The sequence below is a fragment of the Triticum urartu genome, chromosome 2, assembly GCF_003073215.2.
Source record: "Triticum urartu cultivar G1812 chromosome 2, Tu2.1, whole genome shotgun sequence".
NCBI lineage: Eukaryota > Viridiplantae > Streptophyta > Magnoliopsida > Poales > Poaceae > Triticum > Triticum urartu.
The window spans coordinates 498,594,369-498,666,457 of NC_053023.1; the positions used below are offsets into that span (position 1 = coordinate 498,594,369).

The following is a 72,089-nucleotide window of genomic DNA, read 5'->3' on the forward strand; positions in this document are numbered from 1 at the left end:
CAATACTCCACAAAGCTCCATTGTAGCAACGACGATGTTCCGACGGCCCGACGATGCTCATCGTAGCATCGCTGATGCTCTGACAACCCGGTGATGCTCCATAACATCACCAGTGATGCTCCGCAAAGCTTCATTGCAGCAACGGCGATGTTTCGACGTCCCTGATGATGCTCCATCGCAACATCGGTGATGCCCCGACGGCCGACGATGCTCCATAGCAGTATGGGTGATGCTCCACAAAGCTCCATTGCAACATGGACAATGTTTTCGACGGTCCGACAATGCTCCATCGTAGCACGGATGATGCTCCGGCGGTCCGACGATGCTCCATCATAGCAACTGCAACGTGGGACATGTTGTGACGGCCGGAACATCGGTGATACTGCGACCGCAACATGGGTAATATTGTGCGGCGACAGCTGTATCTTGAGAGAGGTTGTGGTTGCAACATGGAACATGTTGCGATGGCCGCAACATTGGCGATGTTGTGTGGCGATGGCTGCAACTTGGGAAAGATTGCGATTGCAACGTAGGATGTGTTGCGATGGCCGCAATATTGCGATGTTGTGTGGCGATGAGTGTTTGCAATGCCAGCCTAGTTTCAGAACCTCCCGAGCGCAACATAGGTCTTGTTGCAAATGGCGAGTGCAACATGAGTCATGATGCAAATGGTGGCCGCAGCTAAATGGCTAACGCGTCCACATAGAGGATTGTCGCGTGCGGCTTCCAATAGTTCTGGAGGCATCCGCGTGCCATCTGGACAACGAAATAGCACGCGCCAGAAAAGCTAGTGGCGAGCCGACTTGTAGCATTGTGTGTCCAATTTGCAGCAGCACCGACCAACCACCCAGCGCCACACGTCTGTTTCTACAACCGGTTAGTCTTTTAGAGTCGAGTGTATGCAGTAGCGTCACGCATCCTTCTAGCGTCTGTGTTACCGACTTTCTTATGTAGCAAATATCTATTTTGATTGTTGGAAAATATCAATTAAAAAATACTCCCTCCGTCCCAAAATATAAGAACGTTTCTAACACTAGCATAGTGTCAAAAACGTTCTTATATTCTGAGACAGATGAAGTATATTACATTATTGTAAGCTTTTTCACACACACACAAAAAACACGGCGAGCCAAACACTTACATCACACGAAAAAACACTTTGCGGCACGGACTATTGCATCAGACACTATGTTGGCCTTGATTGCATTGTAAACTTTTCTTTTGCAGGAAAATTGTTGTTACTAATGGACAATGGTCAGTGCTAATCTATGTAGAGCTAGCTTGTTCAGAATGGTTAATGCATGCAGCATGTAGAGCCATGCGGTCAACTCAGTAAAGGAAAAAGGCTGACGCCCATGACAGTGAAATGCAGATGAGAGAGAGTAGCTGCAGTAGCGGTGTAGGCGCATGGGAGCTAACATAGCGCATGCGGGTGCGTGAGTTAAACAGTAGCAGCAGATTCCCTCAAAAGAAAAGAAAAACAGTAGCAGCAGCGGTCGTGGGACACAATGAACGAGTGTGGAATCAGCCGGGATCACAGACACGTGGCGGCTTGCGGAGGCGGCTTACGCCTGGCTGAAATCAGCCAGATGATTAGAAACATTTTCCTTAAAACAAACCACATTGAGAAAAAAGGAGCGGGCAGAGGGGGACACCCAGAATTCAAAGTTGCATCTCCTCGATGATAAGGGCATGTATAATAGTGTTATCTTATGAGTGACACATAGGATAAATGATGAGGTGGAGAAGAGAGAACTCATAAGATGATCTTTTAGAACAATATGTCTCACCATGTTTTTAGAAATATTTAGTTATTGAAGATAAGGCTAAGAAATAACTCATTATAGACATTTTTTGTCATCTCTAAGGCCATGTTCGGCAAATCGCCATGAAGCGGAGCCTGTGGGGCGCCCTTCCAGCCACTCCACAAATTAGAACTAGATCTTGCTCCGCTCCGGTGTGGAGTTGGAGAGTGGAGAGAGTCCAAACAGCCCCTAAATTACATATAAGAATATCTTATCAACCATTGTACATGCCCTATGTAGCACATTCAGCCACTAGGCTATCACCACGTTGTGTTGACTAGTAGGGCGCACCATAATTATAGAAAAGAAGAGCCAGGTTTTCTCCTTTGTTGATTTTTTTGTTTTCTTTTTTTCTTCTCCGGATTTTTTAATTTGTGTCTTTAGTTTTTTCCTTTTTCTTTGGTTTTTTTTTTTCCTTTGGTTTCTTGTCTCTTCCCTGGCAAAGCTATGAGATTTTGCCTCGCAACTTTCCTCTGCTACGCCTTCGTTCTTCTTTTTTTAATCACCATGGCATATCCTATGTCAAATCCATCTATTTTCTGGTTGAATTTGCTTGAGATCGGAAGGAATCAAGGGAGGGGTTGTTGTTCATTTTGTACCTGAATTTTGGTGGTGCGGCGGTGGATTCACAAGAGGAGGGCGAGCGGCGACAGACTTGAGGCAATATGATGGAGCAGAGGAGGAGAAGAACAACAAGATAGAGGGAGAACAAAAAGAGAGTTTTTTTGCTTGGGAAAGAAGAAGACGGGCAAGGAAGAGGGTGTTGCTTGATAGTGAGGTTGAGGCAGCAAGATGGACCCATCATGCTTGCTCTCATCGTAAAAGCATTTATTTTTCTCACAATTATCTGGCCACACACCTTCACGCACAAATAGACTTCCGGTGCATGAGTTTTTTGCTCATTTTTGTTAGGGTACCAGATCGATCTATTATACTCTCAACAATTCAACTCAGTTCATACATCGATGATGTTCTTGTGGTGGAAGGAAAGGAAGGGAAGTAGGTGAGGAAGAGAGAGCCGCCGCCCTTTTGCCTGATCCTCCTGGATGTCGATCCAATCGGTGCTTACAGATTAAGTAGCTGGTGGCGACGCGTCAGCGGGTCCAGTTGGGCCCGAAGAATCTTCTGTTGGGCTGGACTATCCTCTTGGGCCTGCTGGATATCCTTCTCGCCACGTAGCCGTCTTGGGCCGGGTTCGCTGCCATGGTGGTACTCTTTTCTCCAGTCGTCATGGCAGCGGGTCCCTTGCTCTGCTTGCTCGTCACGGCGCTGACATCCCCCCTTCTTGAGTTGTGGCTTGTCTCCAAGCCAGCAGTGCAGGGTAGCATTCGCGCGTGGCCTTGGCGTGGGTGAAGCACCTGAGGTAAATTTCCAAGCACTGGTTAACACACTCCGTTTGACCGTCAGTTTGTGGATGGTACGGCGTGCTCATGTTCAGTTCGGTGCCAATTGTCTTGAACAGCTCGCGCCAGAAATTGCTGGTGAATACTGGATCTCTGTCTGATACGATAGCTTCAGGCAGTCCATGCAGTTTGTACATGTTCTCCAGGTAAGAGTGGGCAACTTTTGCACCGTGAACGGGTGACTGAGGGGCAAGAAGTGCGCGTAGCGCGTGAATTTATCCACTACAACAAGGATGCAGTTGAACTTGCCTGATGATGGCAGTCCGTCGATGAAATCCATGGTCACCACCTTCCATGCGCCGTCTGGAATTGGGAGTGGTTCTAGCAAGCCAGGGTAGCGCACACGCTCTGGTTTGGCCTGCTGACAGATTGAACAGGACTGCACATACTGTCTGGTGTGCTCTTTCATCTTGGGCCAGGCGAAGAGGTGGCGGAGACGGCGGTAGGTAACAGGCACGCCGGAATGGCCACCCACAGTACTGTCATGGAAGGCCTGGAGCATGCGTTGCTGGAGTGCGGGGGAGCCACCCAACCAGAGCCTGTCTCTGAAATACAGCAGGCCATCGCGCATGGAGAAGCGTTGTTTGGGGTCCGGTCGTCGCGTGAGATCGCTGATGATCTTCTGAACTTGTGGGTTGTTCTCATAGCTTGCTGCGATATCGTCTAGCCATACAGGTTTGCAGACTGAAATTGTTGTCGCTGTTTCGTCAGGAGCTCGTCGCGACAGTGCATCAGCGGCTGAGTTCGTTGCGCCTGGACGATAGCAAATTTTGTAGCGCAGACCAAGAAGCTTAGTAAATGCCTTCTGCTGCCATGGTGTAGAGAGATGTTGGTCGTCGAGGTGGACTAGGCTTCGCTGATCTGTCCGGATGATAAACTCTTCATTCTGCAGGTAGGGACGCCATTGCTCGATAGCCATGAGAATCGCCATGCATTCCTTCTCGTAAGTGGATAGCCCTCTGTTTCTGGGACCGAGAGGTTTGCTCATATATGCTATGGGGTGACCCTCTTGTTGAAGAACTGCACCCACTCCGTAGGCGCAAGCATCTGTATCGACGGTGAAAGTTTTCTTAAAATCTGGCAGCTGCAGTACAGGTGTTGTGATCAATTTCTGCTTCAGAACATCGAATGCTTGCTGTGTATTGTTGGTCCACACAAACTGATGATTTTTCTTGAGCAGATTGAAGAGCGGCCGTGCTACGATCCCAAAGTGCTGGACGAATTTCCTGTAGTACCCTGCCAGTCCTAGGAACCCGCGCACCTCCTTGGCGCAAGTGGGCGTTGGCCATTTCTCAATTGTCTGAATTTTGCTGGGGTCAGTGGAAACGCCCCGCTCGTTGATGACGTGTCCAAGGTAAGATATCTGTTGCTGTGCAAACGAACACTTGGATTGCTTCACTTGACAATGATCTGCCCGAAGCAATTGCAACACTTGCTTGATGTGCTGAATGTGCTCTTTCAGTGTCTTGCTGAAGATGAGAATGTCATCGAAGAACGAGATCGCACAGACACGGTTTACACGGCGGAGAGTGGTGGTAATGGCGCTGTTGAATGTAGCCGGTCCTCCGGTGACCCCGAATGGCATAACGCGGTACTCCCAATGACCGGAATGGGTCTGGAATGCTGTTTTGTACTCTTCACCTTCCGCCATTCTGATTTGATGGAATCCTACGCGCAGATCTAATTTGGAGAACCACTTGGCGCCCGCAAGCTCGTCCAGCAGCTCATCGATGAGGGGAATTGGGTACTTGCTGGCCACCGTCATGGAATTGAGTCGTCGATAATCAACACAGAGACGCCACGTTCCTTCCTTCTTTTTGACAAGCAGTGCTGGCGAAGAGAATGGACTGGAGCTTTTTTGAATAATGCCGGCATCGAGTAGCTCTTGCACCTGCCGCTCAATTTCTGTCTTGAGTTCCGGCTTATATCTGTACGACCGCAGGTTAACTGGTTGTGCTCCTGCCATCAATGGAATTCTATGGTCACAGTCGCGTCTCGGAGGCAGGCATCGTGGATCTTCAAACACATCAGTGAACTGTTCCAGTAAGCGTAGAACTTCAGTTGGTATTGGGGTGTCAGGTTTGCTGCTTCCATCAAGTGAATTCGGTTGCACGACATGAGCGACTGAGCCTTGTTTACATGCTTTGAGCAGTTCTGGAGCTGATATGACAGAGCATTGTGTTTGATCCGAAGAAACTGCCGACAGTTTCAGTTGGCCTTCAGGTGTAGTGACTGTCAGGTACTGCTCAATCCAGTCAATGTTCATAGGGCTGTGCTTGCGGAGCCAATCCATACCAAGTATAGCGTCGTATGATCCCAGCTTGAGGATTTTGAAATCCGTTTGAAACTGGTGACCTTGTGTGACCCATTGACATGCAGGAATGTAACGAGTGCAAGGAATGGTAGCTCCATCTGCAACTCGCACACGGCACGGTCTCGGCAAAGCAGTTGCTCCAGCAAGCTTGGTCACCAGGGTGCTGTCAACGAAAGATGTTAAACTGCCGGAGTCCACTAGCAGTAGTATTTTTTGCCCTTGTACCCATGCTTGCAGTTGTAGGACCCCAGTGTCTGATGATCCGTCTTCAGCCTGACGCGAGAGAGTGCACATGTTTTCTTCTTCAGAAACGGGCGAATCGGGTGGTGAGTCACCAGTTGGATCATCCAGGCTGAACGTGGCAAGCAGTTCGTCGACGATGTGCATTTGTACTGTTGGTGGGCACACATGGTCTTTGCCCCAGCGTTCTCCGCATTTGAAACAAAGCCCTTTGGCTCGTCTAAATTGACGCAGTGTTGCGATCTTGCTTGTTTCAGACGAGGCCCGAGCTGCATCGGTCCCACGTCTGTCTTTAGAACTGGCCGCAGGTGTCAGTGGTCGACTAAAGAAAGAGGGTGGAGTCGATCTGACCGCGTGGCTTGGCCCTTGGTTGGTGTTGGAGAAGCGCCTGTAGGGCAAGTCGCCGTCGGCCACTTCCTCCTGAAGTAGGGCCAGCGAACAAGCCGTGTCCAGGTCCGGTGGGCGCTGTACGAGCACCACCACGCGGATGTCCGGTCGCAATCCCTCGACAAAGCGCGTCAGGAAAAAATATGGGTGAGTATTTTTGGAGTAATAAATGAGGTGATTCATCAGTGATTCAAATCACTCGATGAAATCTGCGACAGTAGTATGCTGCTTAATAGCGTAAAACTGGCGGATGAGCATCTGGTGTTTGTCGCGCCCGAATCGGGTGCAGAGTAATGATGTGAACAATTCCCAGTCGAGCCCAATCAGTTTCTTCTGAACTGACTGGAGCCAGATGCCCGCAGGGCCTGAGAAGTTCAAAATCTCCATAGGAACATGGTATGCATCATGAACGGCGAACATCTGGAAATATTGCTCACGGAGCGTTTTCCAGAGCTGTGGGTTTTCGCCGGTGAACAGGGGAAAATTCATGGGAGGTGGATTTTGCCCCAAATTGGCGAGGAACGATGGAGTTATGGGATCTGGAGGGGAAAGTGCCAGGTGCTGAGACATACCCGTGACCGGGAGTGCCGTCGGTGACTCGATGGTCACCGACGGGAGCCCCCCGGTGAGATCGACGTCGCTGTGGCCACTGGGCCCGTGGAGTATTCCTCGCGCTTGAAACAGCGGTGGCGGAGGAACTTGGGGCGTCGTTCCACTCGACGAAGGCGGTGCGGCTGGTTGGGGAGGGGTCGCTTGCATCATGGCAACTGTGTTCTCCAGCTTGGTGAAGCGGGCTTCTAGATCGGGTTTCCACCGAAGAAGATCCTCGATCTGCGATGTCTGCGCTTGCAGCTGCTTGAGGACGCTTGCGGAATCGCTCTTCGCGTCCTGATGGAGCTTGTAGAGGTACTCCTTGAGCGCCGGATCCATGGCGGCGAGGACTTGCCGGGCGTGGACGCGTTGTCGAGTTTCCAGGATGTCGCGGCGGAGATCGATGGTGGTGGTGGTCTCTGATACCAGGATGTTAGGGTACCAGATCGATCTATTATACTCTCAACAATTCAACTCAGTTCATACATCGATGATGTTCTTGTAGTGGAAGGAAAGGAAGGGAAGTAGGTGAGGAAGAGAGAGCCGCCGTCCTTTTGCCTGATCCTCCTGGATGCCGATCCAATCGGTGCTTCTAGATTAAGTAGCTGGTGCCGATGCGTCAGCGGGTCCAGTTGGGCCCGACAAATCTTCTGTTGGGCTGGACTATCCTCTTGGGCCTGCTGGATATCCTTCTCGCCACGTAGCCGTCTTGGGCCGGGTTCGCTGCCATGGTGGTACTCTGTTCTCCAGTCGTCATGGCAGCGGGTCCCTTGCTCTGCTTGCTCGTCACGGCGCTGACAATTTTGTTGAGCCTCCCAGGGCCGTATGATCATTCCCGTCTGGGACCTTGGAGCAAACATTTCTTCATCTCACCCTAAAGCAAAACGTTAGTGTTTTTTCCGCATCCTTTCACTAAGTAGATAATGCCCAGCTAGTTGCTACAGAGCCTTGCTAAAAAATTATAAAGGTTGCTACAAAACTATGTGTAAAACTAATGGGAAACACATGTATGCTTTAAAATAAAAATAAAATACAAAGGGTATAAGAAGAAGAAGAAATTGATTGCAACTAAAAGAATATAGTTTATGAGAAAACTGTGAAATTTAACTACATACGTATCAACTCCAAAACGTACTGTCAATATAAAATTCAATACAAAAAATAACTTATGACTAACATGCATGAATTGATGACGTAGTGCGTTGCATGCACATAAAGTAATGCAAAAACAATGCAATTTATGACTTGCATGCATGACTTTCTTATATACTTCCTCCGTCACAGTTTAGAAGGCACAGTTAAATTTGCATGCGTTTTCACAATAGACAAAATTTAGGGCGTATTGCATTTATTTCTAGTAGCTAATTAGTACTCCGATATACTATTTCTATATGCATGCGCAGTGTGAATGCTATTTTTTAGTCCATCCCACAACCAATAGATAACCACCTAGGCCCCAGAGAATTTCCAAGCACGCCTTCTAAACCGTGACGGAGGGAGTAGCATGGTTGCAAATCTAGGAAAATAGTGAGTTGTAGCTATTTAGGAATAGAAGATCTTTGTGATGTGTCTTTTTTTTCTGCACCGCTGTTTTTATATGTTTTTCTTTTGAGAAAATTTTATATGTTTTTTTAGCAAAACATGCTTTACTTTATGGACTGTGATATTTGGTACACGTGTGCCATATAAGCAAAACTGCCACACCTCTATTTCTTTCATTTTAAAGTACCATATGATCTCTCGTCCTTTGACCTCGCCTCCTCCCAAATGACCCCGCAGGCTCGCCCGAGAAACCTGCTTCTCCCGCACATTTCGGGCGCTCACCCTCGAGAAAACGACCACTTCTTCACGTCTACCACATGATTTTTCCTCAGGACAAAGTTACCATGATATTCATATGCAAGTTATCAGGCCTGTGTTGCATAACTTACCATGCTATTTACATAGAACGTATCTGTAACACCCCGGATGTAACTTTCCCTATTTGTACTCCAACTCTTGCCATTTCCGGCGTTAAGTTATATTTATTTCCTCGGGTTCGGGTTTTTGTCTCCGTGTGTTGTTGTCGTTGTCATGCATCTCATATCATGTCATCATGTGCATTGCATTTGCATACGTGTTCATCTCATGCATTCGAGCATTTTCCCCGTTGTCCATTTTGCATTCCGGCGCTTCGTTCTCCTCCGGTGGTCATTTCTAGTTTTCTTTCGTGTGTGGGGATTAAAAATTTCCGGATTGGACCGAGACTTGCCAAGCGGCCTTGGTTTACTACGGGTAGACCGCCTGTCAAGTTTCGTATCATTTGGACTTCGTTTGATACTCCAACGGTTAACCGAGGGACCGAAAAGGCCTCGTGTGTGTTGCAGCCCAACACCCCTCCAATTTGGCCCAAAACCCACCAAACTCTGCTCCATCATCTAGATAGTTCGATCACGATCGCGTGGCCGAAAACCGCACCTCATTTGGACTCTCCTAGCTCCCTCTATGCCTATAAATAGACCCCTCTCGAAAAATCCCGGATCCCCTCCTCCTCAAACCCTAAAACCCACCTTGCGCCGCGCCGGACGTGTCCGTTCCGGCCGGACACGCCGCCGCTGCCGCCCGCAGCCAGTGGCAGCGCGGCACGTGGCCTCCAACCCGCCGCCGCCGCTCCGGCCCAGGAGGCCCAAGGAGGGCCCCCGCGGCCCAGTCACCGCGCCCCACCGCCCAGCCTTCGTCCGCCGCCGCCCGACGGCTTCCCCGACCCCGGCCGCCGCCTCCTTCTCCTACCTCTCCGCCTCCACCGCCCACCCGGACGCCGACGAGCTCCACCGCGGCTCGCCCCTCGCCCGTGCGCCGCCCGAGCCGGCCTCCTCGTCCACGAGCGCCGCGCCGCTCCGCCGCCTCCTCGTCGCCGGCGAGCGCCCCGGCCACGGCCTCCCTCCGGCGGGCGCCCTTCTTACTCCGGCCACCAAGGCGCCATTTCCGGCGAGGAGCTACAGTGCAGATCCGGCCGTCCTCGTAATCCGTGCAAACCCTAGATCTCGGAGTGATATTTTTGTCTAAGTCCTGAAATTCTCAGTCCATGTGCCCTTCTTCTCGGCTCCGTAACTTTGCATCCATAGCTCCGATTCATGCATATAGCACATCAAAATGTTCATCTCAGAGAGTGCATCATTTCATTCCATTGCATCATTTTCATTTGAGCTCATCTTGATGCCCGAAATACTGTTAGAAGAGGGCTACTTGAGTTAATTGTCAGATCTGTTACCCCGTTTAGCACTTTTGTCATTTTTGCCATGATTAATGTGTGCATGCTATGACCTGATGCTCTACATGTGTTTTGTTAAGGGTTTTGTCATCTTTCCAGAGGTGCAACCCATGTATTTTTAGGATGTGTGTGGTGACTTGTGCAAGCTTACAAAGTGGTGCACTTGCTAATTCTGTTTTCAGGGACTTAGTGATTTCACTAAGTCCTGGAGCTGTTCATCTCATGATGCCATATGTTCTTGTTGTTTCCTAGTGATCCGTGCCTCTTTTGAGGATGATCAGTAAGGGAGTTTTGTTAATATTGTAGTGCTCTATCCATCCATGTCTTTATTTGCAATTATGGAGCACCCTAGCTTGAGTCAATCGAGCTCTACTTTTGCTACTTTGTGAATCTGGGTAGATTGTCAACTTGTTTGCAATTTTTCCGGTGATGTTGTAGTTGATCCGTGCATGCTATGCTATTGTTCTTGCCATGTCTAGCTTGAATTTTGTGCCTTCTTGATGGATGTATGCTTGTCTTGCCATGACTTGCACCATAGTGAGTGCATCGAGCTCGTAAACATGCCTACTTGAGTTATATTTCAGCATGTGTCAGTTTTCACTAAGTCTGAAAACTGATTATGTTTTTGCTATGTTCACATGCTTGCAATTGTATTTTCTGATCCCTTTTGGCTCAAGGTCACTAAGGGACTTTTGTTAAGCTCTTTGAGTAGCTCCATGCCATGCTCTACTTTGCCATGTTCAGGTCCTGTAGCATGTAGTTTTGTTGCTCCGAAGAGGGCTACCTGATCTGAAATTCCAGACAAGTGTTAATTTCAATAATCCTGAGATCTGTTTGCCATTTGCATTTTTGCCATGTTTGTTTGAACCTGTTAATGGATGAATTGGCCATAGCTCAGTGCTAGACTTTTGTTAAGCATCTTGTGAGCATCCCTTCCATGTATTTTTTTGTCATGTTTGGGTGCTGTAGCATATTCATCTCATTGCATTTAGATGCCTACTTGCTGTAAATCGCAGACCGGTGTCCTTTTTGAATCGCTTGCCATTTCCAAACCGTAACTCCGATTCCGGCGTTCTTTATATCGTTTTCAAGCGATTTCATCTCATCTTTCCAGTTGCACACTTGGTTTTCCAAGTTGAGGCCAGGTTCATGCATTTCCTGTCATATCTTGCATTTTGCATCCCGCATCGCATCCCGCATAGCATATCATCCTTGCACCGTGTTGTTTGAGTTTGCACGTGGTTGATTGTATCCTTGTTGCTTGTTTGTCTTGTTTGGGTAGAGCCGGGAGACGAGTTCGCTAACGAGGAGCCCGTTGAGTTTGCTTTTGAGGATCCAGTCAACTCTGACAACTGTGCAGGCAAGATGATCATACCCTCGAAATCACTACTATCTTTGCTATACTAGTTTGCTCGCTCTTTTGCTATGCCATTGCTACGATGCCTACCACTTGCTTGCAAGCCTCCCAAATTGCCATGTCAAACCTCTAACCCATCATGTCCTAGCAAACCGTTGATTGGCTATGTTACCGCTTTGCTCAGCCCCTCTTATAGCGTTGCTAGTTGCAGGTGAAGATTGGAGGCCGTTCCTTGTTGGAACATTTATTTGCTTGTTGGGATATCATTATATTACTTTGTTATCTTAATGCATCTATATACTTGGTAAAGGGTGGAAGGCTCGGCCTCTCGTCTAGTGTTTTGTTCCACTCTTGCCGCCCTAGTTTCCGTCATATCGGTGTTATGTTCCCGGATTTTGCGTTCCTTACGCGGTTGGGTTATAATGGGAACCCCTTGATAGTCCGCCTTGAATAAAACTTCTCCAGTAATGCCCAACCTTGGTTTTACCATTTGCCACCTAGCCTTTTCCCTTGGGTTTCGCGGACTCAAGGGTCATCTTATTTTAACCCCCCCCACCCCCCAGGCCAGTGCTCCTCTGAGTGTTGGTCCAACCTAGAGCACCGTGCGGGGCCGTCCCTTGGCAACTTGGGTTACGTTGGCTCCCGTACGCTTAGCTTATCCGGTGTGCCCTGAGAACGAGATATGTGCAGCTCCTATCGGGATTTGTCGGCACAGCGGGCGGTGTTGCTGGACTTGTTTTACCATTGTTGGAGTTGTCTTGAATTACCGAGATACCGAGTCTGATCGGAGCGTCTTGGGAGGAGGTATATTCCTTCGTTGACCGTGAGAGCTTGTCATGGGCTAAGTTGGGACTCCCCTGCAGGGATTGAACTTTCGAAAGCCGTGCCCACGGTTATGGGCAGATGGGAATTTGTTAATGTCCGGTTGTAGATAATTTGAACCTTAATTAATTAAAATGAATCAACTGAGTGTGTTACCGTGATGGCCTCTTCTCGGCGGAGTCCGGGAAGTGGACACGGTGTTGGAGTAATGTTTGCGCAGGTTGTTCTCTAGTTTCTCGCTCGTGCTTTGCCTCCTCTTCTCGCTCTCTTTTGCGAATAAGTTAGCCACCATATTTGCTAGTCGCTTGCTGCAGCTCCACCTATATTTGCCTTGCCTTACCTACAAGCTTAAATAGTCTTGATCGCGAGGGTGCGAGATTGCTGAGTCCCTGTGGCTCACAGATTACTATTACACCAGATGCAGGGCCTGATGATTCCGCTCCAGGAGACGCGTATGAGCTCAAGTGGGAGTTCGACGAGGACTCTCAACGTTACTATGTTTCCTTTCCCGATGATCAGTAGTGGTGCCCAGTTGGGGGTGAACGGGACCGTTGTCGCATGTTGGGTTCTCTTTTATTTTGGCGCCGTAGTCGGGCCATGAGTGTTTGGATGATGTAATGTTATTTGTGTACTTGATTGACGTGGCGAGTGTAAGCCAACTATGTTATCTCCCCTTTATTATTATCACATTACATGGGATGTTGTGAAGATTGCCTAACTTGCGACATATGCCTTCAATGCGATTATGCCTCTAAGTCGTGCCTCGACACGTGGGAGCTATAGTCGCATCGAGGGTGTTACAGTATCAGGTACTATGCTTCAACAACTACACCCCTTCAAAGTTACCACTGTGTTTTGTACACAAGTTATAAGGTCTTCGATGTGTAAAATACCGTGGTACTTACACATAAGTTATCAGGGTATATGTACATCAACCTCCCCACAGTCAAAGTTACCATGGGAGATTGTACATGAGTTACCGGGTCTACGGTTCGTATATTATCATGGTACTTGCACCTAAAAACCTGGGTGTGTTTCAATAGCTTTTTCTATAGGTCAAAAATTACCATTATGTTTTTGCGTAACTTATCACGCCTATAGCATGTGTGCCCCTCATGACACTAAACATTATGTGACTTTTCCGTGGCACGCCATGTGTTGTGTTCATCCAAGAGGCCCACGCGCAAGGCGAGTGTATGTTTTTAACAACTTATTTTCCTTTGGTAAAAAAGTTACCATCATGTTTATATTGCAAGTTATCGGTTATGTGGTGCTTATATTATCATGTTATTTACACAAAAATTATTGGGGATGTTTTGAACAACTTTTTCCCGGGGCAAAAAGTTATCATGGTGATTCTAGGTAACCTATCAACCCCGTAGTGCTTAAAATATCATGTTATTTACACAAAAATTATCAGGGATATGTTTCAGCAACAAATTCCTCCCCCCTCCCCCCCACGGGTCAAAAACTTATCATGGTGTTTAGTTATCGTAGTGCATATATTTTCATACTATTTACACATAAAAATGCCAGGGGAGGGAGGTATACTACCGTGCTATTTACACATAAGATACCGGAGTATATTTTTTAAAAACAATATTCCCTACGGTCAAAATTACCATGGTGCTTCTACCTCAGTTATCAGATGTGCGCTGTGTATATTACCATCTATTTACACATAAATTATCGGGTATCTTTTCACATTTGTCTTCCCCAATGGTTAAAGTTACCACGATGTTTGTATCTAAATTATCAAGTCTATGGCGTGAATGTTATCGTGCTATTTACAGAAATTACCGGGGAGGGGGGGGGGGAGGGGGGGTCAACAAATTTATTCCCAATGATCAAAGTTACCACGATGCTTGAAACAAAAAGTTTTCCAGTGCTAACATATTAAAGGCAAAAACATGTCAAAAACAGTATTTCCCTTACAATGTTCAACAATGAGTGTCATAGTTGAGCTGGTTAGCTCCCTTTGTTAATTACTTGCAGACCAGAAATCAAATCCTAGTCCAAGCATTTTTTTTGCTGAAAATCGAGAAGGCATATGGGGCCATAAATGACGATTATGGAAATTAGGAAGGTACGAGCGGGTGTGCCCGATAAAATCGGGAAGGACGTGCGGGAAAGGAAAGAAATCGGGGATGGACGCGGGAAAGGAAGGAAATCGGGAGAGAATTGATGACGTTGGATGCGTGTGGCAGTTTCGCAATCTGCCACACGATTGCCATATACATATTTCGTTACTTTACTAATCAAAAGTTAAAAAAAGGTAAAACAACCGGATCAGGGGGCTGATCGAACCACACATGTCTCCCCTGATCTAAGGAAAGTGCATACCTAGCTAGTACATGAGGTTCATAGTTTGACGTCCTCGACTCATTAATAAAAACACACGAAAAAAATGTACTGCACCATGATTTTATATCCCTTATCACGCCACCATAGACACCACCTGATGATTCATGTATGTGTTTAATAACATTCTTGCAATCCGATGCAATATGAAGCTGCTGTAGTCCAAGATCTTCTGCCCGCGAAAGAGCTTCTCAACTTTTTTTTATATGTTTTGTTCTGCACCTTCCTGCAAAGGTTCTACACGGGCCATGTGCTATATGGCCAGCCCAATTCAGTCCAGTTAATCAAGATTCATTGTCTCAAAAAAAAGTTAATCAAGATTCTTCTTAAGGCCCACAAAAGAAAATGGCACTACGACGGGCTTAACAATCCCCCTCAAAAAACAAAAACAAAAACAATTGTTCACGATCGTCCCCATCTTGCTGCAATCTCCACCGAGTACAGACACCGGCGATGGCGGCCGCCCTCCGCTCCTCTTCCGCTGCCGCCGTGCACCGCTTCCTCCGCATCTCGCCGTCCACCTTGTCAACGCTCCCGTACGCCTCACGTCCTGCTGCGGTGCCGCCTTTCTCTCCCTCGATCGCCGCCATCTCAGGTCGTCCTCGCATCGCATCTTGTTGGTTGCTACTCGAAAGTATCATATGCTTGTGTCCGGTTTTGCGCCAGTCTCTACTTATGATCCCGTCCGGTTCGCTCGCTTGTTTAGGCTGTTTGTAGATTTGTAACTGCGAAAGTATTTAATTGGTAAGGATTTTATTTTGAACCTTATTGCTACAAATATTTCAATTTTGATACGCTAGTACTCTGGTGTGGGAAGGCGAAGCTATTGTGAAGTGAGAAAATGTGTTACAAAGGTAATTGAAGAAATAGAAGATTAAGGATATCCATGATATCATGGTAAGGTTATAGTATCACTAGAGAATGTTAGTTGTCCGTATATACAGATGTTTATGGTTCTACGGTAGACAGTGTTTACAGTTTGCAGCAGGTATGACATGCCAGATGACAGCTCATACGTGTTGTCCTGAAGTGTTTTTCCTGCTACTGTTGCGTCAAATGTTGAATTTAGCACTTAATTGTACAATACCTATGCGTGGTTCTGAATTCTGATGTTGCTTCAAGCAAGAATGACTCTGTTTTTTGGCTTGCGAGATTTTACTTTGGTTGTAAAGCAACAAGATGAAAAACAAAATCATAGCCTTATTCTGTAAATTTTAAAGTGTCAATGATGCTTATCCTTATCGGTCTTCATATCTCTGCAATGCTAATATTGTACTTTAGTCAAACTTATACTTGTGCTCATTTAGGAGCCTCCAACTTAAAAAATATCCGTAACACTGGTATAAATTGCAAGGTGTGAATAATGCGTATCCTTATCAGTCTTCATATCTCTGCAATGCTAGTATTGTACCGTCCTTAGTCAAACTTATACTTGTGCTCATATAGGTGCTCCACTTAAAAACTATCCGTAATGCTGGTATAAATTGTAAGGCATCAATAATGCTTTTCCTTATCAGCCTTAGTCAAACTTATACTTGTGCTCGTGTATTACCCCCTGTGCTCATTGTTGATTAAATTTTGCATGCTGTAAAGGTGGCAACAATGCTTTCTCATGGAACTTCAGGCGCTTGCTCAGTTCAAATGAAAAACATATGTCTGCAATGTCTGACCCACAAATTGAATCTGCTGTTAAGGATTTGATGGCTGCGAGCTGGAGTGAACTTCCACATTCTCTTGTAGAGGAAGCAAAGAAAGCAGTATCCAAATCCACTGATGATGCGGCGGGTCAAGAGGCTTTGAAAAATGTATTTCGTGCAGCTGAGGCATGTGAAGAATTTGGTGGAGTTTTAGTTACCCTAAGAATGGCTCTTGATGATCTTTGTGGTCTAACAGGCGAGGTTGGTACTTAATTGTCTCTATTCCCTCGTTCATGTACAGCTGAGTTTGAACTCTTACCAAGCCTAACTCTTGCAGAACGTGGGCCCTTTGCCTGGTTATGTTGAAGATGCTGTTAAGTCCACATTTAATAGGTACATGACATATCTAGAATCCTTTGGGCCTGACGAACATTTTCTACGAAAGAAGGTGGAAAATGAGTTGGGTACCAAAATGATTCACCTTAAAATGAGATGCAGTGGCATAGGATCCGAGTGGGGAAAGGTAAGTCCATTTTGAATGTTACTTTCCCCACCAGTATGGTTAATTCAATACCAGCTTCTGCTCTAGAACTTTATTTTTGAGACAGACATACATGTCTTTCTCGGTCAAACAGTCTTGTATGTGCTATGATGGGGCATTTTTTTAGTTCCGTTTAGGATATGTTCTTCTGTTGCCTTTTACTGTTGGCGTGTATATAGTATTATCATACTCCTAAAGATTTTTTAGCTGAGGTAGTTTTCGCCATTTCTTCTATTTTTGTCAGAAAAAAGAGAGCACATTAAACAGTGTATTGGAGTTGGCTCTGTTTTTTCTTTATTTTGGTGAACCAAATGAGTCGTATAAATGGAGAATGTATTGTTAAGTTTTTGTAGAAAGAAAGACATGGAACAGATTAATGACAAAACACTTGAACTTTGTCTACCAAACTCGTATCCTAACTATGACCATCACCCATTTCATTTGATTTTTAATGCATGCTGAAAAATTCCAGTACACATGTAAGTTCTTTTGCTAAGTTTGGTACGTACGAGTTATGCTTTGGTTCGGGCTAATTTGTAGTCGATTTCAAGTTTGTAACTTCTAACATGTCTCCCTTCCCAAAGTTTTAGCACAAGATAAATGAAAGACAGCCATTTTTTGGCTGATTCCAGCCAGACGTTATCTTATCCTCTACATTTTTTCCCAATATATATCCTACAACCACTACAAACTGGCCATTACATGCCTGCCAAATCTTGCTAAACCAGCCTGCACAACTGATTCTGTAGATATTGCCCGTAGTTGTAGCATCTCTCTTCCTGAATTTTACTTGTTGAATATACTTTTATTCAGTACTCCTTACTCCTGATGTGATTATTTTACTTGCAGATCACCCTGATAGGCACCTCAGGGATCTCTGGGTCCTATGTTGAGCTAAGGGCGTGAGGGAAGTCCCCAAATTAGAGCTGTGCAGAACATGGATGGATTGAAGCAAAGCTGCTTCATCAGAATGAGGTGTTGCATATCGTTTTCATTTCCTTTGTAGCTAGCATGCCAATAACGCTGAAATCTTGGCGCCCCAAGCTGCTGTAATAATAGCAAGTCCCTGGTTCATGTTAATTTTGTTTCACTCCTGGATAGGAAAGGTGATTTTTGTTTTATGTATTGAATTTGTTAAAAGGTACTCCATCCATCCCATAATGTAAGACCATTTTGCAAGCTATGGGACGGAGGGAGTAGTAGAAAATATATAGTCAAGAAAGAAGATCTTGATTCGTGTGTCTATTTATATAACCTCTATGATTATAGATAAATAGCATGAGTTGGGCTGAAGATATTCACATGCTGCTGGAGACCATTGTGTATATAAAGATGTAGACAAGGAGTTAGGGCATTTCTAACCGATCCACTAAAAATAGTGGAGTAAACCCTTAGTAGAGTACATTTACCCCACTAAGGATGAAGAGGGGTGATCGCCCCCCCCCCCCCCCCTGCATCGCCTAGCTCTGGCGACTCGGGGGCAAAAATGTAGCGCCGACACCACCCCTTCCCCTCGCCCCTTCCCTTCTCGCAGCCGCCAGAGGCTTCCGTCGGCAAAGCGCGCCGGCAAAGCTCACGCTGGACCCAGGGACGGCGGCGGCAGGGCGTCTCTCTCAATCCGGGTAGCAGGGCACGGCGATGCGAGGCCGTTTGCTGGCGGCACATCTGGTCGCGGTCGGCGGCGGTCTCAACCGGCATGGACTGCCTCAGGGTGGTGGATGCGAGGTGATGGTGGACGACTGACCTGGTGACCTGGATCTTGATCCAGCGAGTCGGTCAGGCGTGACGCCGGACTGCAGGTGGCGAAAGGCAGAGGTGTTGGCCGGTGCGGTGTGCGCGCACGGGCCGCGTGGTCGTGCGGGGGTGCAGTCTAGCCGGTCTGGGGTGCTCCTTGGCGCCCAGATCTGCTTTTCCTAAGGCTCACCCGGCCAACCGGCGGTTACGTGGCCACGACCAGGGGGTCGACAGTGGATGCCGTCGACAGAGATTGACTACGGCGGTGGTGGGGTGTGGTTGGCGGCAAGGGCTTGGATGCGGGTGGCAGCCGACAACGACCTGACTCCGGCTGTGCAGGTGCTCGAGATGAGCTTCTGTGTCAACGGAGCCTCATGCTAGTCCTAGTGGGGATGCTCGCTGCGGACTGGTAGGAGGGCGGGGAGGTCTCGGGCTGATGGGATGCTTCAGGCGAAAGCCTTGTGTCGATCTTGTCGGCAACGATGACGGCGACGCCTTCGGGCGTCGTTTCCCTTCTTGAAGGTGTCATCGGGAAGCTAATGTTACCCTCTTAATCGTGTGCCTCGGGCAAAAGCCTCAGATCCATCTCTGGATCAGACGACGACGACGCCTCGATGTTGTCCCCCCCCCCTTGGGGGCGTTGTTTTGGGGGGCCACGGATCTGCGGTTGGCAGCTTGATGTCTGGATTGGAGTGGTTGTTGGGTTGTTGGTGTGCAGGGTGGTGGCGGTGGAAGTGATCTGTGGCGATGACCAATCCCTTGGTCACCTCGGTGCTGATGGTTGACCTATCACTTGGGGGCTCGTGGCGACGATGAGGTCTCGGTGTTCGGTGCCCTTCGACGACGTCTGAGGCTTTGTTGTCTGGCATAGTGCTTTGGTTCTCTCTATTTTTGATGGTGGCCGTGGTGTGGCCTAGAGGAGGTGCAGGGTCTGTCTTGGTGGAACATTGCCCTTCGGCACGGTCTGTGGCTCTCTTTGCCGCGACGTGGCTAGGCAGTGGGATGCCCTTCGACGGTGGTTGCGACTTCCTAGCTCTTCAAGGTGCAGAGTGATCCCAGGGCAGCCGGCAACTTCTCCTCTACGTCTTCTTGGTGACGGATCTCCTTTCGATTGATTCAACAAAGCTTGCTTCCGCTTTTCTCGGTCCAACTAGTGGTGTTGGGTGCTAACTTCTTGGTGTTGGCTGCTTGTCGTAGCTTTTTTCTGGTTCATCTTCTATTCTTTCGTGTGCCTTCTTCTGTGTGTTGGTTGCTATGTGTTGTACCTGATGTCTTGTATCTTACTTTTATATATAATGAAAATGGTTTAGGCCGACGTAAACCTGCCGTAGCACCGTCAAAAAAATATTTACTTCACTAAGTTTTGGCCGGACCTAGTCAATCTCCTAAATACAACGGAGTAAAACTTACTTTTGGTTGATGCATTTTGTCGAACACTTGTCATGCACATATGCACATAGAGTGAGTGATTGACTAGCCATCGATGATTTGGTACTTAGCACCTGGACTGAACAATCCTCGGAGAGCATGATCATAAGCACAACCCCTAGTGATGCCGTCCATGTACGCGCAGATGGTGAGTGCGGCCAACGTGAGCTACGAGTTGTCCCGCTACGGACCGGTGGTCGTGCACCTGGTCGTTTGCGCGTTTGTGCGCCGCGTGTTCCATGCTGTCAGCAAGGACCACTGCCCCGGGTTACGGAGGTACATCGAGCGGCTGTACCGGGGCCTCCTGGCAATCCCCCGCTCCCACTATGGAGGTACATCGAGCAGGGACGGTAGGTCGGTGGCGTGCAAGAGGTCGTAGCATCGGGAGGGCGAGCATCGGCGTGGAGGAGAGCTCGAGCACCAACGCATGCATGTCCGGTGTTGGGAAGGAGCTCGTCGGGTCGGGGTGGGGTGATGCTGCTGCTGTGTCTGCCGTCCCTGCTGCTTGTGTGGACGGGACCACATGTTCCACTTCCACCACGGCAATCTCAGCCTCCCTCAACGCTCCCGATCTGGACGGCTCTTGTGGCGGCACACCGGCGGGGAAGACTGCTGGGAGGCCATTTGGCAGGACGTAGAGACTGAGGTAGAGTGGGACAGAGCAGCGGAGATGAGGGGAGACGACCAACCGTGGTTCAGGGGGTGGCACGGTTGGTCGCGAGCGCTGGCGGTAGTGGACGGTGGCAGGCGAGGGGTTCGGGAAGGGGGCCGGCGGCAGGCGGGGGGGGGGGGAGGACGAGGGGCAAAGGCGGGCATGGGCGATGGAGCATCAGAAATTTTACTGCAACCCCTTTCCATGGAGTATATTTAGGAAAATATGAGGCACCGGAGTATAATTTTTACTTCCTTACGGTGGATTAGGGATCGACGTTGGGGAAGTAAAACTATTCTTTTACTCCTCTAACGCTGGATATCGGATCGGTTAGAAATGCCCTTAGAGCATCTCCAGCCGTTGAGCCCCCAGGAGGCATTTTTTTTGGCCACTTGGGGGGCTGCTGGCGGAAATTTTGGCCTGGGGGTGAAAAAGTTTCCAACCATGTACACCCCCAAGCCGTGCCCAGGCCGCGCCCGCCCCAGGCCATGGCCGGCCCGGACTCGTCGTCGAGCTCGAGCAGAGCAGCATGAGCCCCGAGCTCCACCGGCGCCGTCCTCGACCGGGGCTTCCGCCGCCTGCTGGTGCAGCGCACCACTGCCACCTCCGGCTACGACCCGTCCCTGCTCTGCGGTGTATTCTACAAGGTCGAGGACAGGGGCGCCGACCGCCCCGCACGCGTCGTCCAGCCCGTGCCCCCCAACGGGCCCTCCGTGCTTCGCTTCAACGAGAGCCTCGCCTAGTGACAAGCATTAAGTATAGCAAAGTCATAGCAACATCAATCTCAGAACATAGTGGATGCTAGGGATCAAACCCTAACAAAACTAAGTCGATTACATGATAGATCCCATCCAACCCATCACCGTCCAGCAAGCCTACGATGGAATTACTCACGCACGGCGGTGAGCATCATGAAATTGGTGATGAAGGATGGTTGATGATGACAATGGTGACGGATTCCCCTCTCCGAAGCCCCGAACGGACTCCAGATCAACCCCCCCGAGAGGTTTTAGGGCTTGGCGGCGGCTCCGTATCATAAAACGCGATGATTTCTTCTCTCTGATTTTTCTCTCTCCAAAACCAAATATATAGAGTTGGAGTTGAGGTTAGAGGAGCTCCAGGGGGCCCACGAGGTACGGGGGGCGCGCCCCCACCCTCGTGGACAGGTGGTGGACCCCCTGGCCTTCATCTTTTGCAAGGATTTTTTATATTTTCCGAAAAGATATTCCGTGAAGTTTCAGGTCATTCCGAGAACTTTTGTTTCTACACATAAATAACACCATGGTAATTCTGCTGAAAACAGCGTCAGTCCAGGTTAGTTCCATTCAAATCATGCAAGTTAGAGTCGGGCAAAAGTGTTTGGAAAAGTATATACGTCGGAGACGTATCACCGACCGCCCCGCACGCGTCATCCAACCCGTGCCCCCGGACGGGCCCTCCGTGCTTTGCTTCAACGAGAGCCTCGCCTTCGAGTCCGTCGCCTCCCGCGACGGCCTCGTCGTGCTCCGCCGGCGCCCCCGCCCGCTCTTTGGGCAGTCCATCAAGGAGGGGCGAGTCCAGGGTAGCCGGTCTTCAACGTGCCGGGGGGATGCAGGGCGTGGCGGAGCAAGGTGGTGGTGGCGACGCAGCAGTAGAACGAGGCAGGAGGGGAGCGCCAGTGGTAGCGGGCGGAGGGGCGGCTCAGTCAGAGGGCGCGAGGAGCGGCGGGGTGGGGCTGACGCGCGACAGGCGGGCCGATCGGCAGTGGCGTGAGGCGCGGGCGGCAGATGGGCGCGGGGTTCGGGGAGGGGGCCGGCGGCGGGCGAGGGTGGGGGAGGACGAGGGGCAGAGGCGGGCGTGGGCGATGGAGCATCAGAAATTTTACTGGAGCCCTTTTCATGAAGTATATTTAGGAAAATATGAGGCGCCGGAGTATATTTTTTACTCCCTTACGGCGGATTAGGGATCAGCATTGGAGAAGTAAAACTATTTTTTTACTCCTCTAACGCTGGATATCGGATTGGTTAGAAATGCCCTTAGAGCATCTCCAGCCGTTGAGCCCCCCAGGAGGCATTTTTTCGCCGCTTGGGGGGCTGCCGGCGGAAATTTTGGCCTGGTGGTGGAAAAGTTTCCAGCCGTGTCCACCCCCAAGCCGTGCCCAGGCCACGACCAGCCCGGCCTCGCCGTCGAGCTCGAGCAGAGCAGCATGAGCCCCGAGCTCCACCAACGCTGTCCTCGACCGGGGCTTCCGCCGCCTGCTGGTGCAGCGCACCACTGCCACCTCCAGCTACGGCCCGTCCCTACTCCGCAGCATCTCCTACAAGGTCGAGGACAGCGACGCCGACCGCCCCGCACGCGTCGTTCAGCCCGTGCCCCCCTCCCGACGGGCCCTCTGTGCTTCGCTTCAACGAGAGCCTCGCCTTCGAGCTCGTCGCCTCCCGCGACAACCTCGTCGTGCTCCGCTGGCGCCCCCGCCCGCTCTTCGGGTAGTCCATCAAGGAGGGGCAAGTCCAGGGTAGCCGGTCTTCAGCGTGCCAGGAGGAAGGGATGCATGGTGTGGCGGAGCAAGGTGGCGGTGGCGGCGCAACAGCAGAACGAGACAGGAGGGGAGCGCTAGTGGTAGCGGGCGGAGGGGTGGCTCAGTCAGAGGGCACGAGGAGCGGCATTGTGGGGCTCACGCGCAGTAGGCGGGCCGAGTGGCAGTGGCGCGCGGGGTTCGGGCATGCTCAGGTCGCGGACGGGGCGTAGCGAGCGACGGCGGGGCGGGGCGGCGAGCTCGGTGGGTCGGGGCGGAGGAGGCGGGGCTGGGCGAGCTCGGCCAGAGACGAGGAGCAGGAGATGCGGGGAGGGAAAGATTCGAGAGACTAACTGGTGGGATTTTGCCATGCAAAAATTAACGCCGGTGATCTCAAGTGCTCCCCGATGGGCTGGGTTTCGCCTGAGGTCGCCGGGGCTATTTTTTTCCAAATCCAGTGTAAAACAACATCTTGAGGGTGTGGCTGGAGTTTTTTTTTTTTTTTTTGCGTCGATGCTAAAAAAGGTGCTTAGGAGACGTTTTGGGGGGCTTAGTGGAAATGCTCTTATACACTTGCTGCTGGAGTTGTTCTTACAAAGAAAACCCTGAGGTTGTGCCCTCAGCTGGTGTCCATAGACGTGAACCATGTGTAGGCTGTTCCCGTTTTGTCGCATTGCCGGGTGATGGTGAAAGAAAACTATTGGAATGCTAATGAAGATTGCAAATACATTCAGGAATTCAGCCATGATAGAAACGAGTCCAACAATGTGAAACATGCTATCATACTGATCTGGCAATTTCAAAAAAAAAATTCAAAAAAAAAATCATACTGATCTGGCGTGGAAACCGGTGTTTTTTCTTCATCCACATGATACATTTGCGGCGTCACGTCAAGCTTGCCAAGCACGGCCCTTTTCCTTGAAAAAAAAAACAAGCCTGGTGCATGCCACCGATAATGGCACCGCTGCCACGTACGTGTGTGAAAATCACCTCCGAAACTAACAAACCCTCCACATTTCCAACTAGACGGCCGCGCGCACGCGCATGCGGCGTCTCTCGCTCACTCATCACGTAGCATAGTCAACAACGAGCGACGTCGGCCAATGGATGGGATCTGTTTCGTCAAGGCGGGCCACATGGTGGTGGTGGGCGAGAATTCCGTGCCACCGCCCCGGCCGCCCGGCGCTCGCGCCCTGTCCGCGCGGCGCCACGCTGGAAATCAGCGAACCGCCGGCCGTGCGCGCGGGACGCCTCGGACGGTTGCGTGCGGCCAGCGACGATGGCCCCGTACGCGCGGCCGGCCACTGTTGGCGTTTCCTTCCTTCAATTTACTAGTCTCCCGCCCGGGCCCGGCTGTTGGGCGCACGATGCATTGAAGCTGCTGCTGCGCACGATGCATTGAAGCTTCACTGCCGTCCGTCGTGTGGCAGTGAAGCTGCTGCCGTCGTGCTGCGCTGCACGCGCACTCTGCGATTGTGGTCGAGCGTTCTTGCCTTGCAACAGCGCTTTGTCGCCCGGTCTTCGATGGAAAGGAGGACCAGATCAATAATCAACGTTGCTGTTCTCCTACAGGCGCCGTTGCTTTCTGTATCCGGACGGTAAGGTTCCGAATCCGAAGGATGCTGCCACTACAATTTCTCCGCAGGCTGCAGCTGCCACCTGTAGGAGATCTTTTATAGGATTTGAATGTGGCAGTCGGTTGCCTTTTAGCTGCATGCATCTGTAGACGTCGCCCGGATCGTCTTGGTCCAAATGACATCTACAAGACCGACGGAGGTAAAACCGAGACAACTAAAACAGGGAACCGATGCTTTTTGGTTGACCGACTCTCTCCTGAGAGCAATCCAAGCAGTAAAATCCAATGGCCATTTGCACTGCACGACCGACATGCATGTCCGTGCCCGCGTGTAGTGTACCAACCAACCAAAGCAGTACCATTGCATGAAGTAATAAAACTTTGGTGGAGCAATCAAACCGTGTTTGTTGGTTTAGATGTCGCCCTTGTCCTAGCCGCGTGCATCGATCGCTAGCTGCACCAGCGAACACGTCAAAGGTTTGGAGGCCATGACAAGTCTACTCTGGACTGGAGGCCAGGAAAAAGGATGGCTGGAAGCGTCATGTCACGACTCCACCCCCATGCATCTCCCTCATCCACACCTGCCCGTCTTTCCATCCATCTTTCTCTCTTTTACCAAATGTCACGGGCAAAAGCGCTGAGTGAGAGACCAACCACTCCCTCTGCAGCAGCCCCCCCTCTTATCTGCACAGGAGCCTGCTTAATCCGCGATCCACGACATGACATGCATCATCCTAGCACAAATATTTAACTATTGCACCAATCACATCTTGGATCTTAATAAACTTAATAATAAGAACCACTAGGTCGAGGAACAAGATGTACGTACTCGGTTTAAAAAGGAATTAATGTTGGCTTGGAAAAACAGCGATAATCGTATATATAGTCAAAGGAAGGTGCAACGTTGTTGGCCATGGCCGCCATTTTGTCAACGCCGGGCCTGCATTTTCTGCTCACACCAAATCGACGATGCAGCAAAGTCATTACCAGACGTCTCTATAGAGAGAAAGATGATTTGCATTGCAGCGGTATATATCATATCACATATCAATCATCCTTTAGCTTTATCCAAAGGAAAAAAGAGGCTGCGTTCGCAAAGGAAGGAAAGTTGGGAAGCATCAACAACTCTGCCGGCTCCAAAGTTCAAACCAAAGGTAATAAGAAACGAAGGAACCTCTCCAAGAATAGTTGTTACACGCCAACCTACCCCCATACATTACATACTACGTAAACATTAATCGTCTACGATTAACCAACCCATATGTCATCATCATACACGTATCTATGAGCTATTTCTACTATATCTCTAGCGGCGGCCAGCACACCGTCTCCTTTGCTTCACGGCTTCTCCAGCTGGCTGTCGAGGCCGACGGCGTTGTGCTTCCGCGACGGCCCCGACGGCGTCACCGAGCCCCTCGGCAGGAACCCGAAGAAATGGTTGGCCGCCCCTCGCTCCAGCGGCCGGCCCCTGAAGGGCTGCATGCCTCTCGAGGCCTCGCAGCTGGAGCTCGACGCCATGGCGAGGAGGATGAGGAGGAGCAGGGGCAGGACGTACCACCGGAGCTGCGGCGGTAGAAGAGTCGTCCGCCTGCCGCTCGTTCGCCCCATGTAGGTACGTAGGGTACGGAGCGATGCACGGAAGGAGAAGGTGGTCGATGAGGAGGGGAGCGTTGGTGGCGCCAGCCGCCAGGTGTGGAGGTTTGTGGTTTGAGGAAGATGTACGTGATGACTGGTGAAGGTTTCGGAGAGTGCAAATGGCGGGGGGCAGGCGTGGAGGAGGGAGGCGATGCTGGTAGACAGGCGCTTGGAGAGAATGTGCGCGTGGACAGTGAGGAGTCGTCAAATTTATATAGGAGCTTTCCTTTCCTCCCTAGCTTGGACTTGTTCACAAGCAAGGGGGAGAGAAAGATATGCAATCTACATGCATGATGTCATTTTCTGGTTACCGTGTGTTTGCAATAAATCCCTGGCTGCTTTAATAGTGCCTCATATATAATTATATAGCACACTGTGAGTCTGTGACATGACAATTTACGTACCGATCGACTAGTATCACGCTGAGCAATGAGAGGGGAAAAGCCTTGTCAGCCTGCAAGTAAAGCCTATTTTCTGCATAGTCAGATCAGCTAGTAATTCACAGTTTGCAAGACTGAGAAACTCGGGGTTGTCTACACGCGAGGATAATTTTGTGCCTGCGCCGGGCCCGGTGCGCTCCTATAGTCTACGAGCAAATCGTTCGAGTTGGTGCAGAGGGGATGGGAATTAATGAATGTGCTCATCTACCTCTAGCGACATGGCCTAGGATAGGATACATTTTTGAAACTTGGATCATAGGCAGAGAGCGCGACGATGGACATGGACGGTGTGGGGGGTGCATGGTGGGGTTGAGCGTGTTGGAGAGGAGAGGACAGCATTGATAAGCTGGAGATGGCACTCCTGTCTGTGCACCAAGAAAAGGAAGTGGAAGTGAGAGATATGCAAAAAAAAAGGACAAGGCAGGGAGCAAGAAGGTTCATGGCCATAAGGACGAAAGGAGGGCTCTGTCTCCTCCCCGAGTAGGTGAACGAGAGCTCTGCATTCGCCACTCCGAATTCAATGGCCGGCTTGACCGACTCACTTGTTGGGCATTGCATGCATGCATGCAGTATGCAGAGAGCGAGAGAGATGTGCCCTGGAATGGTCAGTGTGGGTAAGGGCACAACCTGTAAGGCCCTGTTTGGTTCATAAGTCTTAAGATTTTTTCTGGTCCCAACTAAAAAGTCTCTAGTCTTTAAAAAGTCATTTCCTATTTGTTTCCAGAGACTAAAAAGTCATTAGTCCCTTTCTAGAGGTTATTAAATGACCATGTTGCCCCTAATATATAGAAAAATAACAATCAAACAACATCATGGGATGACGGGCCATTGAATGCATGGAGGGGCATTGTTGGAAAAGTCCCAAAAAATACTCTCCTTGAGAGTCTTCTTTATTTAGTCTCAAATGCCTAGTTTAGTCCCTAAAAAGTCCCTCCCGTTTGATAAAAAAGTCTCTAAGAGGGACTTTTTCTAGTCCCTACACAAAAAAGTCCCTGGAAACAAACACCCCCTAAATTTCCTCCCGCATCCGTGTACCACGGACGAAAGTCCACGGACACTGATGCGGGAGGACGCTATCCAACCATACCTGTATACTACATTCGTCACGGTTTAGAAGGCGCGCTTGAAAATTCTCTGGGACCTAGGTGGTTATCTATTGGTTATGAGACGGGCTAAAAAATAGCATTCACACTACGCATGCATATAGAAATAGTATATCGGAGTACTAATTAGCTACTAGAAATAAATGCAATGCGCCCTAAACCTTGTCTATTATGGAAACGCACGCAAATTTAACTGTGCCTTCTAAACCGTGACGGAGGGAGTACATTTTTACAACAATTCAAACTAACCGGACGAAATTCAATTAAATTGGGCGAAGCATAATTTGTACATAAAATTAGGCGATATTTCGGCCGGTAAACTAAAAACCCTAAGCTGGCTATACTTGACAGTAACCTCGTAGGCCATGTCGGGCTGGCCGGCGGCTCCTCTTCCGTCATCGGCGCCTGATTAGGCGTCGTCATCGTCGTCGGGCTTCGGGCGACGAAAGGTGGTGGCGTCGCGGCAGGGCTTCCCGACAGCCGCCTGATGCTCATGGATGATCCTCTCCGCTTCCTCCTACATCATGCACAGTGCGGTCGCGATCACCGAGGACGTGGGCTAGGTGAGAGGGCGGCGGTCCTTGGAGAGGCGTCGTTGGCGGCGTCGATCTCGGCGAGGGACCATTCCTCGTCGTACCTGGCCATCTCCCCGTCGAGGCGGAAGAGACAGCGCTTGGCCACCTCTGACGTCGTCACCGAGCGGTCCAGGGCCCAAGCATACGCCAGGTCCGGGTCCGCCGCGATGTTTTGGCAGCCGGGGAGGGGGGGGACGTCCGAGTCCGCCAACTTGGACCCGCGCGTGGCTGTCCCGCCAGCGCTGCTCCCGGTCAGCGTACTCCTGCACCATCGTGGCGCTCCGGGAGGACGAATGGTTGCCGCCGCTCCTGCCGCTGCCGAGGTAGTGTAGAAGGCAACCGCGCACCTTGGGAAGGGGTGGCAGCGTGCGACGCTCCTCCTTGACGACGCGCCGGGGCGGTGGCGAGGGCCGCTCTTCCTTCACGCGGTGTCGGATTTGGACGCCACGGCTGCGTGGCGAAGAGCATGGAGGGGATGCCGGCTCCGACTTCACGGCCGGTGGCGGAGTTGGGTCGTTGATGTGGACGACGAAGCGACGAAGCATTAGCTGCATATGCTCCTCAAACTTGGCGTCGGTGGTGGCGTAGACCTGGCCCAGCGTCCGCGCCGACGGTGGCTGCTGGTCCTCCTCGTCGCCGGAGTAGATGACAATCTTCGCCCGCATCGAGTCGTCGCCAGCCGATGAGGATGACGGCCCTGGAGTTCGAGGGCGGTGTCGCCACGATCCGCTGGATCCCGCCCTGGAACGCCTGCCGGCGCCGACGCCCCGGACTTGTCCATCGCCGGAGATGTGGTGGGAGATGGGCGGGGAGAGGAGGACGAGGACGAGGACGAGGAGGATGCGATGTGGATGGTGTCAGAGCGCGACTTAAATAGTTACGGCCAGGCCATGCGAAGGTCCCGTCAGCCGCTTCAATGCGGCGCAACAGCCGTAGTTGGTTCCTCGGGAACCTGCGTCCGCATTGAAGCGGCGGCTGCTGAGAGGTCGCGTCGGTCAACGCCCCCTCCCTCCATCTGATCACATCGTGGCATCAATGCCGGCCTCCGCATGCTCTGGGCCAGCATGAATGTGGCGTGGTAAGCGGCGCGTGCATCGGAAGAAAAGCGCGAGAGGGCGGGTGAGGGATCTTTGGTGGGTCAGGGTATTGAATTCATGCTCCAGCCAAATTATCCAAAAGTCCGAACTGATGGAGGGAGGCGGGCAATATATTTGAACACTCCCCCTCACGTCTAGGCTATTTTAGTCCTTAGACGTGGGATCGATGTAGGCCGCAGAATCGTTTATTTAATACTGCGTTGGCAGGGTCTTGAACTCAAGACCTTTTGGCTCTGATACCATGTAAGTTTGGTTGGAAGCGTTGAACCCTTTGTCTCAGGCCGCATGTGTATATATATTGGCAATGCCATGGAGTACAAGGAGAGATCAAGAGATCGAGACGATCCCAAGTTGGTTCGGTACAGGAGGTAACTTGGGGAGGGAAGAAAAGAGATAGAGATAGAGATAGATTACAATTTGAATGAACCTACCCTATACATATTCTAACCCTCCCCCTCAATCTAAACCTCATGAACTTCGACCAAGGTTGAGATTGTACTTGAACTCATCTAACCTCCTCATAGTGAGAGGCTTTGTGAATCCATCAGCAAGTTGATCTCCAGTAGGAATGAACTGAATTTCGAGGAGCTTTCTAGCTACTATTTCTCTGACAAAGTGGAAATCAACTTCAATATGCTTTGTGCGTGCATGAAAAACAGGATTGGCTGACAGATAGGTTGCACCAATATTATCACACCATAATCTAGCTGCTTTTGGAGTCTTAATTCCAAGTTCATAAAGTAGTGTCTGTATCCACATTACTTCAGCTGTGGCATTTGCCTAAGCTTTGTATTCAGCCTCAGTACTTGATCTAGAGACTGTAGTCTGCTTTCTTGCACTCCATGAAACAAGATTGGATCCCAGAAATACAGCAAATCCACCAGTTGACCTTCTATCATCAATACATCCTGCCCAGTCTGCATCGGAGTAGGCAGTACCAAGCATAGAAGAAGACTTGGTAATTTGAAGTCCAAGTCCCTCTGAAAACTTAAGGTACCTCAAAATCCTCTTAACTGCAGTCCAATGAGTAGTGCTAGGAGCATGTAAATACTGACATACCTTGTTGACAGCATAAGAAATATCAGGGCGTGTAAGTGTCAGATATTGCAATGCACCCACAACACTCCTGTAATTTGTTGCATCCTCTGACCCAAGTGGCTCTCCACTTTCAACAGAAAGTTTTTCAGAAGTTGAGATAGGTGTACTCACAGGTTTACATTTTTCCAAACCTACTCTCCTGAGTATGTCAGCTGTGTATTTTTCCTGTGTCAGAAGTATACCATCTCTTATCTGTTTGACCTCAATACCAAGAAAATAATGAAGATCTCCCAAGTCTTTGAGAGAAAATTCCAACTTAAGATCCTTAAGTAAGCAAGTGGTGGCACTTGAACTTGAGCTAGCAACAATAATATCATCAACATAAACTAGCACAAAAATAGTGATATTTCCTTTATTGTAAAAGAACAAGGATGTGTCTGCCTTGGATGGTACAAATCCAAGTTGTTGTAGTTGCATGCTCAATCGTGAATACCAAGCTCTTGGCGCCTGTTTTAAACCATATAGAGCTTTATCCAATTTACAAACATGATGTGGTGTACCTTTGTTTTCATAACCTGGTGGCTGCCGCATGAACATCTCTTCCTCAAGAACACCATGAAGAAACGTGTTCTGAACATCTAGCTGTCTTAAGCTCCAAACTCTGGAAACAACAATAGACAGAGCAAGTCGAATAGTGGCTGATTTAACAACTGGGCTAAAGGTATCCTCATAATCAATGCCAAATCTCTGCTTAAAACCTTTAGCAACTAATCTAGCCTTGTACCTGTCTATACTTCCATCTGATTTTCTTTTTATCTTGTACACCCATTTACAATCAATGATGTTCATTCCACTTTTTGATGGTACTAGGTGCCATGTTTTGTTTTTCATAAGTGCATTATACTCACTATCCATGGCTTCTTTCCAATGTTTGTGAGCAAGAGCATCAACTAGGCTGACTGGTTCACCAGCTGTAGTAAGGAAAGCACGTTTTTTATCATACCTGATGGTACCATCTTTGTATTCTTTTTCCTTAGTAATACCTGACTGAGACCTCGTGTGACGCCGCGGAATTATTTTTGCCACAGAAGATCCAGCCGGTGCCACAGAAGATCCAGCCATCAGATCATGCTCAGACGCCACGGGATCACACGCCGAATCTCCTTCGAGCGAAATCGACCTCGGGATCGATCCGCCAGCAGAGGCGCGCCACGTGTCGCCCGCTGTGTCGCCCGCTGAGCCCGTGCGCGTCGGAGCCCGTGGGCTGGGCCCAGCAGCGGTCGGCTGTTCGGCCATGCGCGCAGTCCGCGGACTCGTGGCAAGCGGGGAGTCGCGCCCGGCCCCGCCTGAGCTGGGGGGCTCCATGATGTCGCTGTCGGCCACCGAGCCGCAGGCCGTGTCCACGCGCTAGAGAGGATCCTCCTCGGATCAGGCGGTGCCAATGATTGCGCTGGCGCCAGGATCCTCCTGGGATCGCGCGCCAGATCTGCTGGGGCTGGCGGGATCCTCCTCGGGGCTAACGCCAGCTGCGTTGGCTGTTTCTGAGTACATAAAATCATGGGCTGCACCTGTACAAACATCATCAGAAGTGCAATTTTCTGTGGATTTATCCACATGGTCAGCTTCAGTTAATTCACCCCCGTGATCAGAAATTGTGTCAAGGTCAGATAGAAGTGCTATTTCAGCATGGAGAAGCGCGCCAGCATTGGGATGAAGTTTGGCAAACGGAAAAAGGGTTTCGTCAAAAACTACATCTCGAGAGATATATATACATCCAGTTGTAATTTCTAGGCACTTGTATCCCTTGTGAAGATTACTATAGCCTAGAAAAACACATTGAGTAGAACGGAATTCAAGCTTATGATGATTATATGGACGTAAATTTGGATAGCAAGCGCACCCAAAATTTTTGAGAGAGTTGTAATCTGGTTTTTGATGATAGAGACGTTCCAACGGAGTAGAGTTGCCAATGACTTTACTTGGAAGACGATTAATGAGATATGTTGCTGTAAGAAACGCTTCTTCCCAATATTTTAGTGGCATGGATGCATGAGCAAGTAGGGAGAGACCAACTTCAACAATGTGACGGTGTTTGCGCTCGGCAGAACCGTTCTGTTGATGAGCATGTGGGCAGGAAACATGATGTTGAATGCCTATGCTACGGAAAAAGGAGTTGAGTTTTTCGTACTCCCCTCCCCAGTCACTCTGAACTGTAAGGATTTTCCTGTTAAAGTGCCTTTCAACAAGTTTCTGAAATTCTTGGAAGATAGAGAAGACCTCAGATTTATATTTAAGTAAATAAATCCAAGTAAACTTGCTATAGTCGTCAATGAAACTAACATAGTATTTATTTCTTCCAAAAGAATCTCTTGCATGACCCCATACATCACTGAAAACAAGCTCTAAAGGAGCATGAGATATACTATTTGACTTGGGATAAGGAATTTGGTGGCTCTTGGCACACTGACAAGCTTCACAAACTGACTCACTATTTTGGCTATGTGACAAAGAAAGTTTGTCTTTATTGACTACTTGCTTAACTATGATCGAGGATGGGTGTCCTAATCTTTGATGCCACCTTTTCAAAGAGGGTTTGATAGCAGAATAAACTTGACGACTCTTGCGACTAAGTGCTCCGGATGTGATGGGGTAGAGCCCTCCAATGCATCTACCGTGATGAAGAAGTTCCCTCGTTGCCCGGTCCTTTATAAGAAAGTAACGAGGGTGAGTTTCAAAGAAGACATTATTATCAGTGGCTAAACGAGATATAGAGGCAAGATTTTTGTCAGCTTGTGGAACGTGAAGGACATCCTTAAGGACTAGATCACGTTTGAGATTAGGGGAATTAATGTAAGCTTGTCCAATGTGACAAATATCCATACCTCCACCACTAGCCGCGGTGTGAATCTGGTCTCCGCCGTGGTATCTTTCTCTGAGGGCAAGTTGTTCTAACTCGCTGGTGACATGATCTGTTGCACCCGAGTCCACGTACCATACGCCATCTACTCCTCCTTCTTCACGGATAGCTGCAGCAGCATGACGAGCGTCGGGGACGAAGTCTTCATCGTATCTGTGCCAGCAGTCCAGGACCTCATGGCCCGGCTTCTTGCACAGTTGGCAACAAGGACGGTGATTTGAGGGAGCGCGGCGGCTGTTGTTGTTGTTGAAGCCGCCACCTCCTGCGTTGTTGTTGTAGCCGCCGCCTCCTGAGTTGCTGCCACCGCCAGAACGAGCGCCCTCGCCCTGGTAGTTGCCGCGACCACGACCGCCGCTGATGATGTTGCGGCTCTGGCCTTGGTGACCGCGTGCACGACCGCGCCCGCGAGCCGCCGAGTTGACAGATGACTGTCTGATGTTGGTGCTGTGAAGGAGCGCGAGATGAGCGTCGAAGCTCAAGAGCTGGCTGTACAACTCCTGAACCGAAACTGGCTCAACCCTAGCGGACAAGGCAGACACGACTGGGTTGTAGTCCAGGTCGAGGCCAGCCATGATCTTGGAGACGATCTCAGGGTCGGGAAGGGGGACTCCGGTGCAGCATGCGATCTCATCTGTAAGAGTTTTGATTTTACCAAGATATTCAGCCATGGACATGTTACCTTTCTTCAGGTTTGTAAGCTCGATGCGCGTGTTGATGGCCTGACTTTGGCTCTGGGCGGCGAACATGGCATTGATGGCGCTCCATACTTCTGCCGGCGTCTGAAGAGTGGCGACTTGGGCAAGGATCTCACGGGACAGAGATCCCATCAGATACCCCTGGAGTTGCTGCTGCTGTGCGTACCAGAAGGTTTGGGCGGGGTTGGCGATCTGTTCGTCTTTGCCATCTTTGGTGATGGTGAGGGTGGCCGGTGGTTCTGGACTCTTCCCGTCAAGGTGGTGCTCCATCTGTGCGCCTCTGATCTGTGGGAGCACGACGGCCTTCCATAGAAGGAAATTTCCCCTTGATAGCTTCTCCTGCGGTGGCAGTCCGAGAGGAACGGAGCTGCTGCTGGATGATGATGCGAAGGTGGAGGATGTGGAGGTGGAAAGCGCGCTCATGGTGGACGATAGGGCTGCAGAGGAAGACATGATCTCGGCCGCGGGGAAGGTAGCTAGATGCGATCTTCGATCTAAGAGGAAGATGCTTTGATACCATATTGAATTCATACTCCAGCCAAATCATCCAAAAGTCCGAACTGATGGAGGGAGGCGGGCAATATATTTGAACACAGGGAGGTCAGAAGCGGGCTTGGGATTGGTCTGGACTCCTGCAAACCTCCCCACGTTTATCTCCGGTTTGCAGGAGAAATCACGTCCGGACCACCCCGCGGACCGATACAAGGCCGTGTTGGATGACTTCCACGGTCGGGACAGCGCGGTCCAGACGATTGCGGGGGTTCGAGAGTCGGCGTTGGAGATGCCCTAACACTGCTGGGTTAATACTGTTGACGTATAATGTGCTGCCTAGTCTCTTTCATCAGATCGATCTTTTGATTGCATTGGCTAGAGCATGCACTTCTACATGATATCGGAGCCAAAAGGTCTTGAGTGCAAGACCCGGCTGACGCAATTAAATTACAGTCCATTTTCGATCCACATGTAGGCCTAAGAGAGCCACACGTGAGAGGAAGTGTTGAGGTATAATGTACTGCCTAGTCTTTTTCATTAGATCGGTATTTTGGTTGCATTGGATAGAGCATGCACTTTTACAAATACTACTATGTGCATGCCTCCAGTGCATTTTAAAGGAGGGGTTACGAGGAATGGGAGTCGAATAGCACACTCAACACTTTGCAGGATGAATCGAGCATTAATTCCTTGGAATTTATATGACTTGAATGTATGCCTAGAGGGGGCAGGGTTTCTGAATCAAGTCTGTAGTGTAGGAGTATGTTCCAACTGATGGATGGGTCAACAACAGCCGATCGCAGGAGAGCAGTCTTTGGGTGGAGGAATAAATCGGTACAGTATGCACCAAGGATCGAGGCAATGCTACTGTTTCTCAATGAAGAGCAGTGGTTTCATCGATTAGGGTTACCCTTTTGGTAGAGAAATTTTGGAGTAGCGATGATGGTTGATGGACAACAACCATTGTGTGCATTGAAGCTCAAGTTTTGAAGAAATAATATTCTACTCTACTCCAGTTATGTAGTAGTAATGATTTGCTTCATATGATAATGATGAGGCAGACAGACAGCCTAAAGGGAGATCCGTGCATGGATAGATATATGGGCCGAAAGAAGCGACAGGATATCCAGTTATAAAGGCAGCGTGATGCCGCCTAAAACAAAGCATTATACAGGTAGCAACAAACTAAATTCAGGACGCAACAAAAGGTTGCTCCCTGTGTCTGGAGATGCGCGGTGGCTTATGCCTCAATCCAGGCTTACGGTCTCCTAAACAGCCATGCTGAGCTGATGTCCAATTTGGCCTTTTGGGAGTTGCATGTGTAGTAGTGTAACCAACACCCAGTACACATGCCCCAAAATCATGCGAATTGTTCGAGCCTCACTTGGACATAGTATTGTCATTTGTCAACAACCATGCACGCACGAAACGATCTGAACGCCACACATGAACATCAACTGAGCCAATCTCAGGAGCTGATCGTCTGATCGGTATAGAACCATCGCAACACGCGTCATGCATGCATGCATGCCAAATTGGCAATCAAGGGGATACAGTTTTTTTTTTTTGAAACGGAAGGGGGATACAGTTTAAGCCGTGAGGTCCGTGGAAGACTACGCCAGTAGCCAGTAGGACGCCCGCCACTGTAGCTACGTTGCGTCCCTTTCGTCTCGTGACGTCCAAACAGTGCTCGATCGGCACGGCAAGCCGGTGCGACAGTGGCGTGCGTGAATTCGATCGGCACGGCACGGACGCGACTGCACCGGGCGTACAAAGATATGTGAATGGACGTGCTACTCCACTAGCATCATTGACGAGTGATGACTATGACACAAGACAGCGGTACGAGCACTAGTACAGTTCTACCTCTACGGGAAGAAGGACAGTGTAGCAGGGCGTCAGCGCTCGCTTCGCTTTTTTTTTTGAACATCAGTACAGACACAAGCGCTCGCTTCGCTTCAGTGCCTTTCCTTTCCTTCTGTTTCTTGATTGATGAGTGTGGAGCAGGTTGATTATTTATCTGTAAACGATGGCATCCCGCATCTGCAACTGAGTCCTAATAAAAGTGTAACACTTCGTGTCCTGAGATGGGTGAATCTGTGTAACGCAGGAACAAAAATTAAGTGTGATTGTTTTTCAAGAGCTCTTTTTTTCTCGAATATGCACAAGCGTGCGTATTATTCATTGAAGAAGAAAGGGAAGACTCCCAAATGTCGTATGTACATAGTTTATTTACATGCTGGATTTTCCGACACTACCGACAAGACACTAAGACTACAACTCCCGTGCTGCCCACCTATCTACCGCTGCATCCTGTGCAAGTTTGCCGAGCAGTCCCGCCTTGGGCCAGGCCACCCCTTCTTCCATAATTCATTGCTTGAGACTTGGGATTGATGACAACATACCATTGAACACCACATCATTCATGTGCTTCCAAAGCATCCACATGACCAGAAGGCAGGTTGCTCTTGTTGCTTTACGGTTTTGAACGACCAAGTCCTGCCTGATGCACCACGAGCTTAGATCTTCGTCCACGAGCGGCTCGTATGCCATCCTGCCCATGATCCTGCCCATCCGATGCCAGATTTGTCTTGCAAACACACAATCCAGCAACAAGTGATGAATGGACTCGTCGGCTTGGCTACAGAGCGGGCATGGGTCTTGATGGGGCAGTCCTCGACTAGCAAGTCGGTCTGAAGTCCAACATCTGTTTTTGAGAATGAGCCAAGCGAAGAAACGGCACCGAAGGGGCGCTCAGGATCCCCAGGTGAATGCCGCCGTTGGCGACACCTCGAGCCCCATGAACCGGGCAGCATATGCCGATCGCGCTGAGAATTGGCCATTGTTCTCCCAGCTCCACGTAACCACATCCTGCACACGAGTTGTCGTCTGCATCGTCCCCACTCATGACCAAAGCTGAAAGAATTGAAGCAAAGCATCCGACGAGAGGTCCGGGCCAATGTCACCCACCCAGTTGTGGTTTTCAAGCGCGCTTGCAACTGTCTTCGTTCCTCTGATTCTAGGCGGGACCCTGGCATATATTAGAGGGGCTAGATTGCACGCTCGACAGCCCTGTAACCACTTGTCTTCCCAGAAGAGGGTGGATGTCCTGTCACCCACTGAAGTGTTCACTGCCGCATGCACTAGTGCCAAGGATTCTTTAGGTACCTTAATTTGAAACTCGCTCCAGGATCTGCCTTTGTCATATTTCTGCAACCACGGCCATCTGGCTTGAAGGGACTTGTGTCACAAGCCACCGCAGGTTGGGTATCCCGAGACCACCAGCCCATTTGGGCCTGCAAACAGACTCCCGGGCCACAGAGCAATTCCCTCTGTTTGCCTCCTTCTTCCCACACCATAAGAAGCCACAACAAATCTTGACTAGAGTTGAGATCATTTTCGCCAGTAGGTCTAAGGCCATCATGGAGTGCACTGGAATTGCACACAACACTGACTAAATGAGCAGCAACCGTCCGCTTTTCAGAAGCATAGCTGCCTTCCAGAGAGGTAACTCGTCACCTACCCTGCCCACGAGGGCTTGGAGCTGGGCTGCAGTTTGTTTTCTAAGTGTCAACGGCAACCCGAGATACTTGCACGGAAATGGTGCAGCAGTGCAGCCCAGAGCATCAGTTACAAGTTGCATTTTCTCTTGAGAACAACGAATTGAAAGCGCCATGCTCTTGTTCATGTTGACTACCAGCCCGGAAGCCTGCCCAAACAGCTGTAGGATGGCATGACAAGTTTGTGCCTTGAGCTCATTTGGCTTGAAGAAAACGACCACATCGTCTGCAAACACAGAGATTCGCTGCCGTAGCCCAGTTCTTGCCAGCTGTGCGAGTAGACCCTTTTTGTGGCATACTGAAAGATAGCACGTAGTGGCTCCATGCATAGTATAAAGAGCAAAGGGGACAAGGGTTCCCCTTGCCTCACTCCCTGACAAGCCAGGATTGGCCGGCCCGGAGTGCCATTGACCATAACTCGCATCGACGAGGTTGCCAAGAGTCCAGATATCTAAGATATCCACCTAGCTCCGAATCCCATCCTCCGCATCACCTCTAGGAGAAAAGGCCATTTAACTGTATCAAAAGCTTTGGTGATGTCTAGTTTGAGCACCACCGCCGGGTTTCCCAAAGAATGCAATTGCCTTGCCGTACACTGAACCAACATGAAATTATCTTGAAGAGAGCGACCAAGAATGAAAGAACTTTGATGCAGCCCCACCAGCCGTGGCAGATCCACAGCAAGCCTTGTGGCCAAAACCTTGACAAATATTTTAGCCGGTGCGCTTATAAGGCTTATTGGTCTAAAGTCTTTGATGTCCACCGCTCTGTGTATCTTAGGGAGGAGGGAGATTAGTGCTTTGTTGACAGCCGCGAAACCTCTCATATCGCCACAGTGAAACTGCTCAAGCGCCCTCATGAAATCTCCCTTGATGATCGGCCAACAAATCAGAAAGAACCTACCTGTAAAACCGTCCGGGCCTGGGACCTTGTCGAGTGGCATGGATTTGAGGACCCTTTCCACTTCTTCAACAGAGAAGGGCACCTCCAGGTGCGCCAGATCCAGCCGAGGGAGATCGAGCTGATCAAGGTCAACCGTGGCAAGCCGGGGCATCGCCGATCCGAGCAAGCGAGAGTAATAGTCATCCACCGCCTCCGTGATACTTTCCTGACTAGTGTGGACTACGCCATTATGTTGCATCATGGTGATCATGCTCTTCCGCTGCCTATGCCTTGCATGCTTTTGGAAGAAAGCCATGTTTGCATCGCCTTCCTTGAGCTGCAGTAACCGCGATCTCTGCCGAGCGATCGTGTGCTCAAGCGAGCAAAGCCCCAAGAGCTTCTATTTCAACAATTTACACAGACCATGCTCTTGATCAGATACTTTCCTGGTGTCCATAGCCTTACCGAGCCTCCCAATTATCTCCAATGCGATGGCAATTTGTAGCTGAATGTTCCCAATCCGGCGATCGCTCCATTGCTGTAAAGCTTTTGCCGTAGCATGTAGTTTGTTATCTAGGGTGATGAAGGGGTTGCCAATGGCAGGAACAGATTGCCACGCAGAGCTGATCACGTCCATGAATCCCTCCACCTTGGGCCATAAGGCCTCGAATCGAAAGTGACGGCCCAACTGAAAATCTGCGTCCAGGTCCAACAAGAGTGGGGAGTGATCCGAGATAGCCGAGCCCAAAGCAGTCAGCAGATGGAGAGGGTAGATGTCCTCCCAAGAGTTGGACACGAAGAGGTGGTAAATCTTATCTAGGGTGGGGCTTCTCCGCTCATTCAACCACGTATAACGCCTGCCATTTAGATACAACTCCTTAAGTTCGAGCCTGTTCAGGAGAGCTCGGAACCGTGCCATCATGCTCCGATTAATCGTGTTGTTGTTCTTGTCCTCGGGGTTCACTATCAAGTTGAAGTCGCCTGCAACCATCCAGGGGCCCACATGGAGATCCCGAATGTCTCGTAGTTCCTGGATGAACTCCGCCTTGTCTGCATCGCTTTGCGGGCCATACACTCCCGTAAACCACCAGAACGACACACCCTCTTGCTCGACAAGGGCGGTTAGAGCATTAGCCGTAATGTGCAGGTTGGAGGCCACCACCACCGATCTGTCCCAAGCTAGCAATATGCCTCCACGTGTACCAACCGCGGGGACATAGTAGAAAACCTCAAACTTATTCCCAAGGCATTGTTTTACAACTTCACTTGTCATCACATCTATTTTCGTCTCTCGAAGGCACACAATGCTGACAGGAGCAGAAAGAACTACCTGGAAAACCGAGCTACGACGCACTGGGGAGTTAAGCCCGCCCACGTTCCACACCAGTATCTTCAGGGTTGTGAGGCCATATTCGAAACCCACCAAGATACCACCATCCACGGAGGCACTACTGGCCAACCACCACGTCGACCTCCTCTCCCATGAGTGGAAGAGTCGAAACATCCCAATCGAACAAGGCAAGAATGGCCTGGACATGGCTATCCACCAAAGGCTTGTCGAACAAGTCAACATAGGCTTGAAGCGCTTCGTCAGAGATCACGTCACCCTCATTGGCAAGGCAGAATTTCCGGACGAGCGCGGCTTGCTGCTTGGACGCCTTGGAGGCGCGGCCACCCTTGGAAAGCCTCACACGATACCACGGAGTGGATACAGGCGGTCTCTTCTGCCTTGGCTTCCTCTGCTTCTTCGGTAGCTCACGCGACTTGGGCTGGGAAAGCAGCGGGGAGAGCACCTGCCTGAGTTCCGAACAAACTAAAGCAACTTGGTCTTGCGGCGAGGGCTGGGTTGGGCAATGGATCGGGGTGACTGGCGCACACTATGAAGAATGGCGATCTGACAGACTTACAATGACCCAACTTTGGTCGCCCAGCTAAGGGTAGCATGGGCGCGTCCCATCCTGCATGCATGCACGCACGTCCCCTGCATGCATAGTGGGTCCACCCACCTCTGAATCCAAGAGAGAAGTAGGCATCACTTCCACCGAGCTAGCACCACTATATTCGTCTTCAACGGGTGGCAATCCCAAACTGCAATTATTGCCGACAGGAGTGCTTGTCGTATCCTCTTGAAGCAGATTCAAATTCCAGCTGCCAATCCGAACTCACGAAGAATCTGCAAGGCTCACCACTTGTGAGGAGACGGCGGCAGGCGTGGCACGGATCCCGCTGCGGGGTGGTTGCTTGACGGAGCCCGGGTCGTAGACCGCCAGACCAGCCTTGCTGTCCACCTGCACCGAACCGTAGTCCGAGGAGAGCCCCACATTATCCCGAAGTGGCCCCGTACCACTTTCTGCAGAGGCCAGCACCCATGTCTCTACACTTTGTTCCACCTGATCGTTTCCCATTGGGCAATCCACGCTGGCCGAACTGAAAGCACCTGGCGAACCTTCTTACACGACTACCACCACTGTGCCGGCCACGCTTGGGCCCCCACGGTCCAATTGCCTTTGTTGACCAGTTTGAACGTGTCTACTACACAACCTTCTTCTTGTAGACGTTGTTGGGCCTCCAAGTGCAGAGGTTTGTAGGACAGTAGCAAATTTCCCTCAAGTGGATGACCTAAGGTTTATCAATCCGTAGGAGGCGTAGGATGAACATAGTCTCTCTCAAGCAACCCTGCAACCAAATAACAAAGAGTCTCTTGTGTCCCCAGCACACCCAATACAATGGTAAATTGTATAGGTGCACTAGTTCAGTGAAGAGATGGTGATACAAGTGCAATATGGATAGTAGATAATGGTTTTTGTAATATGAAAATATAAAAACAGAAAGGTAACTAATGATAAAAGTGAGCACAAACGGTATTGCAATGTGTTGAAACAAGGCCTAGGGTTCATACTTTCACTAGTGCAAGTTCTCTCAACAATAATAACATAATTGGATCATATAACTATCCCTCAACATGCAACAAAGATTCACTCCAAAGTCACTAATAGCGGAGAACAAACGAAGAGATTATGGTAGGGTATGAAACCACCACAAAGTTATTCTTTCTGATCGATTTATTCAAGAGTCCGTGGTAAAATAACACGAAGCTATTCTTTCCGTTCAATCTATCATAGAGTTCGTACTAGAATAACACCTTAAGACACAAATCAACCAAAACCCTAATGTCACCTAGATACTTCAATGTCACCTCAAGTATCCGTGGGTATGATTATACGATATGCATCACACAATCTCAGATTCATCTATTCAACCAACACAAAGAACTCCAAAGAGTGCCCCAAAGTTTCTATCGGAGAGTCAAGACGACACTACTAGGGAAAACCTTATACACAGAAGTTTATCAGCAGCGCGGTTTAAAAATGAGCGCTACTGCTAATTAGTAGTAGCGAGGGGTATAAAAACCGCGCTACTACTAAGTTGATAGTAGTAGCGAGGGGTATAAACCCGCGCTGCTACTAAATGGTCTCCAACAATGCCCCCGGGATAGGCCATAGTAGTAGCGAGGGGTATAAAACCGGCGCTACTACTAAGTAAGTAGTAGTAGCGCAGGTGAGACCCCACGCTACTACTAAGCGTGTCCACCCCGGCCCGATCCCCACCCCCACCCCACCAACCGTCCATGTCCACCCACTCCCGTCTGTCTCAAAAAAAAAACCACGGAGCCCGATACAGATCCCCAACCTCCTCTCCTCTCCCAACCCACTCACCGCCGGCCTCCCTTCCACCTCCTCTCGTCCGTCCGTCCGCCCCCCACCGCGTGCGCCATGCCGGCGGCCGCACGCCCGCCGCTCCCTGTCTCGCGCCGCTGCCCGCCCCCGCCCCCGCCCCCCTTCGCCGCGCACGTGCCCGCCCGCCGCCCTGAGCGTGTCATACGACCGCCGGAGGTCTCTCCGGCCTCGATCGTATGTCTTCCTAAGTATGCCCGCGTGAGGGAGAGAGATGGAGATGGTTCTCCGACCGACGCCATGGAGGTCTCTCCCCCCTACCTTCCCTTCATGTGTGTGTGTGTGTGTTGGACACGATTTGGCCAGATCCCGGATGTTGTTCGATTCAATTTGAATTGCCATTTTCTGATTCAATTTGGCCGGATTCCTCACGCAACGCAGGTCACAAGAGACCGCCGACGCCTCCCTGCTGTGGGCCGACGCCATGCATGGATGTTGGAGCCGGCGAGGTACATGACGGCTCCACCTGCGCCTCCCACAGCAGCAACTCCTAGCCGAGGTATGCCCTCCTCTCCTTCCTCCCTCTTCACAGATCTCTATCTTGCCCAAGGCAATCAATCAAGTTTATTCATGTTCTGTACGTAGATGCTGAACTATTTAGATCTCTGGTTGGTTGGTCACATTGGAGACCAAGACTGGAATGTCACAAGGATTCCACTGAAGAAAACTACTGCACTTTTATGCAGGGATTGACGTCCCAACAGACACTGATTAGGCTAATTGCTACCCGTTTGTTGCATATATATATATATATATATATATTAATAAACAACATGTTCGATGCTTCCTTCCAGCATGTAATCAACCTGACACCACAAAGTGTTCGAAAAGTGATAGAATGGATATCCGGAGACCGGATCATTTTGAATTAACACGCACAATGCTGACAGTCAACGTCTCAATCTGTTTCTCAAAGAAAATAAAAACATCTTGAAGTCCAACTCAAGATAGAAAATTAGTAAGTCCAAGAAACACCACGTGCACGCTCAGTTTCCTCAATTAAGCGCCAATAATTTCCTCCTAAAATTACTGATACCCCTACCACACTTCTGAATTTTGTTCTTGTCGCAACGAGCCAATGTGCTGCTTATAGGGATCCCATATGAATCAAAAGTTTGATCGGGAAAGAAGAGTGTCATGCATTGTGCATTATCTGCGGACAGTTTGTATTATGATTTGTATTTGCACTTTTATGCGGTCGAGAGAACCAAGTATTTGTATTTGCACGTAGGCTAAAGACTACTTGTGATTTCTATGTAGTATTATTTTTAGTTGGTTGCTGTAACCTGAAGGCAGAATCTGCAAGCAAAATAGCAGTGAGCAAGTCCTGGACTGGATGATATGTGTTTGGTCATGATTTTTTTGGCTGTAGCATCTCTCTCTAGTGTTAAGCGCGTCGTGGATATGTCCTTGTAGTATATGTTTGCTGTCGCAAATTTTTTACAGTGATAGGAGTTCTTGCAGACCAATTTACAGAAGAAGAGGGATTACAGTGACAGAGCATTGGACCTTGTCAAGTGGTTTCAGAGGAGGATGGAGATGGCTGCCTTACTACAGTGGAGGGCTTAATAGACTCAACTGTATTTGCTATCCCTTTGTGCACTACACGCATGTTCAGTAGCTGCCATTTTCTTGTACTAGCACTGCCAAGATGGATGTTCCTAAAGAGTTGTGACTCCCAAGTTCCCTGTATTCTTCCTTCCTTCCTTCTGTCCAAAATCAAAGCACGTTCACAGCACCTTCAAACCTGCATGTGATGGACATAATAAAAGGTTCAGAACAATATGACCCCACAATTAAGAATAGTATGCAAGAACTTAAACAGTTGTATGCTCCCAATTAAGCATAGATGCAATAATAGTACAATAATAATCAAATATGCTTGCACTCATAAACAGAACGATTTATTTATAAAGATGTAAGTACATATAAGCTGATGATAATTTGAGTTACGATATGTTATGCTAACAATTTTATGGGACTACAGGTTTTGAGATCTTTGCTTTCCCATGCAACCAGTTTGGTGGGCAGGAACTTGGCATTGATAAGGAAAATGTTCAGATTGCTTGCATGCCGAGTATCTGATTTCTCACAAGGTAAATGTGTGCCTGATACTTCCTCCTTTTTTGGTGTCTCTGTTTCAAGCTGATGTAAATGTTACTGGCCTACATCGTATAGAAGATGATTTAGTGATCTCAAATGATCACACTATCAAATGGTGAATGTGCACCGATAAAGCATGGGAGTTTTTCTTGTGTTACTAGTGTCCGGCCAGAATTAGTAAGGTATGATCAACGTGGCCGTATAATTAGATTTGGAAAAATACTAACTTGTTATTTTCTTTGCATTTTTTACTATAAAAAGTCATGGCTCACCTATTAACCAGCGGCCGTAGAAGGACTAATCACCTAACTGAAACACTAATAATCAGAAGATAGATTGAACTTCGTTTAATGGATTTACAACATATTGAATTATTTTCTATTTGGTCTAATTGATATAATCATGTCTAATAGAGTTCACAATCTTTACTTTGATGATCTGTAGCTAGACGTTAGAGCTGTTGACATGCAAATAATTAACTAACTGCATGTCGTACTTGAATTACAGTTTTTTTGGTTTCGTCACTCCTTTGTTATATGGAAGAAGACTTCATGGTTAGCATTATTTATCATAACACATTCATATAAGATTTTCTTGCCACTGTAAGTAGGAAGTTAATTTTTTTGGTCTGTTTTGTTCTGCGGGGATTTTGGTCTATTTTTCTAATAGTATATATGATCATTCAGTCACAGATCCAGTATTTTAGAACTAAAGCTCCCCCTAATTAAAATGCAGAAACGTGTTTTCTTTTATTATGTTTCAGTCACTATCTTAGAAACACTAGAAAATATCTCTTGACAAACTTCTTCATGGAACTAATATTTTTATGCTAATGACAAATTGGATTTATAATCTTTAACCTCGAATCTTTATAGGATTTTGGTTACTACCATATCTGCTCTTGCAGGTCTACTAGAGTATCCACTTCTGAGGTTGATTTTCAAAATGTGTATATCTAATATTTCTTACTACAGCTTTAAGCTTCACTGTCATCTAACTTTGTCTAGTTAATATACTTACTCGGCAACATGGAAAGTTTCCACATTTGTTCTAGCTGTCTCTATGGGTTAGCGACTTAGCATACATGTTGTAATAAGGTTTCACATTTGCTTCTCTGACAAGGTCTGTTTTTATTCATAGGTAGAAGATAGCGACAGAGTGCTGCCGGATAATGAGATGTTGAAGCGGCAGACTGAATCCATGACACCGAAGTGCAATTGCGGCAGATTATCTCTATCTTTTCTTTTCATTTTTCTTATTATTGAGTGAGAACATAATGAGGAACTGTGTGATAGTACATACAACAACTGTAGTAAAAAGAAACTTATGTTTGCAATTGTTAATGACATATATACTTGCATGTTCTTTGAAGTGGTCATTTTGTGAGTTGCAATGCATAATGAGGTTTTTTGGCTGATTTATTTCCTTCGGTTTCTGGTTAACCATGAAATAGGAGCCCAGCAGTGCTCACTATTGTTGTGTTTAATGGGAACTGTATGCATAAAATGGAATTGGTGGATTTTATTTTTTAATTATAAATTAGTTAGTAGTGGCGTGGGAAAAGACTGCGCGCTACTAGTATTTAGGATACTAGTAGCGTTGGTAGTATGGACACGCTGCTACTATTTTGTTAGTAGTGGCGCGGGTACTAAATAGCAGTAGCGTGGGTGGCACACGCTACTACTAACTTTGTTAGTAGCAGCGCGGGTTCAACCCACGCTATTACTAACTATTAGCTGTAGCGCTTTATTGGTAGCGCGGGCACCCGCGCTGCTGATAGGCCTAAAACCCGCGCTGCTGCTAGGCTTTTCCCTAGTAGTGCGAAAACGTGTGCCAACCCCTATGCATAGGTTCATGGGCGGAACTCGCAAGTTGATCACCAAAACATACGTCAAGTGGATCACGTGATATCCCATTGTCACCACAGGTAAGCACGGCAAGACATACATCAAGTGTTCTCAAATCCTTAAAGACTCAATCCGATAAGATAACTTCAAAGGGAAAACTCAATCCATTACAAGAGAGTAGAGGGGGAGAAACATCATAAGATCCAACTATAATAACAAAGCTCGTGATACATCAAGATCGTATCACCTCAAGAACATGGGAGAGAGAGAGAGAGATCAAACACATAGCTACTGGTACATACCCTCAGCCCCGAGGGTGGACTACTCCCTCCTCGTCATGGAGAGCGCTGGGATGATGACGATGGCCACCGGAGAGGGATTCCCCCTCCGGCAGGGTGTCGGAACGGGTCTGATTGGTTTTCGATGGCTACGGAGGCTTCTGGCGGTGGAACTCCCGATCTATTATGCTCTCCAAGGTTTTAGGGTATATGGATATATATAAGCAAAAGAAGTCGGTCAGGGGAGCCACGAGGGGCCCACGAGGGTGGAGGGCGCGCCAGGGGGTTGGGAGCGCCCCCTGCCTCATGCTCTCCTCGTTGACCCCCTGACGTGCACTCCAAGTCTCCCGGATTGCTTTCTTTCCAAAAATAACTCTCCCAAAGGTTTCATTCCGTTTGGACTCCGTTTGATATTCCTTTTCTTCGAAACACTGAAATAAGGGAAAAACAGGAACTGGCACTAGGCTCTGGGTTAATAGGTTAGTCCCAAAAATAATATAAAAGTGTAAAATAAAGCCTATAAACATCCAAAACAGATAATATAATAGCATGGAACAATCAAAAATTATAGATACGCTGGAGACGTATCAGCATCCCCAAGCTTAATTCCCGCTCGTCCTTGAGTAGGTAAATGATAAAAACTGATTTTGTTGATGTGGAATGCTACCTAACATATTTATCCATATAATCTTCTTTATTGTGGCATGAGTATTCAGATCCATAAGATTCAAGACAAAAGTTTAATATTGACATAAAAATAATAATTCTTCAAGCATACTAACTAAGCAATCATGTCTTCTCAAAATAACATGGCCAAAGAAAGTTCATCCCTACAAAATCATATAGTTTGGTCATGCTGCATTTTTGTCACACGAGAATGTTCTCATCATGCACAACCCCGATGACAAGCCAAGCAATTGTTTCACACTTTAGTAATCTCAAACTTTTTTCAACTTTCATGCAATACATGAGCGTGAGCCATGTATATAGCACTATGGGTGGAATAGAATATGTTGATGGGGGTCATGTGAAGAAGACAAAAAAGGAGAAAGTCTCGCATCGACGCGGCTAATCATGTTGGGTAACGTAGTAATTTCAAAAAAATTCCTACGCACACGTAAGATCATGGTGATGCATAGCAACGAGAGGGGAGAGTGTTGTCCATGTACCCTCGTAGACCGAAAGCGGAAGCGTTAGCACAACGCGGTAGATGTAGTCGTACGTCTTCACGATCCGACCGATCAAGTACCAAACGCACGACACCTCCGAGTTCTGCACACGTTCAACTCGATGACGTCCCTCGAATTCCGATCCAGCCGAGCTTTGAGGGATAGTTCCGTCAGCACGACGGCGTGGTGACGATGATGATGTTCTACCGACGCAGGGCTTCGCCTAAGCACCGCTACGATATGACCGAGGTGGATATTGGTGGAGAGGGGCACCGCACACGGCTAAGAGATCAAGAGATCAATTGTTGTGTCTATGGGGTGCCCCCCTGCCCCCATATATAAAGGAGCAAGGGGGGAGGCAGCCGACCTAGGAGGAGGGCGCGCCAAGGGGGGAGTCCTACTGCCACCGGGAGTAGGACTCCTCCTTCCCTTGTTGGAGTAGGAGAGAAGGAAAGAGGGGGAGAGGAACAAGGAAAAGGGGGCTGCACCCGGGAAGTCCTAGTCAGCGCCTTAAGCGCCCCGAAGCGAAACTGGCGCTCACAGGAGAATCTACTGGGCCGGCCCATGAGCACGTAACGCACTGAAATACTGTAGCGGAAAAACATACAGAAAAAGCGGGCGTCGCCAGGGAGCGAACGCACGCTGCGACAGTACTGCAAGAGACTAGCTACCACAGTATCACTCGCGTGCTAGTGATCAAAACCAGCGCGCATTTCTAAAAAACTATTGCGCACAAGTTCACTAATTTGAGAAACAATGTTCGCCAATTGAATGGTGTGACTAGTTGACCGTTGACTGTTCAGAAGATATGTGTATGCCTTTTTGAAAAATTAGGAATTAAAAAAATCATTCACAACATAAAGTTCACGGGTTAAAAAAAGGGTGACGAATTTAAATGAAAAAATAGAAAAAAATGAAAGTAGTTCATCGAATTTGAAAAAAGTTCTTCATTTTGGAAAAAAGTTTGTCGATTTTGAAAAAAGTTCATCGACTTCTAAAAAAGTTCATCAAATTTGAAAAAAGTTCATTGTTTTGAAAAAAAATCATAGATTTTGGGGAAAAGTTCATCGAATCTGAAAAAGTTCATCGTTTTGGAAAAAAGTTCATCAAATTTGAAAAAGATTCATTGGATTTATAAAAAGGTTCATTGGTTTCGAAAATAGTTCATTGTTTTTGAAAATAGTTCACCGAATCTGGAAAAAGTTCATTGGATTTGAAAAAAGTTCATCAGATTTCAAAAAAAAAGTTCATCAAAATTGAAAAGGAATTCATTGATTTCGAAAAAAATCACAGAATTTGAAAAAGGATGGGGAAAAAAGAAAAAGGAAAAATAAAACGAAAAAATTGAACTGGCGTGGATAATAAATATGTTGAATGAAATATGTATTAACAGTAGTGGTTGTGTCTGGGTGGCTATAGCTAAGCGCTCGCACCAATGAGGTTCTGGGTTCGATCCCTCGTACATGCATTTATTCTTTTTTCTCTAAAAACAAAAGAAAAAAAAGGAAAATGGGCCAAGCCCAGCTAACTCGGCTCCAGGCGCCCGTTTTCAAATTGAACGGGCGCCTGCAGCGCTAAATAGGAAATGCCGCTGCACCCCTTATTCAATTCGGACCAAAGGGGGGGCGCCTCCTTCCTTTTGGCCTCTCTCCTCTATTCCCGTATGGCCCAATAAAGCTTATATACTCCCGGCGAATTCCCGTAACTCTCCGGTACTCCGAAAAATACCTGAATCACTCGGAACCTTTCCGATGTCTGAATATAGTCGTCCAATATATCGATCTTTACGTCTCGACCATTTCGAGACTCCTCGTCATGTCCCCGATCTCATTCGGGACTCCAAACTCCTTTGGTACATCAAAACTCATAAACTCATAATATAACTGTCATCGAAACCTTAAGCGTGCGGACCCTACGGGTTCGAGAACAATGTAGACATGACCGAGACACGTCTCCGGTCAATAACCAATAGCGGAACCTGGATGCTCATATTGGCTCCCACATATTCTACGAAGATCTTTATCGATCAGATCGCATAACAACATACGTTGTTCCCTTTGTCATCGGTATGTTACTTGCCCGAGATTTGATCGTCGGTATCTCAATATCTAGTTCAATCTCATTACCGGCAAGTCTCTTTACTCGTTCCATAATACATCATCCCGCAACTAACTCATTAGTTGCAATGCTTGCAAGGCTTAAGTGATGTGCATTACCGAGAGGGCCCAGAGATACCTCTCCGACAGTCAGAGTGACAAATCCTAATCTCGAAATACGCCAACCCAACAAGTACCTTCAGAGACACCTGTAGAGCACCTTTATAATCACCCAGTTACGTTGTGACATTTGGTAGCACACAAAGTGTTCCTCCGGTAAACGGGAGTTGCATAATCTCATAGTCATAGGAACATGTATAAGTTATGAAGAAAGCAATAGCAACAAACTAAACGATCAAGTGCTATGCTATCGAAATGGGTCAAGTAAATCACATCATTCTCCTAATGATGTGATCCCGTTAATCAAATGACAACTCATGTCTATGGTTAGGAAACATAACCATCTTTGATCAACGAGCTAGTCAAGTAGAGGCATACTAGTGACACTCTGTTTGTCTATGTATTCACACATGTATTATGTTTCCGGTTAATACAATTCTAGCATGAATAATAAACATTTATCATGATATAAGAAAATAAATAATAACTTTATCATTGCCTCTAGGGCATATTTCCTTCAGTCTCCCACTTGCACTAGAGTCAATAATCTAGTTCACATCACCATGTGATTTAATACCAATAGTTCACATCACCATGTGATCAACACCCATAGTTCACATCGACATGTGACCAACACCCAAAGGTTTTACTAGAGTCAATAATCTAGTTCACATCGCTATGTGATTAACACCCAAAGAGTACTAAGGTGTGATCATGTTTTGCTTGTGAGAGAAGTTTAGTCAACGAGTCTGCCATATTCAGATCCGTACGTATTTTGCAAATTTCTATGTCAACAATGCTCTGCATGGAGCTACTCTAGCTAATTGCTCCCACTTTCAATATGTATCCAGATTGAGACTTAGAGTCATCTGGATTAGTGTCAAAACTTGCATCGACATAACCCTTTACGACGAACCTTTTGTCACCTCCATAATCGAGAAACATATCCTTATTCCACTAAGGATAATTTTGACCAATGTCCAGTGATCTACTCCTACATCACTATTGTACTCCCTTGCCAAACTCAGGGCAGGGTATACAATAGGTCTGGTACACAGCATGGCATACTTTATAGAACCTATGGCTGAGGCATAGGGAATGACTTTCATTCTCTCTCTATCTTCTGCCGTGGTCGGGCTTTGAGTCTTACTCAATTTCACACCTTGTAACACATGCAAGAACTCTTTCTTTGACTGTTCCATTTTGAACTACTTCAAAAACTTGTCAAGGTATGTACTCATTGAAAACTTATCAAGCGTCTTGATCTATCTCTATAGATCTTGATGCTCAATATGTAAGCAGCTTCACCGAGGTCTTTCTTTGAAAAACTCCTTTCAAACACGCCTTTATGCTTTGCAGAATAATTCTACATTATTTCCGATCAACAATATGTCATACACATATACTTATCAGAAATGTTGTAGTGCTCCCACTCACTTTCTTGTAAATACAGGCTTCACCGCAAGTCTGTATAAAACTATATGCTTTGATCAACTTATCAAAGCGTATATTCCAACTCTGAGATGCTTGCACCAGTCCATAGATGGATCGCTGGAGCTTGCATATTTTGTTAGTACCTTTAGGATTGACAAAACCTTCTAGTTGCATCATATACAACTCTTCTTTAATAAATCCATTAAAGAATGCAGTTTTTTTATTCATTTGCCAGATTTCATAAAATGCGGCAATTGCTAACATGATTCAGACAGACTTAAGCATAGATACGAGTGAGAAACTCTCATCGTAGTCAACACCTTGAACTTGTCGAAAACCTTTTTGCGACAATTATAGCTTTGTAGATAGTAACACTACTATCAGCGTCCGTCTTCCTCTTGAAGATCCATTTAATCTCAATGGCTCGCCGATCAATGGGCAAGTCAATCAAAGTCCATACTTTGTTCTCATACATGGATCTCATCTCAGATTTCATGGCCTCAAGCCATTTCGCGGAATCTGGGCTCATCATCGATTCCTCATAGTTCGTAGGCTCGTCATGGTCAAGTAACATGACCTCCAAAACAGCATTACCGTACCACTCTGGTGCAGATCTCACTCTGGTTTACCTACGAGGTTCGGTAGTAACTTGATCTGAAGTTACATGATCATCATCATTAGCTTCCTCACTAATTGGTGTAGTAGTCACAGGAACAGATTTCTGTGATGAACTACTTTCCAATAAGGGAGCAGGTACAGTTACCTCATCAAGTTCTACTTTCCTCCCACTCACTTCTTTCGAGATAAACTCCTTCTCTAGAAAGGATCCATTCTCAGCAACGAATATCTTGCCTTCGGATCTGTGATAGAAGGTGTACCCAACATTTTCTTTTGGGTATCCTATGAAGACGCACTTCTCCGATTTGGGTTTGAGCTTATCAGGTTGAAACTTTTTCACATAAGCATTGCAACCTCAAACTTTAAGAAACGACAGCTTAGATTTCTTGCCAAACCATAGTTCATATGGTGTCGTCTCAACGGATTTAGATGGTGCCCTATTTAACGTGAATGTAGCTGTCTCCAATGCATAACCTCAAAACTATAGTGGTAATTGGTAAGATACATCATAGATCGCACCATATCTAATAAAGCACGGTTACAACGTTCGGACACACCATTACACTGTGGTGTTCCAGGTGGCGTGAGTAGTGAAACTATTTCACATTGTTTTAACTGAAGGCCAAACTCGTAACTCAAATATTTTACTTCTGCGATCATATCGTAGAAACTTTTATTTTGTTATGATGATTCTCCACTTCACTCTGAAATTCTTTGAACTTTTCAAATGTTTCAGACTTGTGTTTCATCAAGTAGATATACCCATATCTGCTCAAATCATATGTGTAGGTCAGAAAATAACGATACCCGCCGCGAGCCTCAACACTCATTGGACTGCATACATCAGTATGTATTATTTCCAATCAAGTTTGTTGCTCACTCCATTGTTCCGGAGAACAGAGTCTTAGTCATCTTGCCCATGAGGCATGGTTCGCAAGCATCAACTGATTCATAATCAAGTGATTCCAAAAGCCCATCAGCATGGATTTTCTTCATGCGCTTTACACCAATATGACCTAAAGGGCAGTGCCACAAATAAGTTGCACCGTCATTATTAACTTTGCATCTTCTGGTTTCAATATTATGAATATGTGTATCACTACGATCGAGATCCAATGAACCATTTTCATTGGGTGTGTAACCATATAAGGTTTTATTCATGTAAACCGAACAACAATTTATTCTCTTACTTAAATGAATAACCGTATTGCAATAAACATGATCAAATCATATTCATGCTCAACGCAAACACCAAATAACACTTATTTAGGTTCAACACTAATCCCAAAAGTATAGGGAGTGTGCGATGATGATCATATCAATCTTGGAACCACTTCCAACACACATCGTCACTTCACCCTTAACTAGTCTATGTTCATTCTGCAACTCCCGTTTCGAGTTACTACTCTTAGCAACTGAACCAGTATCAAATACCAAGGGGTTGCTACGAACACTAGTAAAATACTCATCAATAATCTGTATATCAAATATACCTTTGTTCACTTTGCCATCCTTCTTATCCGCCAAATACTTGGGGCAGTTCCGCTTCCAGTGACCAGTCCCTTTGCAGTAGAAGCACTTAGTCTCAGGCTTAGGACCAGACTTGGGCTTCTTCACTTGAGCAACAACTTGCTTGTCGTTCTTCTTGAAGTTCCCCTTCTTCCCTTTGCCCTTTTCTTGAAACTAGTGGTCTTGTCTACCATCAACACTTGATATTTTTCTTGATTTCTACCTTCGTCGATTTCAGCATTACGAAGAGTTTGGGAATTGTTTCTGTTATCCCTTGCATATCATAGTTCATCACGAAGTTCTACTAACTTGGTGATGGTGACTAGAGAATTCTGTCAATCACTATTTTATTTGGAAGATTAACTCCCACTTGATTCAAGCGATTTTAGTACCCAGACAATCTGAGCACATGCTCACTGCTTGAGCTATTCTCCTCCATCTTTTAGCTATAGAACTCGTTGGAGACTTCATATCTCTCAACTCGGGTTTTTAATTGAAATATTAACTTCAACTCCTGGAACATCTCATATGGTCCATGACGTTCAAAACGTCTTTGAAGTCCCGATTCTAAGCTGTTAAGCATGGTGCACTAAACTATCAAGTAGTCATCATATTGAGCTAGCCAAACGTTCATAACGTCTGTATCTGCTCCTGCAATAGGTCTGTCACCTAGCGGTGCATCAAGGACATAATTCTTCTGTGCAGCAATGAGGATAAACCTCAGATCACGGATCCAATCCGCATCATTGCTACTAACATCTTTCAACTTAGTTTTCTCTAGGAACATATCAAAAATAAAACAGGGCAGCTAAACGCGAGCTATTGATCTACAACATAGATATGCTAATACTACCAGGACTAAGTTCATGATAAATTAAAGTTCAATTAATCATATTGCTTAAGAACTCCCACTTAGAAAGACATCCCTCTAATCTTCTAAGTGATCACGTGATCCAAATCAACTAAACCTTAACCGATCATCACGTGAAATGGAGTAGCTTTCAATGGTGAACATCAATATGTTGATCATATCTACTATATGATTCACGCTCGACCTTTCAGTCTCAGTGTTCCGAGGCCATATCTGTTATATGCTAGGCTCGTCAAGTTTAACCTGAGTATTCTGCGTGTGCAAAACTGGCTTGCACCCGTTGTAGATGGACGTAGAGCTTATCACACCCGATCATCACGTGGTGTCTGGGCACGACGAACTTTGGCAATGGTGCATACTCAGGGAGAACACTTTTATCTTGAAATTTAGTGAGAGATCATCTTATAATGCTACCGTCAATCAAAGCAAGATAAGATGCATAAAAGATAAACATCACATGCAATCAATATAAGTGATATGATATGGCCATCATCATCTTGTGCTTGTGATCTCCATCTCTGAAGCACCGTCATGATCACCATCGTCACCGGCGCTACACCTTGATCACCATCGTAGCATCGTTGTCGTCTCGCTAATCTTATGCTTCCACGACTATCGCTACCGCTTAGTGATAAAGTAAAGCATTACAACGCAATTGCATTGCATACAATAAAGCGACAACCATATGGCTCCTGCCAGTTGCCGATAACTCGGTAACAAAACATGATCATCTCATACAATAAAATTTAGCATCATGTCTTGACCATATCACATCACAACATGCCCTGCAAAAGCAAGTCAGACGTCCTCTACTTTGTTGTTGCAAGTTTTACGTGGCTGCTTTGTGCTTAGCAAGAACCATTCTTACCTAAGCATCAAAACCACAACGATAGTTTGTCAAGTTGGTGCTGTTTTAAGCTTCGCAAGGACCGGGCGTAGCCACACTTGGTTCAACTAAAGTTGGAGAAACTGACACCCGCCAGCCACCTGTGTGCAAAGCACATCAGTAGAACCAGTCTCGCGTAAGCGTACGCGTAATGTCGGTCTGGGCCGCTTCATCCAACAATACCGCCGAACCAAAGTATGACATGCTGGTAAGCAGTATGACTTATATCGCCCACAACTCACTTGTGTTCTACTCGTGCATAACATCAATGCATAAAACCTAGGCTCGGATACCACTATTGGGTAACGTAATAATTTCAAAAAATTTCCTACGCATACACAAGATCATGGTGATGCATAGCAACGAGAGGGGAGAGTGTTGTCCACGTACCCTCGTAGACCGAAAGCGGAAGTGTTAGCACAACGCGGTTGATGTAGTCGTACGTCTTCACGATCCGACCGATCAAGTACCGAACGCACGGCACCTCCGAGTTCTGCACACGTTCAACTCAATGACGTCCCTCGAACTCCGATCCAGCCGAGCTTTGAGGGAGAGTTCCGTCAGCACGACGGCGTGGTGACGATGATGATGTTCTACCGACGCAGGGCTTCGCCTAAGCACCGCTACGATATGACCGAGGTGGATTATGGTGGAGAGGGGCACCGCACACGGCTAAGAGATCAAGAGATCAATTGTTGTGTCTATGGGGTGCCCCCTGCCCCCGTATATAAAGGAGCAAGGGGGGAGGCGGCCGGCCTAGGAGGAGGGCGCGCCAAGGGGGGAGTCCTACTCCCACCGGGAGTAGGACTCCTCCTTCCCTTGTTGGAGTAGGAGAGAAGGAAAGAGGGGGAGATGAACAAGGAAAAGGGGGCTGCACCCCTTGTCCAATTCGGACCAGAGGGGGGGCGCGCGCCTCCTTCCTTTTGGCCTCTCTCCTCTATTCCCGTATGGCCCAATAAGGCCCATATACTCCCCGGCGAATTCTCGTAACTCTCCAGTACTCCGAAAAATACCTGAATCACTCGAAACCTTTCCGATGTCCCAATATAGTCGTCCAATATATCGATCTTTACGTCTCGACCATTTCGAGACTCCTCGTCATGTCCCCGATCTCATCTGGGACTCCGAACTCCTTCGGTACATCAAAACTCATAAACTCATAATATAACTGTCATCGAAACCTTAAGCATGCGGACCCTACGGGTTCGAGAACAATGTAGACATGACCGAGACACCTCTCGGGTCAATAACCAATAGCGGAACCTGGATGCTCATATTGGCTCCCACATATTCTACGAAGATCTTTATCGGTCAGACCGCATAACAACATACGTTGTTCCCTTTGTCGTCGTTATGTTACTTGCCCGAGATTTGATCGTCGGTATATCAATACCTAGTTCAATCTCATTACCGGCAAGTCTCCTTACTCGTTCCGTAATACATCATCCCGCAACTAACTCATTAGTTGCAATGCTTGCAAGGCTTAAGTGATGTGCATTACCGAGAGGGCCCAGAGATACCTCTCCGACAGTCAGAGTGACAAATCCTAATCTCGAAATACGCCAAACCAACAAGTACCTTCGGAGACACCTGTAGAGCACCTTTATAATCACCGAGTTACGTTGTGACGTTTGGTAGCACACAAAGTGTTCCTCCGGTAAACGGGAGTTGCATAATCTCATAGTCATAGGAACATGTATAAGTTATGAAGAAAGCAATAGCAACAAACTAAACGATCAAGTGCTATGCTAACGGAATGGGTCGAGTCAATCACATCATTCTCCTAATGATGTGATCCTGTTAATCAAATGACAACTCATGTCTATGGTTAGGAAACATAACCATCTTTGATCAACGAGCTAGTCAAGTAGAGGCATACTAGTGACACTCTGTTTGTCTATGTATTCACACATGTATTATGTTTCCGGTTAATACAATTCTATCATGAATAATAAACATTTATCATGATATAAGGAAATAAATAATAACTTTATCATTGCCTCTAGGGCATATTTCCTTCAAATCAATGGGCTAGGGAGATGCCCATCAATTGATGTCAATGCAAGGAGTAGGGATTGCCATGCAACATGCACTAGAGCTATAAATGTATGAAAGCTCAACAAAAGAAACTAAGTGGGTGTGCATCCAACTTGCTTGCTCATGAAGACCTAGGGCATTTGAGGAAGCCCATTGTTGGAATATACAAGCCAAGTTCTATAATGAAAAATTCCCACTAGTATATGAAAGTGAGAAAACAAGAGACTCTCTATCATGAAGATCATGGTGCTACTTTGAAGCACAAGTGTGGAAAAAAGGATAGTAGCATTGTCCCTTTTTTGGCCTTTTTTTGCCTTTCTCTTTTTTTAGCCTTTCCCTTTTTTTGGGACAATGCTCTATTAATGATGATCATCACACTTCTATTTATTTACAACTCAAAGATTACAACTCGATACTAGAACAAAGCATGACTCTATATGAATGCCTCCGGCGGTGTACCGGGATGGGCAATGAATCAAGAGTGACATGTATGATAAATTATGCATGGTGGCCTTGCCACAAATACGATGTCAACTACATGATCATGCAAGGCAATATGACAATGATGATGTGTGTCATAATAGATGGAACGGTGGTTTGCATGGCAATATATCTCGGAATGGCTATGGAAATGCCATAATAGGTAGGTATGGTTGCTGTTTTGAGGAAGATATAAGGAGGTTTATGTGTGATAGAGCGTATCGTATCACGGGGTTTGGATGCACCGGCGAAGTTTGCACCAACTCTCAAGGTGAGAAAGGGCAATGCATGGTACCGAAGAGGCTAGCAATGATGGAAGGGTGAGAGTTTGTATAATCCATGGACTCAACATTAGTCATAAAGAACTCACATACTTATTGCAAAAATCTACAAGTCATCAAAAACCAAGCATTACGCGCATGCTCCTAGGGGGATAGATTGGTAGGAAAAGACCATCGCTCGTCCCCGACCGCCACTCATAAGGAAGACAATCAAATAACACCTCATGTTTCAAATTTGTTACACAACGGTCACCATACGTGCATGCTACGGGACTTGCAAACTTCAACACAAGTATTTCTCAAATTCACAATTACTCAACTAGCACAACTCTAATATCACTATCTTCATATCTCAAAACAATTATCAAGCATCAAACTTCTCTTAGTGTTCAATGCACTCTATATGAAAGTTTTTATTATACCTCTCTTGGATGCCCATCATATTAGGACTAGTTTCATAACCAAAGCAAATTACCATGATGTTCTAAAGGACTCTCAAAATAATATAAGTGAAGCATGAGAGATCAATTATTTCTATAGAGTAAAACTACCATTGTGCTCTAAAAATATATAAGTGAAGCACTAGAGCAAATGACAAACTACTCCAAAAGATATAAGTGAAGATCAATGAGTAGTCGAATAATTATGCAACTATGTGAAGACTCTCTAACATTTAAGAATTTCAGATCTTGGTATTTTATTCAAACATCAAGCAAAATAAAATAAAATAAAATAACGCTCCAAGCAAAACACATATCATGTGGTGAATAAAAATATAACTCCAAGTAAAGTTACCGATGAATGAAGACGAAAGAGGGGATGCCTTCCGGGGCATCCCCAAGCTTAGGCTCTCGGTTGTCCTTGAATATTACCTTGGGGTGCCTTGGTAATCCCCAAGCTTAGGCTCTTGCCACTCCTTATTCCATAGTCCATCGAATCTTTACCCAAAACTTGAAAACTTCACAACACAAAACTTAACAGAAAACTCGTAAGCTCCGTTAGTATAAGAAAATAAATCACAACTTAGGTTTTGTAATGAACTCATTATAAATTTATATTGGTGAAATATCTACTGTATTCCAACTTATCTATGGTTCATACCCTCCGATACTACTCATAGATTCATCAAAATAAGCAAACAACTCATAGAAAACAGAATCTGTCAAAAACAGAACAGTCTGTAGTAATCTGTAGGATTCGAATACTTATGTAACTCCAAAAATCCTGAGAAATTAGGAAGTCCTAGGAAATTTGTTTATTAATCTACTGCAAGTGGAATTGGTATTTTATCGCTCTCTGTTAAAAAATGAAAATTATTCTCGTGAGCGCATACTTTCTGTTTTTTTACAGCAAGATCAAATAACAATCACCCAAGAAGATCCCAAAGGCTTTACTTGGCATGAACACTAATTAAAACATAAAACCACATATAAACAGAGGCTAGATGAATTGTTTATTACTAAACAGGAGCAAAAAGCAAGGAACATGAATAAAATTGGGTTTCCTCCCAACAAGCGCTAACGTTTAACGCCTCTAGCTAGGCATGATGATTTCAATGATGCTCACATAAAAGATAAGAATTGAAACATAAAGAGGGCATCAAGAAGAATATGACTAGCACATTTAAGTCTAACCCACTTCCTATGCATAGGGAATTTGTGAGCAAACAACTTGTGGGAACAAGAATCAACTTGCATAGGAAAGCAAAACAAGCATAACTTCAAAACTTTAAGCACATAGAGAGGAAACTTGATATTATTGCAATTTCTACAAGCATATGTTCCTCCCTCATAATAATTTTCAGTAGCATCATGAATGAATTCAACAATATAACCAGCACCTAAAGCATTCTTTTCATGATCTACAAGCGTAGAAATTTTATTACTCCCCACATGAGCAAAATTCTTCTCATTCGGAATAGCAGCAGGAGCAAACTCAACAAAAGAACTATCATGTGAGGCATAATCCAATTGAAAATTAAAATCGTGATGAAAAGTTTCATGGATATCATTATTCTTTATAGCATACGTGTCTCACGAAAGACATTAAAAAGATGAAGCGTGTGAGGCAAACTCAATTCCATTTTTTTGTAGTTTTCTTTTATAAACTAAACTAGTGCTAAAACAAGAAACAAAAAGATTCGACTGCAAGATCTAAAGATATACCTTCAAGCGCTAACCTCCCCAGCAACGGCGCTAGAAAAGAGCTTGATGCCTACTACACAATCTTCTTCTTGTAGACATTGTTGGGCCTCCAAGTGCAGAGGTTTGTAGGACAGTAGCAAATTTCCCTCAAGTGGATGACCTAAGGTTTATCAATCCGTAGGAGGCGTAGGATGAACATAGTCTCTCTCAAGCAACCCTGCAACCAAATAACAAAGAGTCTCTTGTGTCCCCAGCACACCCAATACAATGGTAAATTGTATAGGTGCACTAGTTCGGTGAAGAGATGGTGATACAAGTGCAATATGGATAGTAGATAATGGTTTTTGTAATATGAAAATATAAAAACAGAAAGGTAACTAATGATAAAAGTGAGCACAAACGGTATTGCAATGTGTTGAAACAAGGCCTAGGGTTCATACTTTCACTAGTGCAAGTTCTCTCAACAATAATAACATAATTGGATCATATAACTATCCCTCAACATGCAACAAAGAGTCACTCCAAAGTCACTAATAGCGGAGAACAAACGAAGAGATTATGGTAGGGTACAAAACCACCTCAAAGTTATTCTTTCTGATCGATCTATTCAAGAGTCTGTAGTGAAATAACACGAAGCTAATCTTTCCGTTCAATCTATCATAGAGTTCGTACTAGAATAACACCTTAAGACACAAATCAACCAAAACCCTAATGTCACCTTGATACTCCAATGTCACCTCAAGTATCCGTGCGTATGATTATACGATATGCATCACACAATCTCAGATTCATCTATTCAACCAACACAAAGAACTTCAAAAAGTGCCCCAAAGTTTCTACCGGAGAGTCAAGACGAAAACGTGTGCCAACCCCTATGCATAGGTTCATGGGCGGAACCCGCAAGTTGATCACCAAAACATACATCAAGTGGATCATGTGATATCCCATTGTTACCAAAGATAAGCACGGCAAGACATACATCAAGTGTTCTCAAATCCTTAAAGACTCAATCCGATAAGATAACTTCAAAGGGAAAACTCAATCCATTAAAAGAGAGTAGAGGGGGAGAAACATCATAAGATCCAACTATAATAGCAAAGCTCGCGATACATCAAGATCGTATCACCTCAAGAACACGAGAGAGAGAGAGAGATCAAACACATAGCTACTGGTACATACCCTCAGCCTCGAGGGTGGACTACTCCCTCCTCGTCATGGAGAGTGCCGGGGTGATGATGATGGCCATCGGAGAGGGATTCCCCCTCCGGCAGGGTGCCGGAACGGGTCTAGATTAGTTTTCAGTGGCTACGGAGGCTTCTAGCGGCGGAACTCCCGATCTATTCTGCTCTCCGAAGCTTTTAGGGTATATGGATATATATAGGCAAAAGAAGTCGGTCAGGGGAGCCACGAGGGGCCCACGAGGGTGGAGGGCGCGCCAGGGGGGCGCCCCTGCCTCATGCTCTCCTCGTTGATCCCCTGACGTGCACTCCAAGTCTCCCGGATTGCTTTCTTTCCAAAAATAACTCTCCCGAAGGTTTCATTCCGTTTGGACTCCGTTTGATATTCCTTTTCTTCGAAACACTGAAACAAGGAAAAATGGGAACTTGCACTGGGCTCTGGGTTAATAGGTTAGTCCCAAAAATAATACAAAAGTGTAAAATAAAGCCCATAAACATCCAAAGCAGATAATATAATAGCATGGAACAATAAAAATTATAGATACGTTGGAGATGTATCAGAACGCTCCGTTGACACGTCAGAGAAGGCTCGGGTGCCACCGAGGGAGCAGACGGAGCACCCCCAGCCGCCGGAGACTGACGGGCCTGACCACCAGAGTCCACCGAACCACGGCCACCGAGGGAATCCACCCCGGAGCCACCATCGCCCCCACCACCAAATGGCGGTGAAGGCGGTGGGGGCGGCGCGCGCGCCGACGGACCGAGCCGGATGGCGCCATCTTCCTAGACGATGGAGACTGGGTACCAAAGCACATCCTCGGCATCAACAGAGCACACGACCTTAGAACTGTGACTCCCGGGTTCTTCGATGACGAGGATGTGCCGGGATGGAATCCGCGCTGGGTCGTCCGTACGCAGCCACACCCGAAAGCCCGCCATGTCGCTCTGAGCCTCCGTAGTTGCCGCCACCTTGACGACGATGCCCAGACCATGCAGGAGCACCTCGGCCGTCCGCCTGGTCCACGCATTCGCCGGCACCCCCAGCGCACCAGGGGAACCAGAAACGACATGGAGATGGCCGTCGCACGGGACTGACGCGACTAGGGCTGGAGCAGCAGATCAAACTGGGGTGTGCCCGCCCTGCCACGCCGAAGGAGCCTGCTCCTGATGTTGATCGACTGGGGATCACCAAGAATTCCTCCGGGAAGAACTCTCTGATTGACATGTCGAGGGGCGCCGGCTCAAATTCCTCCACCAACACAGCCGAAGCCGCCGCCAAGTTCGCCACCTGCCGAGAGCCCACGACGGAGACCACCACAGCACGCGCCAGCTCCTCTTCCAGGGCGCAAAGGTGTGGCCCGGACTCCATGAAGCAACAATCCACCTGATTATCCACCAAATCCTGCGGGGCCGCCAACGAGGAGGAGGATCCCCCCAGCGCCAGTGCGAACGACACCGCAAACTCCGGACCAGCCAAGCTCGTGCACGACTCTTCCCGCACCACCTGAACCCAAGGAACTCCGAAGCGAACTGCACCGGATGGCGGCAGGCCTGAAGCCACAACGGTGATTTATCAAGTTTGTTGTTTTAACCTTCAACAAGGACCGGCCACAGTCAAATTCGATTTAACTAAAGTTGGAGAAACAGACACCCGCTAGCCACCTTTATGCAAAACTAGTTGCATGTCTGTCGGTGGAACCGATCTCATGAACGTGGTCATGTAAGGTTGGTCCGGGCCGCTTCATGCAACAATACCGCCAAATCAAAATAAGACATTGGTGGTAAGCAGTATGATGATCACCACCACAATACTTTGTGTTCTACTCGTGCATATCATCTATGCATAGACCTGGCTCGGATGCCACTGTTGGGAAACGTAGCATACAATTTCAAAAAATTCCTACGCTCACGCAATATCTATCAAGGAGATGCATAGCAAAGAGAGGGGGTGAGTGTGTCCACGTAACCTTGCAGACCGAAAGCGGAAGCGTTTGACAACGTGGTAGATGTAGTCGAACTTCTTCTCGTTCTGGCTGATCAAGCACCGAATGTACGGTAGCTCTGAGTTCTTAACATGTTCAGCTCGATGACGTCCCTCGAACTCTTGATCCAGCAAAGTGTCGAGGAAGTAGATGAGTTCTGTCAGCACGACAGCGTGGTGACGGTGATGTGATCCGCGGAGGGTTTCGCCTAAGCACTACGAGAATATGACTGAGGGTGTAATCTGTGGAGGGAGGCGCCGCACATGGCTAACAGAAGTTGATGTTATCTTCTAGGCGCCTCCCCCCTCATATATATAGGTGGGAGGGAGAGGGGCAGCCAGGGGGCCAAGTAGGAGGAATCCTACTTGGGGGCCTTGTCCAATTCGGCCCCCTTTCCTTTTTGACCGGAGGGGGAAGGAAAGAGGAGGGATGAGGGAAGGAAGGGGGAGTCCGAATCCCTCCCGTTCCTTCTCTCTTTCCTCCTTTCCTTTCCCCTCTGGTGCGGCCCATATGGGGGGCGCAACAACCCCTGTTGGCTGCTGCGTTTCCCCTCTTGGCCCATTAGGCCCATATCTTTGCCGGGGTGCTCGGAACCCCTTTCTGGTGACCCGATACGTACCAGGTACCCTCCGGAACACTTCCGGTGTCTGAATACCATTGTCCTATATATAAATCTTTACCTCCGGACCATTTAGAGACTCCTCGTCATGTCAGTGATCTCATCCGGAACTCCGAACAACATTCGGTCACCAAAACACATAACTCATATAATACAAAATCGTCATCAAACATTAAGCGTGCGGACCCTACGGGTTCGAGAACTATGTAGACATGACCGAGACACCTCTCTGGTCAATAACCAATAGAGGAACATGGATGCTCATATTGGCTCCTACATATTCTTCGAAGATCGTTATTGGTCAAACCATTATGACAACATACGTTATTCCCTTTGTCATCGGAATGTTACTTGCCCGAGATTCGATCGTCGGTATCTTCATACCTAGTTCAATCTTGTTACCGGCAAGTCTCTTTACTCGTTCTGTAATACATTGATGGCAGCTGGAACTACGTCGGTATTTCCCTGGAGATGGAGGGATGATGTAGAACAGCGACGGTAGAGTATTTCCCTCAGTTATGAAACCAAGGTATCGAACCAGTAGGCGAGCCAAGCAACACAATGTAAACAACACCTGCACACAAATAACAACACCTAGCAACCCGACATGTTAAAGGGATTGTCAATCCCTTTCGGGTAACAGCGCCAGAAATTAGTGCGTGACGGTAAAAAGGTTGTAATAGGTTGGATAAATTGATCGCAAATAAAATAAAGTGCAACAAAGTATTTTTGTATTTTTGGTTTAATATATCTTAAAATAAAATCAAGGAAAAAGTAGATCACAAAGGCAAATATATGAGAAATAAGACCCGGGGGCCGTAGGTTTCACTAGTGCCTTCTCTTGAGAAAAATAGCAAACGGTGGGTAAACAAATTACTATTGGGCAATTGATAGAACTTCAAATAATTATGACAATATCCAGGCAATGATCATTACATAGGCATCACGTCCAAGATTAGTAGACCGACTCCTGCCTGCGTCTACTACTATTACTCCACACATCGACTGCTATCTAGCATGCATCTAGTGTATTAAGTTCATGGAAAAACAGAGTAATGCAATAAGAACGATGACATGATGTAGACAAGATCCGTTTATCTATATGGCAATAGATATAGATCTCATCTTTTTATCCTTAGTAGCAACAATACATACGTGTCGGTTCCCTTTCTGTCACTGGGATCAAGCACCGTAAGATCGAACCCACTACCGGGCACCTCTCCCGATTGCAAGATAAATAGATTGAGTTGGCCAGACAAAATCCAAATATCGGAGAAGAAATATGAGGCTATAAGAGATCATGCATAAAAGAGATCAAAGAAACTCAAATACTTTCATGGATATAAAAACATAGATCTGATCATAAACTCGAATTTAATCGGTCCCAACAGACACACCACAAAAGAGTTACATCATATGGATCTCCAAGAGACCATTGTATTGAGGATCAAGAGAGAGAGAGAGATGAAGCCATCTAGCTACTAACTACGGACCCGAAGGTCTACAAAGAAATAGTCACGCATTATCGGAGAGGCACCAATGGAAGTGGTGAACCCCTCCATGATGATGTCTAGATTGGATCTGGTGATTCCGGACTCTGCGGCGGCTCGATGAATATTTCGTCGACTACCCTAGGGTTTTGGGAATATTTGGGTATTTATAGAGCAAAGAGGCAGTTCGGAGGGCACCCGAGGTGGGCACAACCCACCGGGGCGCGCCAGGGCCTCCTGGCGCGCCCTGGTTGGTTGTGCCCCCCTCGGGGCACCCCCCAGGTGCAACCAGGGCCCATCTGCTTCCTTTTGGCCCATAAAAAATCATCGTAAACTTTTCTGCCATTTGGACTCCGTTTGATATTGATTTCCTGCGATGTAAAAAACATGGAAAATACAGGAACTGACACTGGGCACTATGTCAATAGGCTAGTATCAAAAATGATATAAAATGACTATAAAATGATCATAAAACATCCAAGATTGATAATAAAACAGCATGGAACAATAAAAAATTATAGATACGTTGGATACGTATCAGCATCCCCAAGCTTAACTCCTACTCGTCCTCGAGTAGGTAAGTGATAAAAACAGAATTTTTGATGTGGAGTGCTGTTCATCAAGTCATATCATATTCTTTTCTTTATAGCATGGACATTTGGACTTTTATGTGATTCAAAGCAATAGTCTAGTTTTGACATAACAATTTAGATACTCAAGCATATCAACAAGCAACCATGTCTTTCAAAATATCAATGCTAAAATAGGTTATCCCTAGCCCATCATGCTCAAACATTGATCCATTCATGAAACACACTCGAATATTAACTACACCCAATACTTGAGCATGATCATATTGCCTCCTAGTTGGTGCTTTTTATGATAGAAGATTGAAGGAAATATGCCCTAGAGGCAATAATAAAGTTGTTATTTATATTTCCTTATAACATGATATATGTTTATTATTCATGCTAGAATTGTATTAACCGGAAACTTAGTACATGTGTGAATACATAGTCAAACAGAGTGTCACTAGTAGGCCTCTACTTAACTAGCTCATTAATCAAAGATGGTTAAGGTTCCTAACCATAGACATGAGTTGTCATTTGATGAACGAGATCACATCATTAGAGAATGATGTGATTGACTTGACCCATCCGTTAGCTTAGCACTATGATCCGTTAGCTTAGCACTATGAGTTCCATGCTGTTTTATTGCTATGTTGTTATGCGGTTTGACCGATAAAGATCTTCATAGAATATGTAGGAACCAATATGAGCATCCAGGTTCCGCTATTGGTTATTGACCAGAAGTGAGTCTCGGTCATGTATACATAGTTCTCGAACCCGTAGGGTCCGCACGCTTAACGTTCGATGACGATCGGTATTATGAGTTTATGTGTTTTGATGTATCAAAGGTAGTTTCGAGTCCCGGATGTGATCACGAACATGACGAGGAGTCTCGAAATGGTCGAGACATAAAGATCGATATATTGGAAGGCTATGTTTGTACATCGGAATGGTTCCGGATGAGGTTCGGGCATTTACCGGAGTACCAGGGGGTTACCGGAACCCCCGAGGAGTCAATGGGCCTTATTGGGACTTAGTGGGAGAGAGGAGGAGGGTGACAAGCCTGCTACAGATGCTGCTGACAATGTTAAGAACGTCTGGCAGAGCAAAGCTGATGACTACTCGATAGTTCAGTGTGCCATGCTTTACGGCTTAGAACCAGGACTTCAACGACGCTTTGAACGTCATGCAGCATATGCGATGTTCCAGGAGTTGAAGTTAATATTTCATGCAAATGCCCAAATTGAGAGATATGAAGTCTCCAATAAGTTCTACAACTGCAAAATGGAGGAGAATAGTTCTGTCATTGAACATATACGCAGAATAACTAGGTACCACAATCACTTGACTCAGCTGGGAGTTAATCTTCCAGTTGATAGTGTCATTGACAGAGTTCTTCAATCACTGCCACCAAGTTACAAGAGCTTCATGATGAACTATAATATGCAAGGGATGGATAAGACGATTCCCGAGCTCTTCACAATGCTAAAGGCTGCGGAGGTAGAAATCAAGAAGGAGCATCAAGTGTTGATGGTCAACAAGACCACTAGTTTCAAGAAAAAAAGGTAAAGAGAAGAAGGGGAACTTCAAGAAGAACAACAAGCAAGTTGCTGCTCAAGTGAAGAAGCCCAAGTCTGGACCTAAGCCTGAGACTGAGTGCTTCTACTGCAAAGGGACTGGTCACTGGAAGCGGAACTGCCCCAAGTATTGGGCGGATAAGAAGGATGGCAAAGTGAAAGGTATATTTGATACACATGTTATTGATGTGTACCTTACTAATGCTCGCAGTAGCGCCTGGGTATTTGATACTGGTTCTATTGCTAATATTTGCAACTTGAAACAGGCTCTACAGATTAAGCGAAGATTGGCTAAGGATGAGGTGACGATGCGCGTGGGAAGTGGTTCCAAAGTCGATGTGATCCTGTCGGCACGCTACCTCTACATCTACCTTCGGGATTAGTTTTAGACCTGAATAATTGTTATTTGGTGCCAGCGTTAAGCATGAACATTATATCTGGATCTTGTTTGATGCGAGACGGTTATTCATTTAAATCAGAGAATAATGGTTGTTCTATTTATATGAGTAATATCTTTTATGGTCATGCACCTTGATGAATGGTCTATTTTTACTAAATCTTGATAGTAGTGATACACATATTCATAGTATTGAAGCCAAAAGATATAAGTTTAATAATGATAGTGCAACTTATTTGTGGCACTGCCGTTTAGGTCATATTAGTGTAAAGCGCATGAAGAAACTCCATGCTGATGGGCTTTTGGAATCACTTGATTATGAATCACTTGATGCTTGTGAACCATGCCTCATGGGCAAGATGACTAAGACTCCGTTCTCCGAAACAATGGAACGAGCAACTGATTTATTGGAAATTATACATACTGATGTATGCGGTCCGATGAGTGTTGATGCTCGTGGCGGGTAGCGTTATTTTCTGACCTTCACAGATGATTTAAGCAGATATGGGTATATCTACTTGATGAAACATAAGTCTGAAACATTTGAAAAGTTCAAAGAATTTCAGAGTGAAGTGGAAAATCATCGTAACAAGGAAATAAAGTTTCTATGATCTGATCGTGGGGGGGAATATTTGAGTTATGAGTTTGGTATTCATTTGAAACAACGCGGAATAGTTTCGCAACTCACGCCACTTGGAAAACCATAGCGTAATGGTGTGTCTGAATGTCATAACCGCACTTTATTAGATATGGTGCGATCTATGATGTCTCTTACAGATTTACCGCTATCGTTTTGGGGTTATGCTTTAGAGACGGCTGTATTCACATTAAATAGGGCACCATCGAAATCCGTTGAGACGACACCTTATGAACTGTGGTTTAGCAAGAAACCCAAGTTGTCGTTTCTTAAAGTTTGGGGCTGCAATGCTTATGTGAAAAAGCTTCAACCTGATAAGCTCGAACCCAAATCGGAGAAATGTGTCTTCATAGGATACCCAAAAGAGACTGTTGGGTACACCTTCTATCACAGATCCGAAGGCAAGATATTCGTTGCTAAGAATGGGTCCTTTCTAGAGAAGGAGTTTCTCTCGAAAGAAGTGAGTGGGAGGAAAGTAGAACTTGATGAGGTAACTGTACCTGCTCCCTTATTGGAAAGTAATTTATCACAGAAATCAGTTCCAGTGATTCCTACACCAGTAAGTGAGGAAGATAATGATGATAATCATGAAACTTCTGATCAAGTTACTACCGAACCTCGTAGGTCAACCAGAGTAAGATCCGCACCAGAGTGGTATGGTAATCCTATTTTGGAAGTCATGTTACTTGACCATGACAAACCTACAAACTATGAGGAAGCGATGATGAGCCCAGATTCCGGAAAATGGCTTGAGGCCATGAAATCTGAGATGGGATCCATGTATGAGAACAAAGTTTGGACTTTGGTTGACTTGCCTGATGATTGGCAAGCCATAGAGAATAAATAGATCTTCAAGAAGAAGACTGACGCTGACGGTAATATTACAGTCTACAAAGCTCGACTTGTTGTGAAAGGTTTTCAACAAGTTCAAGGAGTTGACTACGATGAGACCTCCTCACCCGTAGCGATGCTTAAGTCCGTCCGGATCATGTTAGCAATTGCCGCATTTAATGATATGAAATTTGGCAAATGGATGTCAAAACTGCATTCTTTAATGGATATCTTAAAGAAGAGTTGTATATGATGCAACCGGAAGGTTTTGTCGATCCAAAAGGTGCTAACAAAGTGTGCAGGCTCCAGCGATCCATTTATGGACTCGTTCAAGCCTCTCGGAGTTGGAATATACGCTTTGATAGTGTGATCAAAGCATATAGTTTTATACAGACTTTTGGAGAAGCTTGTATTTACAAGAAAGTGAGTGGGAGCTCTGTAGCATTTCTGATATTATATGTGGATGACATATTGCTGATCGGAAATGATACTGAATTTTGAATAGCATAAAAGGATACTTGAATAAGAATTTTTCAATGAAAGACCTTGGTGAAGCTGCTTATATATTGGGCATCAAGATCTATACAGATAGATCAAGACGCTTAATTGGACTTTCACAAAGCACATACCCTGATAAAGTTTTGAAGAAGTTCAAAATGGATCAAGCAAAGAAAGGGTTCTTGCTTGTGTTACAAGGTGTGAAGTTGAGTCAGACTCAATGCCCGACCACTGCAGAAGATAGAGAGCAAATGAAAGTCATTCCCTATGCTTCAGCCATAGGTTCTATCATGTATGCAATGCTGTGTACCAGACCTGACGTGTGCCTTGCTATTAGTTTAGCAGGGAGGTACCAAAGTAATACGGGAGTGGATCACCGGACAACGGTCAAGAACATCCTGAAATACCTGAAAAGTACTAAGGATATGTTTCTTGTTTATGGAGGTGACAAAGAGGTCGTCGTAAACGGTTACGTCGATGCAAGCTTTGACATTGATCCGTATGACTCTAAGTTACAAACCGGATACGTATTTTTATTGAATGGTGGAGCTGTCAGTTGGTGCAGTTCCAAGCAGAGCGTCGTGGCGCGATCTACGTGTGAAGCGGAGTACATAGCTGCTTCAGAAGCAGCAAATGAAGGAGTCTGGATGAAGGAGTTCATATCCGATCTAGGTGTCATACCTAGTGCATCGGGTCAAACGAAAATCTTTTGTGACAATACTGGTGAAATTGCCTTGGCAAGGCAATCCAGATTTCACAAGAGAACCAAGCACATCAAGAGACTCTTCAATTCCATCCGCGATCAAGTCAAGGAGGGAGACATAGAGATTTGCAAGATACATACGGATCTAAATGTTGCAGGCCCGTTAACTAAGCCTCTCTCACGAGCAAAACATGATCAGCACCAAGACTCCATGGGTGTTAGAATCCTTACAATGTAATCTATATTATTGACTCTAGTGCAAGTGGGAGACAGAAGGAAATATGCCCTAGAGGCAATAATAAAGTTGTTATTTATATTTCCTTATATCATGATATATGTTTATTATTCATGCTAGAATTGTATTAACCGGAAACTTAGTACATGTGTGAATACATAGACAAACAAAGTGTCACTAGTATGCCTCTACTTAACTAGCTCGTTAATCAAAGATGGTTAAGCTTCCTAACCATAGATATGAGTTATCATTTGAAGAACGGGATCACATCATTAGAGAATGATGTGATTGACTTGACCCATCCGTTAGCTTAGCACTATGATCATTCAGTTTATTGCTATTGCTTTCTCCATGATTTATACATGTTCCTATGACTATGAGATTATGCAACTCCCGAATACCAAAGGAACACTTAGTGTTCTATCAAACGTCACAACGTAATTGGGTGACTATAAAGATTCTCTACAGGTGTCTCCGATGGTGTTTGTTGAGTTGGCATAGATCGAGATTAGGATTTGTCACTCCGATTGTCAGAGAGGTATCTCTGGGCCCTCTCGGTAATGCACATCACTATAAGCCTTGCAAGCAATTTGACTAATGAGGTAGTTGCGGGATGATGCATTACAGAATGAGTAAAGAGACTTGCCCGTAATGAGATTGAACTAGGTATTGAGATATCGACGATCGTATCTCGGGCAAGTAACATACCGATGACAAAGGGAACAACGTATGTTGTTATG

General features: G+C 46.8%; 2 protein-coding genes across 2 annotated transcripts; one reads left to right on the top strand and one right to left on the bottom strand.

Moving 5' to 3' along the window:
- Positions 1–14,910: 14,910 nt before the first annotated feature.
- Positions 14,911–17,953, top strand: LOC125538198 (succinate dehydrogenase subunit 5, mitochondrial-like). The gene is made up of 4 exons (XM_048701480.1): positions 14,911–15,125; positions 16,124–16,428; positions 16,505–16,690; positions 17,558–17,953. The coding sequence occupies exons 1-4, from the start codon at positions 14,984–14,986 to the stop codon at positions 17,612–17,614; spliced, it is 690 nt and encodes a 229-aa protein (XP_048557437.1). The 5' UTR covers positions 14,911–14,983; the 3' UTR covers positions 17,615–17,953.
- Positions 17,954–25,747: 7,794 nt separating this feature from the next.
- LOC125541722 lies at positions 25,748–26,434 on the bottom strand. The gene has a single exon (XM_048705068.1). It carries the CDS (start codon positions 26,198–26,200, stop codon positions 25,931–25,933), a length of 270 nt encoding a protein of 89 aa, XP_048561025.1. The 5' UTR covers positions 26,201–26,434; the 3' UTR covers positions 25,748–25,930.
- Between the last annotated feature and the right edge of the window lie 45,655 nt (positions 26,435–72,089).

What these genes read in the sequence shown, in the direction of transcription:
- LOC125538198 (XM_048701480.1), top strand. Translation starts at nt 14,984, where the DNA reads ATGGCGGCCGCCCTCCGCTCCTCTTCCGCTGCCGCCGTGCACCGCTTC. An exon ending in CTCGATCGCCGCCATCTCAG is followed by an intron (nt 15,126 to 16,123) that starts GTCGTCCTCGCA and finishes CATGCTGTAAAG; the next exon opens with GTGGCAACAATGCTTTCTCA. An exon ending in TTTGTGGTCTAACAGGCGAG is followed by an intron (nt 16,429 to 16,504) that starts GTTGGTACTTAA and finishes TAACTCTTGCAG; the next exon opens with AACGTGGGCCCTTTGCCTGG.
- LOC125541722 (XM_048705068.1), bottom strand. Translation starts at nt 26,200, where the DNA reads ATGGGGCGAACGAGCGGCAGGCGGACGACTCTTCTACCGCCGCAGCTC.